The following is a 72,089-nucleotide window of genomic DNA, read 5'->3' as shown; positions in this document are numbered from 1 at the left end:
CACTGTTGGTCACTGAGACAGAGGCCACGGCACAGCCCTGTTGAGGTGCCTGTCCCTGCCATGCCACTTGGATGTGACTCCGGTAGTCCTGCCTGACTAGACTCCAGCAGAATGAGGCAATTTTTTTTGCAGTCCCTAGTGGTTAATCCAGTATTGGAGCTAAGAAATCAGCACCAAAAGGCACAGTTCACGTGGGAGATACTTGGATCCTTACAAGATCCTTGGATCATTGCAAAGACCTGCACAGACTACCCCCAGAATCCCAAATTTGGTCTGATTCTTTCAATGAAATGGATTGATTACCTTCTGCTCATCTGTCAGCATCGTGTTCAGCATTAAGTCTTGCCCAGCTTGGAGCACCTACTCTTCTTTGCTCCCTGTAATGTGAATATTAGTATTGGTTAATGCTCATAAACTTCCTACTGAGTTCATTAATGAAGTGTGGTATGTTGTTTCCTTCACTTCTTTCAAGTTCTCTGAGAACAAGGTGGGAAATGCCCACTGCCATATAACCAACAAGAGCTGCAGAGTATCTCTCCTATGATGAGATCTGATATTTAAACCTGATGTTTGCTGCTGAAATGGTGTCTGTGAACAAGCAGGATTCCAGTGCATTTCTATTATTCACAGCTTGGGAAGTGTTGCAAGACCATTTTGTGCAAATTTCTTCTTGTTACCAGAGTTATTTTTTTCCATTTTAGCATACCCCTGGGTTAGAGGGAAAGATCATAAATATTTTTGAGGGGGTTAATAGCGTTATTACAAACTSTGTAATATTCTAACAGCTGCTTGTAAAGTTCCTGTTTATTTATGAGTGAATTGTATCAAGTCTGTGTAATTTTTAATGYTTAATATTAAAACATCTTGAGAGGATTTTAAATATTTTTTCCTCTATTGCTTTTTTATGATGAGTCAGAAAATAGTTTTGATGCCCCTTCTGCCTCTGATTTTCTTGAACCCCAGCTGTTGTCCTGCATCTGGAACAGATGCACACGATACCTCCTGAGGTCTCACTGGCAGCACGAGGGGAAAATAGCCCACAGCAAAATTCCATGGTAGTCACACTGTGCTCCATGTGTAAAGCTGATGGATCAAAGGTATAAACTAGGAGTATGTGGGGTTTTCTTCCAGTTCCTGCAGGGGGGGTAAGACTTGCCTTAACTAGGTCTACCYTCTAGGAATGCAAAGTCAGTGTGGAAGAACACTAGGTCTTCTGATTTAGACTGTTTCTATCAGCCTTATAATAAAAGGATCACAAAATTATTGTGCAAAATGTTGCTAGAGGAATGATCAGCAGGCCAGCATCGAAGGGATGTATTTGTAGTCATGTCCCAGAAGGTCAAGTGTGACCATGTTCAGGTGCTCAGGTGGAGCAACAGAGCGGGCAGATTGTTTGTGCTCTGACCTGAGGAGTGGGGGCAGTTTGTTTTCTCTCCTCCTGTCCATTTTTCTCTTCATTCAGCCAAGCAGCCTGACCACCCTGTGCTGCAGCATTTCAGTGTTATTTTGCATCAGATGCACACCACCCAAAGCAAGGGCTTTTCTAGTGAACAAGCTACATCTTCTTATTGTGACTGTCCCAATCTCTTTCTAAGTGTTCTAATTCCAGTAAATGGCTGCCATTTCCTTATGGCTCAATTCATGCCATGGTTAAACACTACACAAAAAGAGGAAGGGCCCACTTGCTTGTGCAGCCTTTGGTTTGGGCCTAATACTGGCTTGTATGGGGTTGGTCTTTATCCACAAGGTAAAGAAACACCAAGGCAAGGGCTGACTGAAAGCTGTTGAGATGAGCTGAGCCCTCTGAATGTTTAAGAAAATGTGTATCAAAATCCAGAATACCCTATTACAGTGCTATTTGTGATTTTGCTTTTCACACTTTGTGTTGCAGCAGCAGAGGGAATCTGCTCAAGGCTGTTGTTTCCTGGTGAATGTTGTGCCGTAATGGTATCCTGGGCAGCACTACTGGGAAGGAGCAAATGAGCTCAGCTGGGGCCACCAGCTTTGAGGGGCTCGGGGCCCCACAGCGAAGCCTGGATCRGCTCAAAACACCTATCAAGGACACACCTGAAGAGAGAGAGGTCTAAGAAGTGATGGCACATGAGGTAGGTGACTGCAACTTCGGGTTGTTTTGTGCTACATAACAGCTCATTTGGGACTTCAGCATGGAAGCAAATGTGTGTCAGCTGCACAGATGATGGATGGAGTGAGTATTCTCACAAGATACTTGAGAAAAACACAGAGATAAGATCAGCCACGGGGAAAGTAGATTAGAGATTGGATAAAAGTGAAAAAGAARCAAAAGAAGGGAGTTATTCCTCCTTTTTTAGAATCAGAATTATTTGGGTKGAAAAAGTTCTTTAAGATCATCAGCTCCAGCCTTTAACCCACCACTAAACCATGTCCCTAAGCCTCACATCTACATTGTTCTTAAATCCCTCCAGGCACGGCACCTCCACCACTTCTCTGGGCAGCCTATTTCTATGCTTGGTAATCCTTTCAGTTAAGAGATTTTTCCTAATATCCAATCTAAACCTCCCTTGGTTTAGAGGCTGTTTCCTCTTGTTCTATTGCTTGTTACTTGGGAGAAGAGGCTGAATCCCACCTGGCTACAGCTTTCTTTCAGGTAGTGCAGAGCAATGAGGCCCCCTTGAGCCTTCCTTTTTCCAAGGCCAAGCACACCCATTTCCCTCAGCTGCTCCTATAAGGACCTATTTTCTAGACCCTTCAGCATCTTCATTGCCTATTTCTGGACATGTTCCAGCACCTATTTGTCTTTCTCATGGTGAGGGGCCCAAGGCTGAACACAGAATTTTGAGATGTGGCCCCTCTAGTGCCAAGTAGAGGGAGACAATCACTGCCCTGATCCTACTGGGCACAGTTTTTGGGACTAAAACAACTACTCAGTGTAAGCACTGAATCAGAAACATTTTCTTCTTGTTTGTGTGAAGGAGTCTAGAACATTTTTTAAGGCAAGAACTGCTCCTAGAACGTGAGTTTCTTCCTGGGTTGGAAAAAGGAAGCATATTCAGCAAGAAGGGGGTTAAAAAGTAGCAGGAGGGACTTTATCCTTCTCCTACTCATCCTTTACCTTTTCCTGGGAACTCAATTTCCTGATTAAAGGATATGTTATGTAAACCATGCAAATTGGTTTTGTTTTTAAATATCATTACTTCACTTCAAATGCAAACACATGTGTTGCCCTGGGCTCTTTCTGGGCTTCTCTGTGAGTGTGTGTGCTTAAGGCATGTGTTGCTGCTGCCTTGCCCCACAGCTCCACAGGGCTGGCATTGCAGGAACAGCCATGGAGCAACAGGGCAGAACAGCCACAGGCCGAGGGAGCACTGGGTGCCTGGGGCTGAAGCCCTGGTGGAACAGGAGCTGGCAATTTTCTTATGGGACAGAGACCAAACGGTGTGTCTGACCATTTTTGTAATGGCTTGGTAAGATGGCAGCAGGAGCRGAGATTGTAGCCAGTACCTCTGGACAAGAGAATGGTACGTCTTTGTTTTGGTTCTTATATCTTCCTCCTATTAACCAGAGTCCTGCTGAATACCGATTCCGGGATGCAGACAGACTGCTGGAACGAGGTGTGCCTGCACACAGGCAGCAGAAAGGGAATGCTTCGGCACTCCAGGGAGCCTGAGCGTATCTCATCTGCACACTGGGTGAGTGAATGGCCACCAGGTCAGCCTGTGGTGACATTTTGATGTAATTACATCTCATATACRGGAAGGGGTATCATTGCATTTTTCAGTTTTGCTTTTTCCAACAGTTTTAGATATCTCATGTGGGGGAAGCAGAATCTTTCAAAGAATACATTCTATATTTGGTAGTGAGTGATTTGAGGCATGAATGTGTCTGAAGGAGAAAGKCTTTTCAAGCAGCATGCAGCTGGCTCAAAGGTTCCTCCACAAATTCTGCTGGGGTCTGYCTCTGAGTCGTGCTGCCCTCTCACCAGCCTGAGCCTTGAGGAATCAATTTGGGAACCGCTTGAGACTCAGCACGATATTCTTCAATGGTCTCTTTCTACTCTGAAAGAAAAATGCAGGGAAATGTCAGAGAGAATTAACAACTTAGATGGGAGGGTGGCAAAGGCTTGAAAACCTTACAGAGATGATTGAGAGATGAGCACTGTCCCACAAGGAGACAGCTACTAATACTTCACAGGTGGTAGGCTCAGAAAAATTAGTTTTGTAGTTTTATAAATACAGCATAACCTTAAARAAGAGGTGAAAAACCAGATCTAACTTGCCTTCAGCGAGTATCTTGGCAGTAGAACTAATTCACAAAATGCTGGGAACAACCTCCGTTAACATCCAGGCTGAAAATGTCAAGTTGGCTCTAATGCCATGGGGCTGTAAAGAGACTCTTCTTACACACAAGCATGGGCAAAATGGTCCAAAGCAGAGAGCACGGGCCAGGCAGCAGCAGTATCTGTGGGGGCTTTGCAGGATTTCTGACTCAGGCTTTGAGGCACCCAAGAGGATACTGAGATGCTGCTGCATTCAGAACCTCACTCACCATTAATGCCTTGAGTTGTTCTCCTGCATAGCTACAGATGCTTGGTACAGGCAGAACCTGAGCTGGTTGTGCTTGCGAGTTGTGTCTGCAGCTGCTTCCAGGAATGCTAACTAATGCTGTGTGGCAGCACTCTGCAAATTGTGAAGGTATGCAGAAAATTTACAARAGGAAGTGTCTTGGGTTGATGTTGTGCCAATCCTGTATTCCTGTATTCCATCAACTTGTATGCCTAAAAGGTGCTTGTGCCTTTAAATCTGACCCRGAAGAAGGGGCAGGGGCAGTGCGGGCAGTTTAAAAGCCGGGGCTGCTGTGCAGCTTTGCTTTGGGAGCTCAGCATCAGTGCTGCTGCAGGAGTCCTTGCTCACTGCGTGCAGGGCAGTTACATTGTTGCCGTTTAGCTAACTTGGGTTTGTTAGCTTGAGCAAACAGTTTTCYGACGACTGYCACCCTCTCTGCGGCTGCTGTCATTTTTCTTCTGGAGCAATTCGGCGGCCGGTAGGGACAAGCGGCACTGCTCCATCTCGTCCCGGACTCCGGAAGAAGCCAAGCCAGTGACAGAAAGCACACCAAGTCCTCTGTTTCATCCACACTGGAGAGAGGACTGCCATCAGGTTTTTCCACTGTTGTCCAAGCGCCATGTGGACTTTTTATTCTTTYGTTTCTTTTTCCCAGGCACAGGAGCCGCACCATCTTCTCCGCACTATGTGGCYGAGCGGCTSTGGGGGGAGGGGGCAGTGGGGCGTTCCTGGACTTTTAAATATCTAACAGWTACTTTTTATCTGTGTCCTGTGGGCACTGTGTTTTGCTAACAAACTACTTTTTTTCTCTTCACTTTTGCACAAACATCTATTTCATATTGATRGGAAAAAATTACCTGAAAAAATTATCTGAATTTTTCACTTCMGAGGAAACATTTACTCTGTAACAATTTYTTTTTCTCTGAAAACTTTGTCTCAAACCAAGACAGGAAGGAAAAATATTTTCCAAAGAACAGAATGGAGCAGTAGTCAAGCAATTAGATTCTTAGTCAAAAGAGAGGACAAGGATCCATTCTTCTTTGAGATAGAAAGATGGTGAAATGGAGGATGGACTGGAATTTAAAAAAACGGGAATTTATTTCTAGGTTCTGCCATGAGACTTCATGTGTAATCTCTGGGAAGGCTCWTGATGTACTTGCACATCTCACTCATGTCTGTGGAATGGGGATAATCTCTTCCATGATCAAAAAAGATGTTTTGAGGAGAACATCCTCAATGGTTTGAGTCCTCAAGCAGGGAGGTGGAGCAGTATCAGAGGGAGTTCTCTGATTTCCTTCTATTATGGGCACCACTGAGTTAGATAAGAAACAAGCCAGGATTTCAAACAGTTTTGGAGTCAAACAGTGTTGGTATCCAACAAAGAGCAAATGTTTTTTATTGGGAGATAAGGATATTTTGCTTCTCACAGTATAAACACAAAAATATTTGCCTTTGTAGATTAGCAGCAATGAAAATACTTTGCATAGTCAGTAGTGGGGAGTTCTCAGACTTGGTTAATGCATCCTAGATAGTCTGGTATGGGCTGGAATGGGGAGTTGAAACAAAGATATTGGGCAAGGTGAAGCTTTTTTACTTAGGATACAGCCAGTTCTGTTCTCTGTGAAGTCTCTGCTTATAAACCCCCATACTGATGGCCACAAAGCAAATGTTGACAAATGGCAGACAAACCAATGAGGAAATGGGAGAAAAGACCATCAGCTCACTGTTGTGTTGGTTGCCACTCRTTTTTGATGAGAGTGGCTGCCTCTCTGCCCCATGGGAAACCCTTAACGTACTTCAATTCCTATTGATTTCTATTTGACAAAAGTGGTTTTTAACTCACAGTTTACAAAAGCTAAAATTTGGGGTCCTTTATTCTGACTTTGACCAATAAGTTTCTTCTCCCCATGGGAAGCCTGGGGGAAGACTGTACAAAGTTTCACAGATAATTTATAGATCCCTAAAATTGTTGTGRCTTTTTGGTTTTGTTTTGTTTTTCCCTGTGGCCTTTAGAAACCTGCTTCCCAGCCTGCCTCCTCCATTGCCTGAAAATCACGGGAATAAGGAAATGTTTGCTGACTTCCTAATGTGAATTACAACAAAACTGTGAGGATCTGGGTCCCAGAATCTCAGAAGTCAAGTGTGTTTAGAGTTTCTGCTGAGTTCTACTGCTCTGGGGCCTTGACTTTTTAGGGTACAGTAAGTAAGAAAAAAGCAGCTTTCTTCCTCTGGACTAGAAATTACTTACAGATTTAATTGACTCATTTTATTATAGATGTTTGTGTTGAATTGTCTTACTACAGAAATTGTATAATTCATCCAGGAAATAAAATGACTCCAATGACTAACCTGAGTGTCACATAAAAAAATCAGTGAGTACTGCCAACTATCTAAGGTTTTATAATATTGTTCCCCTAACCTGTTAAAATTTGAGTCAACTTGTTAAATATCTACTTATTTAACAAACATGCTCATTTAACTTCCTCCCTATATCTTTAAGTAATGAATGACAAAGCACAAAAAAGATGGCTACTCACCTAGTTTACTTTAGATTACGAAAAACAGAGACTGGCCGGTATAATGTACTAAATAGAATGAGTATTTATATTCCCACAAAGTTGCAAAATGTAGTTAGTTTAGATGACTGTAATAGTTTAGAAAAGTTAGAGTTTAGAAGCCTAGGAGATTCTTATTGCTTTGCTAGGTCATCATTATTCTCTTAGTAACAAAAGATAAAAAGAAAAAAATTAATTAAAAACATCTCAGGATGAGATCACAAACATGTAGCAGCAAGATTAATAATTTTACACACATTCCTTTGTCACCCTGTGACAAGAATGGGCCCCTCTGTTTTTCTGGAGTGAAACTTTTTGGGAAGAAGAGGGGAATAGTAGCATTTGGATCGCTCCTTCATGTGGGATATGAAAGACAGTGAATCAGAGCACTGCCAGATATGGCCACAGGCCATAGGTGGGTGCAGGCAGCCTGGGTGCATTGATTGCTTCAGCACCTACAAACAAGATTGCTGAGCTTGAGAGACAAGTTTCCTTGTCACACAGTATGAAGAATAAAAAATTCCTGGATTGTATTTTTAGAGACATAAGCATGCTTAGCAAGGCAGGGTCTGAGGCACACAGTGCAGAAGAGAGGGATAGATGAAAGCTGAGTTAACTGTGACTAGAACATTAAGTCAGGCAGTCATCCAAAGGACATTGTGAATGTTGGAGTGCCAGAGTTTGTCCCTGGATGTGTTACTGACAGGTAACTAACACACAACCCTGGGGTGAGTAAACAAACCCTGTCAAATACTCCCAGGCTATGAAGAGGGAGAGATGGGACTGAGGCAAGCACTGTAGTAAGTGGTTTCTTGAAGATTGTGCTCATTGATACATGGTGCAGCACTRGGCCAGGATCTCTCTCCCTTTCAGTTTCCCTTTAGCATCCAGAGAGATGCCAAAGAGGTGTGACATTGGCAGGAGTGTGTCTGGCAGACCAGCAGAGCCAGGGGCCCTGCATTACACAGGCAAGAGTGACCAGTGCCAAGAACCCCAACTTAACTTCTTTCTTTAGCTGTATCTTCTACATGGACACCACACCTGCATTACTGAAAAACCAGAACATTCAGAGGCCCAAGATGCATGTCTCTCACCAAATTTTTAAGAATGGTTAGACCCATAGACATTAGAGATGTAACAGATCAGAAAGTGGGATGAAAGGCTTTCAAACAGAACTGCTTCCTGCTATCTTAAGACCAAACTCCAGGCTGCCAGGGCATGAGGTTTATCCCCGGTCTGCAGTGAACCAGAACCTGAAGAATGCTGTTTTCTCTTTGTCTAGCGTTTTGCAAATGCAGATTCTTCTGAGGATATCCCATGGGGTCTTTAAGAATAAAATCTGGTCCTTCCTTTCMTCTTGGGCTTCAGCTCATCAGGTTTAAGAAATCTGCATTAAAAAAAATCTTTTTTCCCCCAAAGTCAAAGGGCAAAAATGGAGTATATCGTCATCAAAACTGGATAGTGATGGATTAGAAATGCAACACAGACCAGCAGTCCTGTGAGTTGCGGATCTGGTGGGTTTTGGTTTGAGCAAATCTTCTTTGGATTSTTCTAGGTCTACATAGCTGGAAGCTTTGACTGCAGCTTTTCCTGTGGGTGGGTATTCACCTTTCATCTTCCCAGCTTTCTTGGTGTTTAATAAAAGGTTTAACTCAAACTTCAGTGGGTCTCCTTTCACTTAGCAGCTTGTTTTTATGAAATGTATAGGAATGTAGCATTTTCAGCYTTTTGTTGATGTCAGATGTGGTTAAACTTGGCTACTGTTTGTTCTTGTTCCTTCTCTCTTGCACAACATGCAAGTATATACAAGCACGTATGCATGCRCGCACGCGCGCACATACGGAGATTTATTACGCATATGAAGAGATAATGATCTCAACCCCCCTTTTAATTTCTGTAGGAATCCAGGCTAGGAAAAAAAGTATTGCAATGCTATTTCTTTGGGAGAGGAAAAGGAACTAATTTTTTTTTTTTTTTTTATGCAGCAGACACAATATGCCATTACCACTTTGCTTAAACATGTGCTGCTGAAAATCTGGCAYTACTATTAAAAAGTAAAAGATACAGTGAGCTCTGTGTCCTGGAACTGCACAGCCGTGCTTGTGCACAGCATGCACACTTCGCCTCCAGTGCCAGAGTAGTCCTGCTGAGACTGGAGAAATGTGCAGGGAAAGGAGGCTTGCCGCGATATCCCGTCTCCATTATGTCTTTTGGAGCTCTGCCACAGAAAAGAAGGAATTTTATCCTTCATTTGTAAGTAATTAAGATGATAGTGGAGTTTGAATTTTCCAACTTTGTGAAAACAAATTAATAGCAATGATCCACTTCAATAACTCAGATATTAACTGACACGAGAGAAACAATACATTAAAAAATAATTAACTTTTGTTAATTAATTTTTAGGAATAGGAAGGACACCTGCAGCAAGTGCAGATGTTTGCAAATGTTATTAAACTGGGAAGGTTGTGCAGTAATTTGGAAATCCAAAGAGGTCAAAAGGACCTGGAATGATCTGCAGCATGGCTGGAAAAGTAGTGTAAAGTATGTGATTGCTAGTGAGCTGCAATAAAGGTGATGAAGTTGTGCATTTTTTYAAGATGTTTATGGAAGCTAGAGGTTAATTAGCAGTTAAAAAGCATCCACTGGTGTTTTATGTCAGCACCATCAGTGTGTTAATTATTGTCATTTTCAACCTCAAATGTGCTTCATTCAAACTTAAGCTGAAACAGATTGATGATTCTTTTACTGAGGCATTTCTTAGATAAATTTTAATTAGTTACTTTCCCCCCTCCCCCCAAACAGTTTTCTTCTATGACCAGAATAGGAATTTCATCTCTCACTCGGCTTTCTCTTCCTTGGTATTTGTGATGCAGTTCGAGTATTACCTGCGATAATGCAGGAAGGTAAGGGGAATGCATCTGTTACCAACATCTTATCCAAATTTTGACTTCTCAGAAATGTTCACACAGAAAAAGGTGAAATGAACCCTACAACTTCCCATCCTCTCTTCCAAAGTTAGTGAGTAGAAAGGTACCAAACCATTTTTGTTCTGTTCCTCTTAATGCCTTTATCTACTTCAATAAAATTATACTACTAGGAAAGACCACAGAAATTTTATATGCATTTCACTGTGAACATGCCAGAGCTCTCTTCAAAAAGTGGGGTTCTTCACAGGGAGAGTGGACCAGGCACCTTGGGGGCATTTACGCCTGCCAGTTGAGATTATATGGGCTGTGTGAGGTCCCCTAGCACCAATTAAAATACCGAGAAACTCTGAGGTCAGGTTATCCTTTGCACCAGACACCTCTCAGGGAAGGTTCTCCTGCCAGACCATCTCCTGTCCAGCCTTCTGTAAGTTKTTACCCACAACTCCTCTTTCAAAGATCCTGTCAGGGATTTTTTTTTTYCCCCTAAGAAACAAAAACCCTCCCTCACCTGAAGATAGGTAAGAATTCAGAACTGTCATACAAGTTTCCGAATGACCTTAAATGGATATTCATTTGATCTCTCCCTGTTCAGACCACACTGTGGCCTTCTGCCTGCTGCAACTGAGACTTGCTAGAGAAAGCGGGGATGTGGTTTGGGTAATAGCCCCAGACTTCCGTCTCCTAGRGGGAGCCATGGAGTCCTGCTTGCTTTTGTTTCAGGAACGGGAATTCAGACTGACATTCATAAAAGGAAGTTACTTTATCCTTCCAGAAGTATTCCCTTTCAAAATTTGTAACTCCTGCTATTATGTTTTCAATTATTTTTAGCAAACATATGTGCATGTACATAATTTGCCAGTCTCTTTCATACACAAGAATTTTTTTACATTCAGGTGACTTAATCTATGTATCCATTTATTTATGTCYATTGAATTTTGTGATGGGTTATGGAGGAAGATCCTCAGATGCTTTGTGACTGAYTCTCGCAAGTCATGGTTATGTTGCCTCTTCCTCTGAACAATTTTTTAACCTTACCTAAATGATTTACAATTTTTTTCCCCAATTATTTCTATAATTTGATTTTATCTGTTRTGATGACCTTGAAGGGCAGGAATTAAGCATAAGCAAACAGGATAATGATGGGACCCAAAGGCAGTAACTTTTTGGAAGTTTGAAAAATAATACATGTAATCCTCATTTAAGAGGTGAAATGAAWGAAGTGTCTACAATGATTAACCTGCTAAATGGCAAGTTTTCAGCTCCATACTGATCTTTTTCCTGCTGCCTCTTCCCAAATGGAATGGAGATTAGATGACTATGTTTAATCTTTGTAATAAAGAAACATTGTAATGAAATAAATTCTTACCTTAGAGGGACTATGCTGCCAGTTGCRTAAAAACCACAGCCATTTTACAAGGCAGGTTTAACTAAGAAACTCTTTATTTATTTCTTTACACAATAAAACCAGGATAATCAAATTAAAGGAGAAAAAAGCCTTGTGCAAATACACTGAACTTTTCTCCCTACTGTAGTGACACAGTCTAACAAAAGGAAGAAAAAMCAGCAGAAATAATTTTCCCTAATATTATTAAGAACAGAACCTTAATAATAGACATCACTGGAGAATTTGACAATTTGCATAATATACAAAAATGTATCACCTGGGGAGAGTTACAGCTGCARCAAACAAGAATTTCTGGCTATAAAGGAACAGGACTTATTTTGTCCCAGTTGCTCAAAAAAAAATCATAAATACAATGACWAGGCTGAAAAAAATGTTCCAGAGGTCTGTCCTCATATACTGGTGCATGAAGAGCTTCGACAGATTTTCTGTTGGCCCCATTCCTTGAAGATCAGTCATCTGTGTTGGTGAAGAGTCATAGCCTTTAGATCTGTGCACACACTGGGTTGTTAGGCTACTTATTCACAGGTTCTTCCCCAACTGGTGTTAGGTAATGTGTTTCAGACCTCCAGCGAAGTGCACCAAGAGCCTGGAGCTGGCACATTCCTGCTGTGGCTGCTGTGCTGCCCATTCATTTGCTAGGCCAGACTTTATCCCATCAATAGCTTCTACTGGATGCAAGCAGACCAGTGGAATCCAACATCTCCTCAGCTAACAGCATTTTACACAAAACATAGCCAAAAGCAAGTTCTTGTGCTGTCCAGCAAGYTTGACACCACAAATTAATCCACTTTCAGCTGCTGAGTCTTTCCTCTCCTCGTCTACTTCCACCCATGGAGTTGCCCACGTGTCTAGTTTGACTCAATTTAGCTTGCAATATATGGAGCAACATTTTTGCAGGATTAATTTTCTTATGGCAATGTCCATGGGCTATCAGGTTGGCCCAGCTTCTGCGCAGACCACAACTACAGCTAAAGCCCGCTCCCCCCATTGCAAAATTTGTGTTTTTGYAGCGTTCATATCAGAACAGGGAGGTGCCTTCTAGAGAATGATGACACAATGCCAGCCAACACTTTGACCACTGATCTTATAGCAGGCAAAGGCTCATTTCTCATTTGATGAACTCAAGTCACACAACTGTCTCCAACTACTATGTGCTGACTCATGAAACCTCACAGGTCAACTTCCTGTCAGTGCTRCCCATGGCCCTATGTAAGCATGACCCAATATTCTTATAAAAATGGACCCATATGGGGCACAGAAATTAAGACTGCCATATCTAGGACTGGTAGCTTGTTGTCAAACAGTCTTGTTTGAGTCTGCTAAGATTTAAATTGCAAAGGAAGGCTGAAATTCAAAATCAAGTTGAATTCTATGAAGTTTAAGAGGTCTGATTCAAAACCTTGTAATTATCTTGGGTTTTGCAGTACCATGTAAATGTTTAGCTCTTAGAAAACATATTACCTTCCAGATTCTACCAAAATTTTAAAGATTACTAAAATAGAAGAAGGCAGCTCAAATTCAGATACTTCTGAATGGTTAGGTTTTCTGGTGTCCTAGTTACTTTCTGAGGTATGAGATTTACAGATATTCCTGCCTGTTGTCCCACCACTTTTAAGGYAGATTGTTGAATGGAATCCCTGCTGATTCTTCAATGGCATTTTAAACCCAGCCTTTCAAACTGAAGTGACCAGAGCCTGAGTTTTCCTGTTGTGGATTGTGTCACAGCAGAAAGCATACCTGTCTGTCTTGTCCAGTCACATTCTAGGCTTCAGCGTGGCAAAACCACCACTCTACAGAGGAATGGAGTACCACAGCTGTGAAAACTGAACTGGACCACATACCAACAACCTCTCAATATACTGCTTTACATAAATGCAGGGTTACCAATAGAAGGGACCACTAAAGACAAAAACAACATGTCATAGCTCAGAAGCTGCAAAGGACTAGAGAGACAGAAAAGCTATTTCCAAGTATTGCAGACACTGTGCTGGACAGAAGTTGTGTTAAACAATGCACTTCCTTCTGAATTAATACTGAATAGATATGCACAGAGACTGAGCTCCCAGGCTTAAACCAACGAGTTAAGAGTGGATAAATACAGCATTGGGCTAACAACTGAAATACAGGGTAGGTATTCAGTTTTAGCGTCCTTTCCAAGTTGCATCTTGTTTCATCTGTCAAAACCTTCTCTCAGGTTTCACTGGAAGCTGGCAGACATTGTTTCTTCTCCCATATTATACCAATACTTACCCCAAAGGCTGCATCTCAGTTCTGAAACTACTGCATTTGGGTATCTGRTAGAGATATTATTATTATTTATAGACCAGTATTACTTTTTCTGTATCTACACAGCTCAAATTACAACACACTGGTCTCAGCAAATTGATGAATTCATCCCAGGACCTGAAGTTAGCAGGAGGCAAGGGCCTAAAGAGGCAAGGCTCTTTAATAATAAACTGGTCATGGTTAGTTTATTGAGATCACATACAGATACAATTCATCTGGTGGGTAATCTCAGCAAAGAGAAAACAAGAGCTCCTCTAATTGGGCATGGGGCTCAGTTCTTTGTGGGGATACGGTCACAGTGCTAACTCTGTAGGAAGACCGATGCCTATAGGATCTTAGGTGTCCAGTTCCCATACAGTATCTCTCTCATATATCCCCGATTTTTCTAATGAGTGTCTTGATGCAAGTATATCAATAAGCAAAAAAACCTACAAATAATGTATTTTCTCATTTTATTTTAAAATTTCTTCTCATGTGTTCTTAATCTCCACTGGGAAGTTRTAAATAGACACATGTGATTTCTTTTACCAACCAGTTTCTATTAAACAATTCTGAATGACTCTCTTCACACCTCTTTTTTCATAATAGCATATCTTTTCTTGCAACTGTCCTGTAATTTATCTTTTTTAATTGTCTACTTTTAAGATCCTGGATTAGTTCTTTTTAATCTGAATTTAATAATACCATAACTGTGTCCCCTATAATTTTAGATACTTGACTAGAAAAAAAATGGTCCTCTGCTAGTGTTAAGCCTAATTACATTTGAATTTTATTGCACTGAAAAACTCTGATATATAAAMTCAATCCCATTACTTATATTTCAAATCTTTCTGTCTTAACTGCAATCAGATCCATGTAGGTAAACTACTCTGTTGACAACATCCCACTTAAGTCAGACAGCTCTCAACATGCACCCAGATGCAGAAGGAAGTACAATGTTCATATTTAGATTAAGTCCTAGAMAACATGATTTTCCTAAAGCAAAATGCCATTAACAGTATCTGGCAATATGCTGCTACACAGCAAGGGCCAGTTTTTAATATCATCTTCCCCCTTCATGGTATATGAACAAGAATTACTTCTTTTACACATCAGTCTTTGAATGATTTTTTGGTTACTGAAAGTCTAAGGTAATCAGTAACAGGTCTGGCTCCAGGATGATAGAGTCTCATACATTTCACTAGCAACTTCCAATATTGTCAAACAAACTACAAGTTCTATACTAGCTGTAGAAGACTTTTTTTWAGATACGAATCAGGTAATCTTGCATTTTCATTTTTTTCCTAAAATATCCTTATGTATGTATACCTGATGTATTTTTAAACGTGTATATTAGCTTTCACTGGCTAAAAATTATTCCTGACACTGCTTAAAAAACCCTGACTTCTGTTCCTAGTTACAACTTTTGCTTTAATTAAAATAACATTTAACAAACAGAAGTATTTGGCTGGGTTTTTTCTAGCTATCTTGGAAAAAATATATTGTGACAAAAAGCCTTAGGATTAATTTACAAATTACTATTAAGTCATCTGAAGGTACTCCCAACACACCCCCAAAAATAAATTGGTTAGAATTAAGATTGAACATCACACAGCAAGAACAATCTACCACAACAATGAAATACTGCAATCTTCCTCCCTCATAACTTCCTGATATTAAATGTACGTTTTCTCAGTGCGTTTTTTCCTGTTCTGTAATAGTTTCTAAGTTAAGCCTGGGCAGTTACTGCAAGGTCACAGTGCTGGGACTGATTAAAAAACACTTTTTATTCTCTGCTCTGAGTGGCTATTGAAAATCCTGACCATACTTCTGGGGTTTCTTAGTTACTAACTTTGCCATGCACTATCTCAGTAGCCTGACCAAATATTCAGCCCAACTATGGACACGAGACTATGCTCACTCTATCTCCTAGTTAATCCTCAGTGCTAATTACATTAGAGATTGTAACAGGAAAGTAGGTTTAAGTTTTTTCAGTCTCATTCGGACTCCTTGGAAAAMCCCATTAAGGGTAACTAAGAAAAATTCATTCTTTAGGAGAATTTGCAAGCTAAGRGTCAAAATTAGTGCCTGAACCTATGCATTGCCCTATGACGTTGCACATACATTCAGATATGATGGGAAGGCCAAGCCCAAATTGCTCCCTTTTACTGAAACCTTTTACAAGCTACACGTGTAACAGAGGAATAGGCCCCACTAATAATCATTCCTGTACCATCATATACTTATGTAACGTTTTAAACATATTTCCTGCCTTAGTTTAACAATCCGAGAGCTCCCAGTTTCCTTTGTGTTGCATAACACGAAAGACAGACCAGCAAACTGACGCTGAGGGGAATCTTATTAATTCTCCTTAACATGACCAAAATAAAGCCTGCTGGCACAAATGCTCGATCTGTGCCAAGGCTCGGCGGCCCAGCTTAGGGCCGGTACTCCCACTGGGAAGACGTGTCGCGTTAAAATCTAATTCGCAGCCCTATCCTGGACGGATTTTGTTCTGCATTTRAGACAACGAAGGTTTTAGGTTTCCCGGCCCGTGTCAGGCAGGTGCGAGCTCGCCACAGCGCTTATGCAACGGCRGCACGGCGGGCTGGCCCCGCTGAGGCGGGCGCTGCTCCGGGACCGCGGCCGGCGCTGACCCGGGCGCCCCGTCCGGCMGGGGGGCGGCGAGCAGCGGGCTCCGGGTACGGCCCGCCCGGGCGAACCGGCTCCCCAGGGGACGGCGCGCCGACATCTTAGTGCCGGCGGGACAAAGCGCGGCGGCGCTGTCTGCCGGCCGGGCGCTGCTCAACGCTGCCCCGGAGCCGCGGCTGCCGCCAGCCCTGAGTGACAGCCCCGGCGGGGAGACTTCGAAAGATCGCAGCCCGGGCCCGGCGCCCCCCGGGCACAAGCGCGGCGGGCGAAGGGGGGGCGGGGGGGGGGCATAGCGCCACCGCCGCGCAGCTGTGCCTGTGCGCTGACCCCTGCGGACAGACGGGCCCCGCGGTGCCACGGGAGCGCGGCGGCATGGGCCGCCTCCCGGGCCGGTGAGTCCCGGGCTGCCGCGGGCGCCCGGCGGATCCCGCTCATTGTTCCCCGCACCAACCCTGGCAAACAGGAAGCCGCCCCGGCATGGGGCGCCCCCCCCGCCCCCGGCGGGTGACTGGCAGCCCGGGCGGCCCGTGCGAGCGGCGGCGGCGGCGCGGCGCAGCCAATGAGAGAGCGCGCGCGCGGGCGTAGGCGGGAGTTCCGGGCTGGCAGGCGGGCGGGCGGGCGGCGGTGTCGGCCGGGCCCCCTCTCCCGCGGCAAGCCCCACCTTTCGGCTTTCCCGCACCGTCAATCAAAATAGGAAAAAAAACCCGGAGTAGGCTCGGGCCGCCGCCGCCGCTTCAGCCCGTCGTGAGCACAATAAGCATGTCCCCGGCGGCAGCCGCCTAGCCCCAGCCAGCAGGGCCTGTGTGCGAGCTAGCCAGCCAGCCTGCCTGCCTCCCGCCCAGCCAGCCAGCCAGCCGGCCGCTCGCACTCACACCATGACCGGTACGTACGCACCGACCGAGCCGCCCCGGGGGCTCCCCGCTCCTGCTCCGGCCCTGCGCGTCCCCGCTCCGGCCCCGGAGCGTCCGTGTGCGAGCGAGGCGAGAGCGGCACTGAGAGCAGCAGCAGGAGGAGCAGGGGGAGGAGGGAGAAGAGGGGCAGGGGCAGCAGCACGGGGAGGAGGAGGAGGAGGAGGAGGGCTCCGTGCGGGAGGGCGGGGGGAGCGCTGGGGTTAGGGGGGGGGAGAGGGAGGGAGGAAGGGAGGGAGGGAGAGGGAGGGAGGGGGGTGATCGCTCCCGTCAGTGACTCTCCCCTCCCCCTCCCCGCTGTGCCCGCAGCTCCCGAGAAGCCCGTGAAACAAGAGGAAATGGCTGCCTTAGAGGTGGACAGCAGCAGCCACAGCGAATATCTCCAGCACGGCAACGGCGCCGCCTCGGCCTCCGCCGGGGCGGCCGCCCCCCAGGTGAGCGCAGGCCCGGCCGGGCCCCTTCCCCCCCTCCCCCGAGTGACACGTTGTGAGCGGGTGCGGAGCCGGTGCCGCCGCCGCCGCTTCCTGTGTGCGCGTCTGCGAGGAGCCCGGTCGCTGTCCCGCACTAACCGCCACCCCCCTTCTCTCCCTGAACCCGCCCATTGTGGGTAGGACGCGCAGCCGTCACCGCTCGCTCTGCTGGCGGCCACCTGCAGCAAGATCGGCCCGCCGTCGCCGGAGGAGGATGAGGCCGCCGCCGCCGCCGCTGCCTCTCACTCTGCCGGAGCGGTGAGTGCCCGCCCCGCCGCTCTCGCACGGCCTGCCGGGGGGAGAGACAGCACAGCCAGCCCGCCCGCCCGGGGGGAGGGACGGGACACACGGCACTGCCCGCCCGGGGGGAGGGACGATAGCAGGGCCGACCTGCCAGGAGAGGGGTCCCCGGGCTCCCCTGCCTCTCCAGGAGGAGCCGGGCTCCCGGGAGGAGGAGGGAGCCAAGCTCCCCCCTCCCCCGCCATTGGGAGCGGCGCCTTCATTTACTTTCAAAAACGGGGGGAGGCGGGAAGCCTCCCTCCCCCGACCCTGGCACCGGAACGGCTCGCTCGGCACCCGGCGAGGCTGGGAGGCATCTCACCTCCACCTGAGCGCGCTCCGGTATCCTCGCCAGGCTGTCAGCCTGGAACCGCGCAGCCAGGCAGGAACACAAAATGAAGGCTGGCTGTAGGGAAGGATGTAGTGAAGTAAAATGGCTGTTTAGAAGCGAACGCGGTAGTGGAGAGCTGCTTCCTGTATCGACGCTGTTTTTCTAGGGAGAGWTATCATGCGGTTCTTTGTAGCGCAAACTGAATTTCTGTCCTTATCTCTCATGCGCCGTCGCTTCTGAAAGGAGCCTTGATGACCTTGGGACCTTGTGTGATGAGATGGATCTTGCAAACTAGAAATGTATTCTTGCGGAAGCTAGAATCCCCATAACAAAAGCCCAATGAAAACTCACATGTTCCTTAATTGCTCTAGCAAAATCTCGTGTTGGCATATGCTCATAAAATTCTAAGAGATGATGCGTTTCTAAATAAGTGATACCTAAAAATAAAAATACATTAAAAGAGAGTTCCAAAATACTTGTAAAATGACATGATGTAATTTTTTAGCCTTAGTCTTTGGAAAATTGCACATATTACCTCTAATTACTTTTTTTTTTTTTTTTTTACAAAAACATCTTTTAAATTAGCAAAAAAAAAGGCCTTTTTCTTCTTTTAAAGCAAGTCTTGTTTTTTAAACTTGCTGTACAACAGCCTTGTATGGTTTTAGGATTCTGCAAATAGGAAGAAAATCTGCAAAGCATTGTAATGGTGGATGAAGTGGCTTTGGCAAGCTTTTAACAAATGTCAAAGTGTTAGTGATAGAAGTTTYTAAATAGTTGCTAAACTTTAAATTGCTTTTCCTCTGTACATTACAGCTTACTTTACATGAAGTGAAGCTGAAGCAAAATAGTCTGAGGTCATACAGCAGGTTGTAGACTAATGACAGAGCTCAAAAATAYATTAAGATTCCAACCCCTTTCAAGTGTCCTTTCTGCCAAAAAGAAAGAAATAAATACCTATTTATTTGCTCAAGCAGTATGTTTTTTAAAATCTATCTAGGTGTTGTAAAGTGCCTGATACTTCTAAGATTTGTTTCATAATAGTGGTTGCATACATTGCTGAAAAGCATAAACATGCATACTGAAAAATAAATATTTAAATGATTGCTTGTTTTCCTATATCCTCCTGTAAGGCTCTTCTCATTGTACAGCTGCAATTGTGCATCTTGGGGATGGATTGATGGATTAGGATGAGTCGTGCTAGGTCTGACAGGATACTAGAATGCTGGTGCAGGACAAATGGTTCCTGGTAGTTCAAAATGGGCAAAGTAGTTTTCATGTGGTACTTCTTTATTTCTGTYAAATTAATCTGTTGGTATGTTTATATATAAGAGGCTTTTCAGGGGAAAGCAARTGCAATTCAAGAGAAACCAAAATCTTAGTTAAAACTAAATTAATATAAGCTCACTCACTACTTTCCATACATACAGATAGGCCCTTCCTACATATCTTCTGTGAGTTAGGTTATAGCATACTGGTAATTTTTACACTCCTACAACATAACTCTTGAATGATTCAGAATATTTTGGGTGGAAACTAAATATAAATTGAAGGAGGTGCCTAAGAGTAGCTGAACCAGACACTGGAGTTAATTAAAATGACCTTAATAAARGGAGGGGAGAGACTAAGGGCCCTGAAATACATTCCTTGTGAAAAACAGAAGAAYGGAAGAGATTTAGTGTAATAAAGATTCTTTTTTTTTTTTTTCTGGGGGCCTATGTTTATCTTATTGGAGGGTGGAAGAAGGCAGAAGAAGCTAAAAAGCCTTAAATTGCAGGTACCTCATAAGTCTTATGGAAAATAAGTCTATATGCATAGACAGACATAATTGTCTTCCTGGAGTTTGTGATTCGCATCTCTTTTCCTGGAGTATAGATCAATCAGTTTGATATCTGTGTATGGGTGATGGTGTCTAATGTAGCAATGGGAAGGCAGCTTTTTCCTGCTGTATTCTATACCTGTACTGCAGTTCTGACTGCTGAACTTATGGTAGAACTTCAATCTGTATAAATAGGTAGTAGAAGTCAAACTAGGTATTTCCTCTTAGAAGTGCTTGAAGAGCCTGCATGTAAAGGGATARCAGCGTTGTTGTTTTGAGGTTGTTTTGTTACTGTTTTAGTGACATTTGCTCAGTAGAAACTGGCAGGGCTGGAGCCAGCATGCTGGGCTAGCATACTGCTTTCCTGGCTGAAATAGCATGCTGCAGCTGCTCCCCAAGAGACCAGCAGTATGATTTAAAAGCAACAGCAAAACTCTCAGAGGAGCACAGGGAATATTGTGTGTCTGAGATTTGGGGAAGAGCTGGAGCAAATGTGATTGTGTTTGTAGTGATCTAGTTGGCTCTGTTTTGAGCCCAGGGAYTGGACCAGGTGACCTTCAGAGGTCTTTTCCAGCTGAAATTATCCTATGATTCAGTATTGGTATCTGAGACAAGGCCTACTGCTCGAATAGACATTGCTGTTACGCCACTGAAAAGATTAGTGAAAAACTAAAAAGACTAATGAAAAYGGCAGCTGCTTTTAATAAAAATCAAATGAAGGAGACAGCTGATAGAACTAAACCCTCTTCTTCCCATYCTGTCAATGACCTGGCAGGCTGTCTCTAGACCACAAGGTTTTCAGCTGGGCCCAGGATTCTGGTTAGAGCTGTATTTACTTTTGAATGAGAGGCATTAGCAGGCATTACTGTTGGTCTTGTCTTTGAGCATTGGTGAAGATAGCAGTTCCTTCAGCTTTGTGGTGATTTACTCTGCCTAATGATCAASCAAAACCAGTGCTTTGTGTTTTGCATGATGGTGTTTGATATAAATGTAGATTGCCTTGGGTTCCTGGCTTGCTTACCTGAGAATCTTTTCCTTGGTTGCCATACTGCTATGTCCATGGTTGGTTCAAACAGTGGCAGTGGGAACTTTTCCTTGAATATTGCTGCCTGCTGGTGTGTGTGAGAACTTTGCTGGAATGGTATGAGCTACTGCCTGACGTAGAATGACAGCTCATGTTTTGGCCTCTCAGGATGTCTTCCTCTCTCTTGGGAGTTTAAAATCGGAAAAGTTTTAGTTTGGGTCTTCCCTTTTCACTATTTATTTTTGACTAATAATTCTACTTCAAACTTTCATATTTAGGATTCTTTTTCATTTAGTTATAAACACCTAGTTTCATTCCAGTTTAAACGTCCACAAGGATTTTAGCATTGGGTGAAAATGAGAAGCAAAGYAGAAGGTGGCAAAGCTGTGCATAAGCAAGGAAACAAAAGAGCAAACAGATTTAGGTGGAACAGAGCCTTGATGGTCAGCTGTATGGATGTAGCATGATCAGATGATTGTTTAAGAAGCTACGAAGCTGAGATGATAACCAGTTGTTTATGTTCTCTTACTTCATTGTAATATGAAGCTAATGGCTGTCTTGGAACTCTCATGCTCCCAGGGGCCGTTCTTATGGTTGTGCTGGTGGGACTGGAATAGGTGAGGATACAGTGCAAGACTAATGGCAAGGCTGTGTGGGAGCTCTGGAAGGCCAGTGAAGTGGCAGGCTGGCTGAGAAAACTATTGGCTCTGACAGCTGCCAAAGAATGGGAGCTGTCAGGGACGACTGCCCTGTTGAGGTGTGTAGTTGCATCTAGTGTGATACAGGCTGCCCTGATTTGCTAGTCTTAAAAAAGAAAAAAAAAAAAAGGTTGGGAGGAATGATTTCTGTGATTTATTTGTGTTCTTGCTTACCAACAAGATGTGGAAGACACTTGGACAGGTTAATAATTAGCAATGTGGGGAAGATGAGTATCATGTCTCTGCTGTAGGCAAAGCATTTCTTTGTGTCTTTCACGAATAAAGGCTGGAGTGTTTTAAGACTGCTTTGGCATATCTTTAACTTTAGAATTGAGTATCAGTGCTTCACAGAACATAATGAAAGTCTGGAATTTCAGTTGGTTTATGCCTCAGAAGATTACTTTAACYGAGATGCACCTAGTTTAAACACAGTTTAGGGCGAAATGGGAATAGTGCTGACAGGATGGAGAAAGAGGAAGGCATTTTAAATTTCATRTTTTCCACTAGGCAAAAATATGCATGAATGCCATCTGTCAGTTAGCCATATTACTACTTGGTTTTCTGGCCTATGTGATCATTTTGAGGAAGTTCAAAATTATTCTGACATCCATTTTTGCTTTTGTGGGTGATAAGATAGCTTCCTGATGAAATGTTTCTGGATGTGAACAGATGCACCAGAACGTGTTCAGCCACTATAGAAAAGTCTGCCTGGAATTGTCTTGCTTCTCTCTGTTCTATACTTTTGCAAGACAAAGACATTTTAGTAGAATGTGATGGCTAATGGTATATTTACCCTGCTGCTGTCCAGAGGCTTGCCTTTCAAAATGTTCTTTAGTTTTTGTATTCCAATTATGTCTTTCTAGTGCTGGATCAGAACCAAGTGTAGAARTTCTTTTAGAAGAAGGTGCTTTAGGGATGTTCTTAAAAAAAATTGGTTTATTTCTCTTTATAATAGTTTTAGAGAAAGTGAGAAAATGYATGGTTTAAAACATTTCCATATTTTAAAACAGCATAGACAAAAAAGTTCTTTAATATTAAACATTAGTAACAAGTCCAAGATTTCATAKAAAGTTGATGCTGGTAAGGATGTCTGCAGAATGTTTGGACTAACCCTCCTTGCTCAAAGTAGAGTCAGAGAGCAAGTTGTTCAGGGCTGTGTTCAGTGGGTTTTGAATACCTCCAGAGTCAGAGACTCCACTATTTCTCTGGGCAGCATGTTCCACTGTTTGATAATCCTTATGGTGTGAAAAAAGAAGGCTTTTTCTTRCATTATGGGGAACAGTCAAAAGCCTGATTMAAATAATGATGAATAATATACCTTGCCTAACCCCATCTACCAAGCTAGTCTTCTCATCATARAGCATTGTAAGGTTAGTTATTTCAGCATTATTTCCCCTTCCTAATTCTAGGCTGACTACTTCTGAACACTAACTCTTTTTCCCCCTGAAGGTTACTTGAAGGTTAATTTTTTCAAGGTTATTTTCAAGGTTATTTGCTCCACTGTCTTCCCAAAGATCAAGTTGAGTCTGATTCCAGGTCCTCTTTCTTGTTCTTTTGATGATTTGATGGAGCTTTCAGCACTGGAGTTGAAAGGAGGAGGAAAATAAACCATGTTACATGATGCTAAATTCTAGTTTGGCATGTAGTTATATTGAGATTTATATACATATATAACTATAATAATTAATAAACAAAATAAATTACCTACTATCCAGTTAAAAATACCTCCTTGTTGCCATGTCTCATTCCTCAGTACTGCAGCTTCCTTGTTTCTGCTAAGGTCAATGATATTGTATTGTCTTAATTCAGAGAGGTTTTGAACTTCTGCTGATTGCTAACAAGTTGTTAAATTTTGGTTCCAGTTGTCCGTGTCAAGCAAAAAGATATAGATATTCTTTAATTGAGACACAGATATATTTCACCAGATTGGAGTTTCTTTTAAAATACCATCTAGGTAGCTCCAGATAATACTTTYTTCTTCTGAAACACTCTTTGTATCCAAACATTTGATTTGGGCAGAAATATTTCTCTGAATTGACTGGCTTCATTGGCAGAAGGCTCAAACATGCAACAGAATTTGCCTTAACAAACAGCTTTCTGTCAGCTGAACCACAGTGACTGATGCTGAACATGTTTTTAACCTATGGCAAATACAAGATAGAATGTATTAGCTCATACTTTAATGAAAGAGTTGAAGCAATTGCATTTTATCTTGTATTTGTAATGTCCTAAGAATGCACAGACAGTTTACTGTAGCTTGGTAAACAYGTTAAACCCATACATTAGAACCCTAACTCTTTCATAAAACAACAATTTGGATGAGGCAGTGTCCAATCTTCTTCATTAGGTGTGTGATTTTTAAATGTTTAGGAGCTCGTGACTCAGTATCTGTCCACCTCTGCTTGTTTTGCTGATGCTTTTGCTGCAGGACTAAATGGGACAAAAGTGACTTCTGAAAAGTGCAGTAAATGCAGTCCACCAGCAAGATAAATGTTTGGTAGACTTTAGTAATAAAATACTCTTGGCTATTGACATGTACCCATTTGACATGTTGAGATGSAGGTGTCTACAACAGATACTAGTTCTTACAGGGGCATTTCTCCTCTTTTCTGTTTTATTTTGGTGAAGAATATTTTATTTTTTATAACCCAAGTCCTATCATTCAGTATGGTTTAGATCACTTCTAAAAGGTATTTTATCTTCTTTCTCTTATCTCCTTCCACATTTGACTAAGTGTTGCTTTAATTTTCTCTAAACATACTGAACAAGAAAATCACTAGATTTTTATTTATCATGGTTCATGATTCTTCAGGGATGAGACTTTTGTCTCAGTGATATCTCTTTATTTTACCCACTGGAAATTATACAAGGCCTGTTAAAGTATCAAAAGACAGGCTGAACAGTGGTTGTTGCTTCCACTCTTTGTTGGTACTTGACCTTTCTTCAGGTGGACATATCATTTGATTTTAATTCATCCTATGCCTTGTGTCAGCTACTCTCTTTGCTCTGTTCCTGTCTCTTTTTCTTGTTTCCTGATGCTGCTTCCAGTGAATTCCCCGTTGCTTCCTGTTCTCTCCTCTTTGGCTGAGTGGTGCTGAACTTTCCTCAGATCTTTGTCCCTTCCTCTTGAAACAGAGCCTTTGGATTGAAACTGTCCAGCCTTCTCTTAAAGGAACAGCTTCCAAATAACTGCTGCCTGAATATCAGTTGATAAGGAAAAGAACTGTTGCTTTATCTTTACCCTCTAATTTTCACGGATGGCTGAGGCAGCAAATAAACTGGTGTATTTTGAATGTAAAGCTCAGTAAGCGAGTGGGCTGCAGATGTTGCTGCTCATATATCAGTGGCAGAACTTTCAAGTTATTACAAAAATGCTTAATTGCCTGAGGACGTAGGAAAGGGTTATTATTCTTTGTTTAATAGGAAAAGAAGTCCAAGAAACATCTTGTCTGAACAGACTGAGAAAAAGCATAACAGTCATTCTTGTTATGGCAGGCTGATGACCATTTGAGGTTAGAGATTATACTCAAATGCTCTCTACCATATGAGTTTTTTTCATTGTTTAATGCTAGTAATTTTGTAGCTGCCAGATAGCTTCTTGAAAGCCTTGCCCTCTTTTTGCCCCTCCCTCCACATGATTCATCTGGTGGTGTCTGATAGAGCCAGCTGTAAGAGCAATATGAATAACAGGCATTTTATGTTGTATGTGTAGCATAGCTTCCTATCCTCATGCATGGCTGCCCTGAACTTCTCCATGGACTGACAAGTGCATCTACTAAAAGAGTGCCTGTGTTCTGYTAAAATCATTACAGAGCAGGATTTGAGGGAAGATTTCACTAGATCATGAAAATGTGAGATGTGTGCCTAACATGAAAAATGCCAATATGGAAATCAACATATGTTTTAGGAGAAGAATAAAGTAGGTCATTTCCATATCATGAAGGAGACTGGTTTCCTTTGAAGTATTTCTGTGGAAGATATTCATGTGTATTACATATGAGTAGACATAGTCATGTTACTGGGTCAGTGCAGTTTTAGCCTAAGCTTTTAACATTTGCTTATACATAGTTTTCTATCAGTGAGAAATTATATCAGATTTCTAATGRTTTCTATATTTTTCCTTTCTCTTTTGTTCTAACAACTACTRTCAGCACATTATATTAYACATTCATTTTATAATGACACACWTTAAACATATAACAAWAATTTTTTTGATTTTGGTWTTTTCTGRCTGATACTGACCTACAACTTMTGTGGATCTTTYGATATTTTATGAAACYTTCAGTTAATAGGTATTTATATGCYTGTGAATTGAGTAGCTACGAACTTTCTTAGCAGCGCTTCAGCAATTGGTGTCTACATGTAAATATTGAACAGAAGTGTATAAATTATAGCTAATGTGATAGAAAAGGAAAATGGATTTTTTTGTCTACTTCTAGGTAAGATATGTGATATGGAGTATTACGTGTTTTTTCTTCTAGCATCATAAGTTACATTCTTGAAAGACTAAAGATTTTAAATATGTTTTTTAAATGAAAGATTCATCAGTATAAGAGGAAAAGAAAATAATAAAAGGGAATTCTTATTCTCCTATTTCTTTTCCTTGAAGCAYTAAGGCCATAAAATTAGTTTTGTTCTGGTGATGCTGAATCTATTTACTAATATACTACCTGACAAATTACGAATGACACTTATGAACCACAGAATATCTTGAGCTGKAAGGGATCCCCAAGGATCACTGAGTCCAACCCTTAGTAAGAGTCAATGGTCTGTATCTTTGCAGGCTGAGGAAGGCTAGTATTCCTTTGGATTTTGCACAATAATTWTTTTTACAGTTCTTGAGAAGAATTTAGAACCATGATGTGTGTTTCCTTATTGAAAATGAAGCTTGGTAAGCACAGTAAACCTTTTTTTTAATAGGTACTCAGATTTAAATGAAGTATTTTTTCTTGTACATGTAAACATTGTATTGTTAAGGGCTGAAATAGGATGAGAATGTGAAACTAGCAAAGTCCCATCTAATGCTGTGGACTAAATTCTCTCGCATGCTGTGGTATTCTTTCAGACTGACTAAGTCTCAGTGCTATGTTAGGAAAGAATTAGATATGTGCTGTATTTTACATGTCCTGGTTTTGTTCTAAAGGAAGTCAGAATGCAGCATCAGAAAGAAGTAGTGATATGTTCTGCTAACTTCCCTACCAGCAGTGATCACAGGATCAGTGCAGAAGGACAAACCARAGCTTTTCTTTCTATGTCCTCTGTTCTCTGCCAGAGAGACTAAATTTGTTTCACAGAGCTGAATTGGTTGTAAGACAAGYTAGTTACGTGTTGCTAATATTAAGTTATTACATTGGTTTACTGTAGTATGGTAAAACAGATAAGGAAAAACTTAATATATTTTAGATTCATGGTTATTTACAATACCAGATTGGTTGGCTGTGCAAATCTGTGCTGAGCATTGCAGGATGTTAAATCTAATTCTTAATACTCTATTCTGAAAAAACTTGCTTTGGTAAAGAAAGTGCAATTTACCTTTACTGAATAAAAAACAGCTTTAAGCATGTGGGGGTCTGCTCTGAAATATTGGCCTTTTCCATTGGTCCAATGTAATATGATAGATTTTTGTTTTCCTCCTAACTGATGCGTGTGACTCAAACATGATTTCAGTGTAAAAGTTCTTAGTCTTAGTCTATAAGTCTTCTTTCCTGGTGAAACACTAGCTCCTACAAGCTTATAAGCTTGTGTTATGTGTAACAAACTGAGGCTGTTCAGTAATTCTGTGTGTCTGCATCACCTCTTAGTGTTCTCTGTGCTGCTGAGAGTCACAGCATGCACACCTGTATCAGATATAACAGAGTCAAAAGGCAGTGGAGCTCCAGGAGATAGAAGCAGCCCTGGCTTCATGGCGATTCTTCCATTTCTGTGCAATAGGCACCAGGCCGGGTAAAGAGTGTTTGTGAGTGCCGGGGTAAGTTGGTGATGAGAGCTCCAGCAGCCCCTGCCAGCTCCCTCCTTCCCACAGCCAGGGGTTTGGATTACCCAGCAGCCCTGCCACCAGAATAACCCTGCTGCTGGTCACCTGACATAACCATGACATAGGATCTGCAGTTGACATGTTAGTGAGCAATGTGCAGCTCACGACACACAGGCTGGCTACCCTGACTTAGGCATTAGATCACTTWTAAAATCTGTATTTCATAGTTTTAATCCAATTGCTGATGGTCATTTGAGCTGCATTGCATGTTTTCCAGTAATGTATCAATATCTAGTGTTGAATTGCGTGATTGGTCTAACACATAGTGAGTACAACTTGTTTTAATTTTGTGTTTTCTTTTTTCTTTTTATTCAGACAGGGGATTTGGCTTCTGTGCAATTAGCTGGAACTCCAAGCAGATGGGAGGTCTTGTCTGCGGCTCCTACCACTATAAAGGATGAAGCTGGTAATATAGTACAGATTCCAGGTGCTGCCACAGTAACTTCAAGTGGGCAGTATGTCCTTCCTATTCAGAGTTTGCAAAATCAACAAATCTTTTCTGTTGCACCAGGATCAGATTCGTCGAATGGTACGGTGTCTAACGTACAATACCAAGTAATACCCCAGATCCAGACAGCGGATGGTCAACAGGTTCAACTTGGCTTTGCAGCCTCTTCTGACAATAGCAGTATAAATCAAGAAACCAGTCAAATTCAGATCATTCCTGGCTCTAATCAAACCATCATTGCCTCTGGAACATCTTCAGCTAATATTCAGAATATCTTATCTGGTCAGTCTGGTCAAGTCCAGGTTCAGGGAGTTGCCATTGGTGGTTCGTCTTACCCTGGCCAAGCACAAGTAGTTGCTAATGTCCCTCTGGGACTGCCRGGAAATATTACTTTTGTACCCATCAATAGTGTTGATCTAGATTCTCTGGGACTTGGCAGTGGTTCTCAAACCATGACAGCAGGCATTAATGCAGATGGGCACTTGATAAATACCGGACAGGCCATGGATAGTTCAGATACTTCTGAAAGGACTGGTGAGCAAGTTTCTCCTGAAATTACAGAAACTGCTACTGATAATGATTTGTTTGTGCCAACGTCATCTTCATCGCAATTGCCCGTTACCATAGACAGTTCAAGTATATTGGAACAAAATGCAAATGACTTGACCACAACTAGTGGTCAAGTTCATAGTTCTGATCTTCAGGGAAATTACATTCAGACATCAGTCTCTGATGATACGCAGGCTCAGAATATTCAGGTCTCCACAGCACAGCCAATTGTACAACACATACAGCTACAAGAGTCGCAGCAGCCAACCAGTCAAGCCCAGATTGTACAAGGTATTGCGCAACAGACAATCCACGGTGTTCAAGCAAGTCAAAGTATATCTCAACAGGCTCTTCAAAATCTTCAACTGCAGCTGAATCCTGGAACTTTCTTAATTCAGGCACAAACGGTGACCCCTTCTGGGCAGATAACCTGGCAGACATTTCAAGTGCAAGGAGTTCAGAACTTGCAGAACTTGCAAATTCAGAATGCTCCTGGTCAACAAATAACTCTGACCCCTGTCCAGACTCTCACTCTTGGTCAAGTTGCCGCAGGTGGTGCGTTGACATCAACTCCAGTTAGTCTAAGCACTGCTCAATTGCCAAATCTACAGACAGTTACAGTAAACTCCATAGATTCTGCTGGCATTCAGCTGCATCAAGGAGAAAATGCTGGCAGTCCTGCAGGTATTTATGTTGTTCTTTTTGCAGAAAATCGTTTTTTATCACTGCATGTAGTTGGTTTAAGTGTTGAAAATCAGAACATCATTGTCTTGCTACTGAAGTCTAAAAAATAGAGTGGGTTTAACTTGGTGATAGAATATATTTGAAACTGCTGTTCCATTAGAAACTGTAATGTTGGAACATAGTCCTACGTCACTCCTTTTAGTGTGAATTCATGTAAGTCCCAAGTGGTCGTATTAGTTAACAGCACTTCAATGTTTGTGCTTTTAAGTCTTTAATCTGTATASTAAATTGAAAAGAGAGAAATCTGGCTGTCAGCCGCCACTGTTCCAAGGCATCAGTATCATTAACATACCCATTCTTCCTAGYCCTGAGTAGATGAAGTTTCTATGGAAAATCCAAATATTTCTGTTTATCTAACTTCTTTCCCCCTGGAAAATTTTCAGAGCCCCTGAGGTGCTRTTATTCATCTGCTCTTTTGTTAATTTCCTACTAATTTACTGTCCGTGTTACTATGATGTTGAAAACCCCTGTAAGCAGCAGTGAAACAAGCATGCAAATATGAAAATGGAAGMTGTGCTTAATAGTATGTGTGAATTTTCAGTACTGCTTATTTGCGTTATGTTTCAAAGTACAATCATTAATGGTAAGTATCACAGTGTTTTATCTTGGTGGAGAAGAAAAACTGTTTTCTTAAAATAGGTGTTTCTTAATGCCAGAAARAATAAACGTGCCTGTTTATTTTTCGTGAATTTGATACAGTGCATTCCAAGTTTGAGGGCATAACTTCCTAAACAAAAAGAATAAGTGATGATTGTGGTTCAGGAGATTTTGCTATACCAGAAGCCGTTTTGGTATTTGCATTTTTGGAATCRCATCATTTCAGGGTTGTGTCCAGGCTGGTTATGAGGTGTAGAGGGAGCAGTAGAGGTAATTTGGAAGGGAACTGTTGCACAAAGTAGCTTGGGAATYACTCTTTTACTATAATCATGTGATCCATGCCTCTGTTTCATCAAGATACTGAAACATAAATATATAAGTTAAATATGTATGATTTGTATTRTATGTCTGTTTAATGTTGTGAGAAGAATGCAATGTTAAGTGAAACATGCCTAGAAGACCTGCTGAGTTTTGTCTGAAAAGGCTACTGATTGTAATATCTATATAGTTACTGATAGTGCCATATTCTATGTCAAGAAGCTTGCTTTACTATTTGTAATCTAAAATTTGAATTGAAAATAATACGCTGGGGTGATTTTTAGTTTTTTTTGTTTTGGAATTGACTTCTGTATTATGAACTTACCATCAAGGTAAAGTTATTCAGATGTAGATAAGCCTGCTCTTCRTTGGCTTGTAGGCAAAAGCACCAAACAGATGTATGCTGCTCACAGCATTTGCTGTGCTGGGTGATCTTGATTCTTAAATTTTCTGTTTACAGTGACCACAGAAAGTCTTGGTTTGTCTCCATCACACATTGCTTTCTGCACGTTAACACAGCTAAACTCAGAATCTAAGTCTTGGTAAATGGACCCCTTGCTAATTATTATTAGCCCTTTGGTTAATACAAGGATGATTATTTTTGAGATATATATATGCTGTAGGATAGGTAGGTAATGTTACTGCTTGTGGAGCAATGTAGGAGAAACTTGAGAAGGAAGATAAAGAAGGAGAAAGGAAGCAAACCCCCACAAAGGCACATGAGAAAGAAGTGGAGTCTGATCGGTGCTATATGTATCAGTTTTCTATTGATGGTTCTCAAGAGCATTTCAGTGGTAGTTTATAATAAAATACAAGGGAGTTCCATCAAACATTCTTTAACTGTATTCTCCTGTGAGGAATTTCACATGGGAAGGCAAGAGRCTAAATGGGATATATGAAATGTGATTAAATAAGCAGAAGTACTAGATGAATWGCAGAAACTATTGCCTGAAGTGCATAGCTATAAACACCTGGTTATATTAAAGATAAGAGAGAGATTTACAATGACATTTTTCCTACTTGTCTAGGAATAATAAATGAATTGGAACATATTAGAACTGTCATTCCCTAAATTTGAGGAGAATGTACTTGGTCCTTATGTTGGAAAAAACTTACTTTTCCAGAGTAATGGTCWGTGTGACACTGCTTCTAACAGAATCAGAATTATCTTGATTGACTGTCGTTGGCTTTTCCATATGTATCTGGTATTTTGTCTATATCAAAGTTATCTGAGAGAATCTTTCACTGGTGTTCCTCCCCTTATTTGTAACCTCTCACAATATGGTATGGCACCCTTTCTTCAATCTTTCTTCAGACTGGAGAATAAATATAGAAGCAGATAATGTAATAATTTTTTTTCAGTCAAAAGTTATTGTTCTTTTGCAAATAAGGAAAAACAGTTTAATTTTAAACCGAAAGAGGAAGMTATGTGGAAGAGACAGCAGAATGAGAGAAGTTAAGGGGTGTGGAGCTACTTGATTCCTTTTTTCAGTGAACTACCAAGCTTTGGGCCAAGATAAGAATTTCCCTGTATTTTCTCCCCAAGCCACATAATTCACTTCCTTTCATACCAAGTAGAGTCAGGCTGTATTTTCTGTTTTCATTTAATTTCTGTTTTCATTTAATTCTGTTTTCATTTTCAAAGAAAATTTGTCTACCTGAGGGAAAGATAAAAAGAACATATTCCTAGTCTTGGGTCAGAGATCATTGGTAGTCATCTGAAGTTCAAATAAGGTACTTTGTTCTGTTAGCAGAGTAGCTGCAAAAACAGGTTTTAGATTTTTGTTGTTACAGTCCATTGTGTGAGTGGTGTTCTTCCGAGGCTCACTTCCTTGGTAGGCAGCAGAGGACATCACATCTTTACTGTGCTTATGTGAGTRAATGTGTGAGAGGAAAAAAGTGTCTTTACCTAGGTTCTACATTTTGTTTACATAATGGAAAAGCCATTGAAARTCCAGTAAATGTACACTTTGAAAAATGTCCAGTAAGTATTCTTCTACCAAAACGTCTGTTTTTAGGCGTACACATGCATAGACCTACATTGCCGTGAATTTGTTCTGAAAAGTCTTGGCCAAGCTTGTTTTGTTTTAGAATGTTTATTAGAGCTCGTGTTCCTCCTTGTGCTTAGTGTTGTCTTGTGATGGCTAAGGGGAGGGTATAGGTTAGTGACAGCTGAAACTCTTGGTTTTCAAGCAAAAAGCTATAACAAATAGGTATCTCTCTGCCAGCGCATAAATACTTTCTCACTTGTGTTTTGGCTTCAGTCATGTAGTCTTGAGAGGAAATTGAACCTGAGAAAACTCTCTAGTAGTGTACTCCTTTTGTTGGCAGCTTGTAATAAAATACTGTGTTGTGTGTAGCAAAAAGAGMCATTACATGCACAGTTCACATTACTCTTTAATGGCTTGCTGGGTAAAGAAAGGTGGAATTTTTTATTAGCATGTTTATGTAGATTTCTTCTTCAAACATTTAATATAAAGTAGGTTTTCTTTTGGAAAAAAACATMAGGAACTGAATTGTACTAACTTGGCTTTCATGTGTCGACCATGTAAGTTTTGTCAGCTTGGAAGATTTTTGAAGTTATGGATTTTCCCCCTGCCCACAAGCTATTGTCCAGCTGGAAGAAACTTAATGCTGTTAATCAAAATGTAATTGTAATTRTCTCTCAGCTAATTTATTTATGTACTGAATCAGTTTGGGATTGATTGTTTCCTGGGAAAAAAGGCAATTTTACCAGGTCTTATAGGATGCTAGATAGTGGTCAGGTTTTTTTTTTTCCACACTTCTTTCAACCATTAACATCTGAAGACACTAGCAAATGACCTGAAAGAAAGTAGYATTGGCTCAAGAATGGACTTTGCTGCTTATCAACCCAGACACACTGAGCTGGAAGGTTCATTTATTTAAATAGAAAAAATCCTACAGTTTACTGGTTGATCTTCAGCTGGAATGAAGTCAAAGGGATTCCTTTCAAGAGTTGACTGAAGTGTCACTCAAGACTGAGGTCTTCATTKCCACATCTTTCTTCCCAGCTGCTCTTCTGCAGGAGTGTACACAGCTACTTAAAGACTCRTCTGCCTGCTGCCATTGACCTTACAGTCAGGCCTGATGATAGCTTACACCAGCTCATAGTGGGTGGGAGTGGTTGGCTATTTGTGGTGGCAACTTCATTCCATTCCTGCCAGAATCTGACATCTTTGTCATGCTGGAGTAATTTAGTTACTCTAAATTTGGCCAAAAAATTGGCTGACAATTTTCAAGTTAAATAGTTGCCCAAGTGACAATTTATCTTTCATCTGCTGATAACTTGGGAGGCTTTGGTCTACTGTCTGTTTCTTAAGTGTAAATGCTGAAACAAACAAAATTGAAAATGAAGTATTCATGGTTTTACTTATAGGAATGGGTGTTTCAAAGTTTCAGTGCTTCTGATGAAGTAGTGCAGAATGCTGCTTAAAGCCTTTTTCTGGCATCTAGAACTTTTAAAGAAGTTTTGGCTGGTTTTCAGTGTTGCACAATTTAGTTTTTTCTCTTTAAGTTTCAGTTTTTAACCTTATCAATTTTAATTTCAGCTATGCAGTTTTTACTTCTACAGCATTCTTTATACCAAGACTTTGGAACAAGGCCATGGTATCCTCATAAAATAGATTTAAAAAATAAAACAGTCTTATCAAATGCATGAAGTAAACTGAAGCAATGATGTTAAGTAAATATTTTCATCTGACAACATCTTCTATGGCTATCCAATTTTCATTTGAAGCATTTAGTTAGCATCTTATAAAATCAAAACAGTTAAAAGCAATTCTCCCCACTGTTTTTTTAACATGAAAATTAAATTGGAAACTGATGAATTTAAGTTAGTGCARGAATCAGAGCTATTTATGTACCAATCTTGTGTAAATAGTTTGCTGTCAGCATGCTTAAATTGCATTCCTTATTTTAGCRTAATTCTAAAAGGAAATTAATAAATTGTGGAAAAATTAGATGATCATGCTTGTATGTGTTTCACAGTCATGCTTATAACAGCACATAGTAAATTATCTCATTTCAGTGTAAGAAAGTTTGCAGAACTTCAATTACTTTGATTAATTTTTTTAGTGCAATATTTGTTATTGTGGAATAGAATTACATTTTTTTTTCAAATTCCTGGAAGTACTGAATTGTCGCATCTTTCGTCTGTGTCAMTACTTGTGCTTGTTTGCTCTTTGTTCCAAAACAGCTCATGAATGATTTTTCTTACAGCTGGTGGTGGTGAGGTGAAAATTTGTTGCATAYGTGTTACTCCTAAGTAAATATATGTTGTGTGTGCTGAATGTCTGRAGATGCAGTTTAGATTCTCAGAATTAAGGAGGTTAGCCTGAGGTGCCTTAGTGTCAGATATCCTCAGGATGTTCACAAAAGAATGTATTACCCAGTTTCAGGTACGCATTTCTTTTTCATTTTTCAAATACCCTTTTTACAAGATACTCCTGACATAAAGTGAAAACTCTCCTACACCTGTGGGGAGGTATAGCAAGTATCCATGGAGTGAAAGAGGCAAAGGATTTTGYTTCCAGTACTGGTACAACTTAAAAAGAAGGAATACTCACCAGGACCCTAGTTGTGATTGCCCTCTTGAAGATCAGGCTGGGTTGTAGGTGGGTTGTCTTTTACTGCTTGTGGAAGACACTTTTTTTTTTCAAAAAGTAGTAATTTTCAAGAGCAAAAGGAGATAAAAATACACATTGTCAATGACATCMTCATAATTTATCATAGAGGAATGATAGTTCTCAGTCTGCATCTAAAATTCATGCCAGTCTGTAATTCATGTATTCCAAGTATGTTTTRTACTTCATTTAATCAAAGTGTTTTCCATATCCTAGTAAGACACTTGCTGTGCAGAACTCTCAAGTATATTATATCAACAACTGTGTTATCATTGATTTAAATTAAAAAAATAATTTTTAGTCTAATTGTTCACATAATCACATTTTAAGTGCACTAATTCTGTCTGTAGTTCTTTGAGTTTTTGTTTACTCTTTTCAGTATTATCATACTACTAATTTTTTTCTAACCCACTGGAGCATTCACAYGGTCAAAGGCTTGCAGCATTAAAACTGCAGAGACCTCTTCAGCCTTCTCTTGAAAGTGTCAARTGAAAATTATCCTAATCTGTTGATTTATTGTTTACTTCAGTAGGTGTTTTTACATCTTCCTGACTTACTRTCAGTGGGGAGCTTTTCATTGTTATCTAGTAGTAGGGCCATTTTTTGGCTTTTACCTCAATACAGGGCAGAAACACTTACTGAGCAGTTCTGTCTTCCTGAATTACCGCTGGCAATTCTGTTGTTTGACCCTAAYAGCAGTCCGATAGGCTATGTAGAAATACTTATCCCTGCTGGTCAGAGAATTCTCTTGCTTTCCTTACATATTTCTGGAGTTTCTGGCTTCTGTGTTAAGTGTGATCGACTCTTCTTCCCCTTATTTAGTTAAACCCTCTTAGATTTTCARCTGTGAGAAGAACAGAAAAAGTGAGTGCATGCTTCATTTTATACTTYCTACAAGAATCCAAAATCTTGAGAATGTGTAGACATTTCAAGGGAGTGCAGTTACTGTAGGACAAGTAATTGTTTCTTGGTGCATAATGTGTTCCTTGTGGTAGCACTGGCTAAAGTACCGTCATGGTTAAAGTACTTAAGTATTTGCTTTAGAATAATGTATAGGAGCACTTGGAGATACAGAATTGGCATTTCTTGTGAGGAAAAAAAAAACTGTTGCTGTGTTTTTATCATTTTGCTGGTACTGCTTGAGTACTGTGAGGTCCTGCTCTTAGACTTGTACACAACAGTTGTTTTCCTCAGAAAYTTAAAATCTGATTTGGAGCTACTGAATCTAGATGATAGTCTTTCTTCTGAGTTGAGGTTCACCAGTATTTCAAGATGACATTCTGCAGTCTGCCTTATGTTGCCTTGTAATTTATTGTGTAATAAAAATGCCAAAATTCACATTTAAGTTTTGGGGGCAAGTCAGAATAAAAATTATTAACTCTGTTGAGTTTCCTGTCTGAAAGACTTGCACAGTTGGTCAACTAGTAGAGAGAGTTTAATTTAGATAGTTTTGTTTGAATGGGAAAGAAAAAGACCAGTGTCTTCAGAAATTTAAATATTGTTACTAGAGCTTTCTCTCATCTAAAGATTAAGRCAAGATGAGTCAAGATACCAAGGTAATGTGGGTTGCACTCTAGAGAAAACAGAAAATTAACTGGAGAAGATGGAAAAGAAATGGCAATTAACATCTGTTTTCTTGAGAAAGGTMGGAAGGGAAGCACCTATTTGGAAATATAAATTATTAGAAAGAGTTGAAATGGCAGACAGTCAAATTGTGATGCTGTGAGGAAACAGGTGTGAAAGTGGAGCTGCTGCAAATCTCTTTTCAGTTCAAAGACCATGCTTCTGCTTCTCAGATTAGGAATTTAAGCTTAGCTGGGTAAAAAGGTAGGGTGGCTTTCAGCATCTGGGAAAAGCAGCTAAACTAGAAGCTCACAGTTTGCAGGCTGCTATAACGTAATACTGAGTGTGCCTTTGTTGCATTCTGCAAAGGCTGATATGTTAAAAAAAAAGTTCATCCTCTTCCCTTCTCAATTATCCCTGTTTATGTGGCTCTTGGGCAATCTAATAACTTTTTTTGTAATGAAGAAAATAATGTGTCCTTAAGTCCTGGTTGAAACAGGCTGAGACATAATGTGAAGCTTAATTGATGCATTCATCTGATACCTGGTGAGGTAGGTAAATGACCTGGGTATATCAGCAGGCAGCAATATTTCTCTCCACACTGGATTATAGTTCACATGTACTCAAGAATAGTTTAAACTGCATTTATGTCTGCATCGTTTCATCCTGTCAATTTAGTTGCTCTTCTCTGAAGCACTTTAAACAAATGTCTTAGTTATTGGTTTTATTTGCCAAATACAGTTAATCTTRTTCCATATTGCAGCCAGCTCTGGGCTTTCCATGACTATGAAATACTACCTTTGGAACAAAATTGTATACCAAGATCCCAATTTCCATCTTGGAAAAGCCAAACCTAAACCAAATGTAGCACACCAGACAGGAAGCAGAACTTGAACACAATATATAGTTTTTATAATTGTGTTGTCAGTTTCCAACAATATCTTTGTCTAAATTTTGTCTAGAAGTATCTTCATACTTACCTAGAATTTAGTAGTGAACTTTAAATGTAAGGACATGTAGAAACCTGAAAGCACAGAAATAAAATAGTGAAGAAAATATAACCTTCATTTAATCTATGTTTAATTGGTAGAAGACAAAAGTTGCCTCAGATTTGCTAGTGTTTGCATCAATTTGCCATGGCTTTAGGGATTATACAGACTCTTTTAGGCCCCTTTTAATGCAGAAAATGGGTAAAATCTCTCATCTSAGGCTGAATTAGAAKGGAGCACATTTAGAAGAACACCAGGGGAGAAACTCAGTCTCTGGTATCTATGTGAATTTGCATAATCTCAAATTCCATTGCATTGGAGAAAACTTAATCCGTAGCTCTTCTCCATGGTTTGCTCTTTCAACATCTTCATGAGTGGCACCCCTCTTCCTGCCAAAAAATACTGGTGGGAATTTTAACCTTATCTCCTGCAGTAATGTAAAACCTACTTGAAGGGCAACAGAGTCATTGGTTCTAAGGACCTCATTTAAGGCAATCACRTTCACTGTGGGTTTTGATGCAATCCATTCTCTGCAGAATCCATACTGGATTCTGGAGAGGCTAGATAAACACTTTATTGGTATTTCTAGTTGTGCTTTGTTTAAAGTATTGTCTACRTAGATAAGTATTAAGAAGTCCTGTCTGTAAATTGCCAGTTTATGTTGTACTTTTCTGTGTGCCTASAGTAAAAGTCCTTCTGAGGAATAACTAAAGCATTAGCTACACTTCCTGCCATACTGAGATAATCAGGAAACACAGCACAAATTAAAAAACRTGGTACTACTTTGTCTTTATTTCAGTTTTGCATTTTTTAAATTAATGCTATGAACTATTGTATATCTGTGTAAATTGTTGTCTTCTCCAGTATTCTCAACTGTTAGGAGTGTTTTTTTTCCAAGTAAGTTTCTCAATAATGYCTCTGTCATTATAAAACTGTTACAAACCTTTGTGCTGCTGCAATAATGGTGGTGATTGGGAGAAACAGGGAATATAGAGATGCTAATGAAAGAGTGGAATGAACTCATGACGAAAGTTTGTAAAGTGGAAYAAACATTCCATAGAAGGTAGAAAGTCATGGATACTGTCCTGTACTAATAGACTTTCTGGACATGCTTCTGTTCTTAGTTGTGTCTCTGTTATTAGTGTGACTTTAGGAGGTCAGTATAATAGGGCAAATCATATGGAATGATTTACTTCAGTAGGGCATTTGGGTCTTGGGAGCACAGATCCACACTCTAATTTGTTCCATTCATCTTTGCTAGGACATATCACTTTTGAAGTATATGTGTGGAGTTTTAACAGGATTCAGCTACTGACTTACAGGCACACTGTATGCCAATGTCTAATGTTAGTGAGATCATACTGAAATGATCTTCTTAATACAGTGTGTTGTTGTATTAATAGTAYTTTAATTCTTATTTTAAAGAAAACCAGAATTTGTACAGTGTACGTGTCATGCTACATTTGATTGTTAAAAGTATTTGGAGTATATTGTGTAACATATCTGGGCCTAAAGAACTACTTGGAGACTTGCATTGGCCTGTGCTGGCAGTCTTGCTGCCTTGCTGTATTTAAATGCCTATTATATGCCCTTTTGTGCAAGAGTGARTCAGGCTTTTGCTTTTTTCTAATGTTGCTCTAAGTAAATGTATTAGCATACTTAATAGTTATTTGAAAGATAATTCTATAAACTTTTATGTTTTATAGTGGTTTAATGTTTGCTTATATAAAATTATTTTTATATATAACATATAGATAATAACATTATTTTGTAGCTGAGTCTCAGAAAATTGTAGTTAGGTAGTTTGGTGGGTCATGAAGAAGACCAGAAGTTGCGCAGGTTTTCTAGGTTTTCACATGAAAGATGTTCCTTGTGGTGCTGTCTAAAATTGTGAGCTTGTTATGGTGACAGTGAATTTCAGCATGCAGGTGACTTTGGGGCAAGCTTACCACAGCAGTACCACGTGTGTAAAGAACCAGCAGAAGTGAGTGTGCTTGCTCCTGGATTCTCACAGCTCAGAGCCTGTCATTGTCATGCACAAACTTAGTTTCTAGCACTGACTTTTGTAGCCAAACCAGATAAATATTCTAGACTTCCCTGGTTTTGACTTGGAATTCTTTTCCCAATGCAGTGGTTTCCTAGAGAATTTCTTTAACTATTGATTATATCAGTGATATAGGGTACAGGACAGTCCAGCATGTGGTTATATGTGTGCAGAAGAAAGGCAGACTGTGGTATTGGGAATGACTGGGCTGCGATGTTATTAGCCTCAAGCAAATTTTTGTGTAGCTATATCCTTTGTCTCTAAACAGATGAATGCTGGAGGTGATTTCGAAGGTAGACCAGGTAATTATTACTCTTTACATATTTTGTCATTSCTTTCTTTCCTGATCTCTACTGGGACAGGATGCTCTTTGTCATATGACCCAGCACAGTCTTTCTTGAGTTTTATCAGGCAGTCTGTGCAGCTTTGTCTTCATTRTAAAGATGATAGCTGATGCACTGACTCCTAGAAAAAACTTAGAGTGGCCACAATGCTTAGTTAAGGTTTCAGTGTTTAAGGTTAAAAGTCTACATGATAATTGAGTTTGTTTTGCTGAAAAAGAAGTCTCTTGAATATGTCCAGAAAGATACACAGATGTTATTTTGAAGCTTCAGCAAAATAAAWAATAATAAATTTTTTAAGCCCCRACTAAATTATGGTTGTTTGCTTATTAGTTTGTGCTAGTGGCTAATCACGTTCACAGAAAAAATACAAATAAATTACTCTACTGAGCAAAAGAAGGGGATGGGGTTTAGTTTTCTAATCTGGTATATACAAACTGTCTGTTTTTGAAATACAGACTTTAGGCCCATTGRGAATACCAAATAGTATTTGAGGGGAAAAATGTTCCTATTAAAATGTAAATTTGTTAAAACAGTTGTTACGATGCTGTAATTAATTCTTGGATTAGATTGAATGAATGCTGTGTAGGGAGAGGGTACTCATACTTGCAAATGTCTGTCCTATAAGGAATAATTAGGAGGTCTTTTTGCATCCAGSAAACTGCTAAGACCTATTTTGACTACTGGTATATCAAAACGTTGAGGTGATTCATGCGTTGCTTATTTCTGTAGAGTGCTGAATAACACTCTTAAATGTTTTCCTTTCTATGTATTGTGCAAAAGACATAAATTTCAAGTGGAAAGGGAAAAATGGAACAAAAACATTAATTTAGTTGTTTTCCTTAAGTATCTTTGTCTTTGTCAGATGAAAACCTTTTATTAGATCGATTTGTCACATACTTTGTATATCTCTGTGCATACTGAAAGCTTCTKAAGACCATCGAAGAAGGCTGTTTCTACTGCATGTAACACTAATTGGGAAATGCTGTGGAAAAAGGAATAGCTACTCAGGATCATTTGTTTATGTTTTCTTCAACCCCTGTCCAACCTCTTGTTCCTCAGTTTTTCCCARGTTTAAAGCAAGCAATATTCCCCTGGTGACAGCATCCCTCACCAAGAGCAGTTCAAACTTAAACGATAATACTTCATTATAGCTTATCTTCAACTTTGAAATGTATAGTATGATAAACTTMTAAAATACATTACAGGTTACAAGGGCACAGAAACAATGGCAGTATGCATGTAAGCGCATTGACTTTTGACTGACATAGTGTTCTCAAGGGTAAAAAGATTTGATCATTATGGTTTCCTTTTGTCTATTTAATGGGCTACTTATGGATCTGTGTTTTTTCTTTTTCTCAGATATTAGGATTAAAGAAGAGGATCCTGACCCAGAAGAGTGGCAGCTCAGTGGTGATTCTACACTGAATACTAATGATCTAACACATTTGAGAGTACAGGTTGTAGATGAGGAAGGGGACCAACCACATCAGGAGGGAAAAAGACTGCGACGAGTAGCGTGTACATGTCCCAACTGTAAAGAAGGTGGTGGAAGGTATGTAAAGTTTAATGTCATATAATGTATATAATGATAAAAAACAAATAATGAACGAGAAAAAGAGGAGTTTTTATTWACAGCAGTTGTCTGCAATGAGAGGAAACTAGAGGCTTATGCAAAACAGTTTATGCAATAAAGGACCACCACTTTCATTTTTGGGTTTGCAAATGAAAAAGCATATTATTCCATTTTTTCTGACTTATGCTGTTGAGATCGGTTGAAAAAATCTGGAGTTAGGTGTCACCTCGTATAAGTGAGAGGGATAAAACATTGCTCTAAAAATACAAAAATGAAGTATTTTGGAATTTACGCATCTGTGATTGGTTTCCTATCTTATATCAMGAACTTGATTAAATCCTGTGTTTCTGCATTTCCTCAGTGATTGAGCGTTTTTTTTCCACAGTTTAATTGCTTTGTAGTGTTACAAAAATACAGTTTTTCTATTTTTTTTATTCACTGGTTTCCTAGGTAAAACAAGGTTTGTATAATAACTCTAAATAACAAATTGTGAATTGTCTGTTTTCAAAGTTAGTGAGATTTGGCTAAGAGGGACTAACTTCCAGTTCATTAAATTTCAGTGTTGTATTGGAATCTATGCTTTATTATTGTGCATCTCATTTAAGTGATAATATCTCTGCATRTTATAGAACATCTTTATCTGTTGGCTTCCTCTTATTAAATTTCARTGTGTAGTTCACTGCAACATGGCACAGACATTTCCAAGTTCTTGGTGAACTCTGCCTCTGCCATGAAAATCTGCCCAAAGAACACCTTGGGCTGAGATTTGTTTCATTTCAGGAGAAAACTCTGATTTGCTCTGCCTGTACTCTTAGGAAACAGAGATTCCACGTGTTTGATCTCCCTCAGACTCTGTTCCAAGTTACAGTGGCTTTAATTTAGAAATCTCTGCTGTACAATCCTCTTCCTTCTGAGTGGAGTTGCTGTAAAATGAAATTTTAAAGTTTCAACCCAAGAGAGAATGTTTTTGAGAGATTGTTAGGAAGTCTGGAAAAGGGTGTAGTCTGACTGAAAACTCAGATATGCGATTTTGGGAAAGAGTTAAGAGCTAGGACAGAGATTTCAGATAGATGAGATCTGAAATTATTGTAGAGGAAAGCCTGGACACGTTAAACATACAAAGTAACTAGGAAAAGTAGGACAAGAAGTCGGGATGTGAGAAGAATTAGAACTGGAAGAGAAACAGGATAATGAAGGAGACAATGGTGTGGAAACAGAAAAAGCGTGAAAGTGCTTACAGTTGCTAGAGCAACTTTCCCACCAGAATGTAGAATTCCTTTAGAGTTTAGGATAAAGGAATAAGCCCAGTTGGAGGAATGTTTGAGTGTTGATCATGTTCCATAGCTGGTAGAGTTACCTGTTTATCCCTAGTGCTGGAATTCTGAATTTTGATTTGTCTTTCAACTCTGCCGATGCAGTTTCAGAAACTGAGACGTTTGCTTTTGTAAATGCTTTCAGATAGCATTCATAATTCTTAAAGTGGTGTTAAAGTTAAAAAAATTATAAATTGATCAAGTGCTTAACTTAAGATATCCTGGGCTACTTTAATCCCTTGTGCATATACRTTATCACTTGGTTTCTAATTACTTCACTGCATACTACTTTTTTCATATGATCTCAGTGCCGTTCAGTGGATGGGATGGCTTGATACAAACAGAGTGAATCAGGGCTGTGTAATGATTGTCACCTGCTTCACTTATTGCAGAAATTGGGAAATATTTAGGAAATAAGATACAGAACTGAAGCAATAGGGTTCTGAAGTTTTGGAGTCTGTATACCTCACCTGTTCTACTGCAGAATTGCCATGTTCATTGCTGTAAAGGAGTTGATTGAGAAACTGTAAACATCTACAGTACCCTTAAGAAAATATTCTTCTGCTATATTGARCTTGACATCTCAAGCTGGTGGGTGTTTGACAGTTTTGGTCTTGATCTCTTTCTACCTCATAGTTGGATGTACAAAGTGATTGGCTAGCTCAGGCCCACCATACCTAAATGTTAAGATGATAAAGTCATTAATGTTTCTGAATTRCTTAGATACTACAAGTATTGTCAGTACCCATGATGAGGAAAAAAACCTTGAAGAAATGAATAATTCTGTATTTAACATAGTACATAAATAATACGTAACTAGTAAAACAAGAAAAACACTTTAAATCAATGTAAAAAAACTGAATCATGTTTCACTCAATTAATACTAATGTTCTTATGCTCTGAATGGAGTAGGAAAAGGTAGTAACATGGCTTCACATATGCAGACTTGACCATAATTTCATCTGTTGTATAACCTTGGTTTTGGTATTTCTTGCATTTTCTTTTGTTTTCTGTTCAGAGTGGAGTTGAGAAGTTATTTCTGGTTTTTGTTGTTGGCTTTTTGGGTTTTGTTTTGACTCTCAGTACAGGAATTGAACTACATTGCAGTCCTCAGATTTGTAAGAGTTCTCAGAAGTGGAACGCCACTGTTACTTTTGCCTTACGTGGTGRGAGGGAAAGGGAAGGAAGATGATAATGTATTGGATTGGTAAATTAACACCTTTTAGCCCCAAGCTTATATAGTAAATGGGGAATAAGCAAGTGGGGAGAGAGACATGCCTCAAAGGATGACCCTGATTCCAAACAGAATGTATTAGGCTTCTAGTTAGGATGTCTGAAGTAGAAAGTATAACCTCCTCTCAGTTAGATCTAGAGATTTCACCCTTCTAACAATTGTATCTGGAGTTACATTGAGATATAACTACTCCTGTCTGCTCTATAGTGGAACTGGTTATAGTGGTTCTGAGTAACACTCCAGGTATGTAGCTCTAAAATCAGCATTCTTAAAATAATAAGTGTGTGTTTTACCCTTGAAATACTTCATGTTGTTCCTGGAAGTACTGCTGAATATAAAGTCCWGTTTCTCAGTGGATGTTTCCTGCTGGAACTGTGGCAGTCTGCCTGGTTATTGAGAAACGTCACTTCCAATCTTTGTAAAGTTAAAATGTGCTGTGGAAATACTTTAATATTAATTCTTTTAAAGGCTYCACTCAAGGAGTAGGCTGGAGTCATATTCTTATTCAGTGATGTTGGCTATTGGCCAGTGCAGCAAGAAAGGCCTCTTACCATGATGTGTTAGGGCATAGTGCCAGACTGTCACAGCTGCAAAGTGTTCAGWTAGAGTTTGGCTTTTATCCTGTCAGTTTAGAGCACACGTGAAGWAAACATGCAGATGCCCATATGAAGTTGTGTAGAATAAATACACTTAGTTGCTAATTCACAGTAGTATTGTGGGTTTTGTTCTGTGGATCCCTAATTTTCCCCTCACTTGGAACTTCRGAGTCTGCTAAGGAATTCTGTCACCAGTTAGGTGAGCTGCTTAGAATTAGGTATTTAAACCACATATGCACAGTAATGACCATGAGTTGAACCTTGGCTTCCTTTAGTCTAGACTAAAGGTGTACTGAAGAAATTTCAGGTGATTGATTTAGGCATCTTAAAATTTTCAAAGGGAATTTTGATGTGTTTTCACCCAATTTGTATACTATAGTATGCCAAGTTACGAAATATTTGTGCTGATTACTGTGGGAGGGAAGACACTAGCACATTTGGAGAAAGTGTGAGGATGAATTTACTTGTACAATTMCCCTGCTACAACAGCAGGATCAAAAGCCTTCTGGGCTCTGCTTCTGCTGACATTGAATTTGTTCTGGTATCGAAACTTTGATTCGTCATGACAAATAAATAGGTAAAAGTGACGGTTTTTCTTCTGACACAAAATGACTAATGAAGCATTATGAAGATTGCTCTAYGTTGAGATTTCTTAAAAACATTTTCTAGAACTTMRTGGGATTTTATCTCCTWACTTTTCTGGACTGTCTGTAATGTTTTAGGTACATATGTGATAAGGCTGGAATCCCCTTTAGATACTGTGAGTTTTTAGAGTGAGTTAATTTCTCTTCATGTGTAGAAATGCTTACTGCAATTGCTAGCTCCTTGAAGTGTGTATGCACTTCACTCTGAACCTTCATTAAATGTAAACCAGAAGCTGAGCACCCAGTTTAAAGGAAAAAATTGCCTTGGGAGGCAACTGAAAATTGTATAATAAGTCATGGAGGATGGAGCGTCAAAGACCGTGATTTCAGAATCCACCTAGGGTGTTTTAAGTTAACATTGCTGATGAATAAGGTGGCCCAAAGCTTGGCTGCATTTTCCAATCTCCTCCCTTGTACCAGCATTTACCATTCAAATAGCTGTGTTGTCAGCCAGACCTATTCACTCAAGTGCCCCTTTTAGCAGCAGCAAACACTTAAATTGGCTAAAATCAATTATGATGCCCTGCACTGGCCAGACTGATCTTTTTCTCTGGGTCTTTTATCTCTCCCTTGTGATTTGATTAAAAAAAAAATATTAGGCTGTTGTGTCAGGTGCTTCCCCTGAACCAATCACCTACCATTACAGTGAGACAGCATCTTAAAATAAGCGTCAAGCTCACTAGTCTGGATTATATGATCTATGAATTCTGTGTTCATTGTGATGGATTTTTTTTAAACTAAAAAACCAAGGAATTAATTTAAATGTCAGCAAGATCAGCTTCCACCTCTTTTAGTGAAAGCATTCAGGTTAATATGCTTGTCTTCAAACGCCAAAATAATTCTCAGGTTTCCCCAAGATGCCAGAAGTCCCATCTGTTCTCTACCCAGTTGCCAAATCTCCAGTGTCCGTTTTGACAGTTGCAGTAATTTCTGTTTTTCTTTGCCAAGATTATCTTTGATATGGTAAAAACTGAAACTTGGAGAAATGTAAAATATGGCCACTTCAGCATGAAAGTGRTACAAACTCCTGTAATAACTGTATTTCCAACTTCATATACATGRATGATTCTAAAAAGGATTATGCTTCTATCACATACATTTCACACACAGCTGCATTTATAGTTTGTTGTGGAGTTGGGATGGCATTACATAATTTATTTTCAGCATCCTATGGAGTGTGCTGGAACTCAGTTGCATTTGAAACAAAAATGTGAAGCTGCTCAGGTTGGTTTGCAGTTCCAGTGTGGTACATGTAGCCCCATGTATATGTATGACCAGTATTTAGATGTAATGTATTAGAATGAATAACTTCTCTTTTTAATTTTTTTTTAAACAGAGGCTCCAACTTGGGAAAAAAGAAACAACACATTTGTCACATACCAGGATGTGGCAAAGTGTATGGGAAAACTTCGCATTTGAGAGCTCATCTCCGCTGGCATTCTGGAGAGCGTCCATTTGTTTGTAATTGGATGTTCTGTGGCAAAAGGTTCACTCGCAGCGATGAGCTCCAGCGACACCGAAGAACGCACACAGGTTTCCAGTCTTTGATTCTAGTTTATTTAACCAAAGGAGTGTTGTGGACAGGGCTTGGATAAATAACTTTTTAAGAGGAGAACTGATCTTTGAATTGGATTGATTTTAATGCAGTCTTACGTTTCTAAAATGCTTTAATACTTATCGATATTTATACACTCCGGAATCTTTAGTAGGTCTGAGGAGATAAAACAGCCACCTCTTGATTCAAAACTGACATTTAAAGTAATATTTAATGTGGCTTAATCAGAATACTTTGCTTCAGGCTCAGCAGTGAATTTAATTTGTTTGAACTAGATTATAGTTCTTTTTCTATCTTAAAATGTCAATAATTTTTTCTTAAGAAAAATGAAAAAATGAAAAAGGAAAACAAGAGACCAGGTGGCCTGGAGATAAGATATCATTGCTAAAATCTTGGTGGTTCATTCCAAATCTTTTAGTTTTGTGGTTAGACCACCCACTAGGAACTTCAGGTTCACATTCCCCATTCTGTCTAATACTAAGAAAAGAAACTAATGTAGATATTCCACTTTGGCTAGGAGCAGCTAGTTTAAAATCTATTGTCTGTTTTTCCTGTTTCCCTGCAAACTAAATCCATATTTGCATTCTACCAGATGTTTACCCTTTAAAATCATAGTATTTTAAAAAACTCATAAATAATTAATTTTTGTGCTTATCAGTATTTACATTTCTTAGAAAAATGTCTTTGGATGTCTGTGAAAAATATTCCATATTCTTAATGGTGTGCTTTTGTGTAGACGTTTTGGATGCTTGAAACCAAGCTGGGTTGTTACAGTTTGTCTGTATAGACAGATGGATGGTTTTTTAAAAAGGCGCGTTCGGAGGGTGTAGTTAATGGCTCCTAGTGTAYCTGCCTCCCAGTGAAAAGTAGAGAACTGCAGGGATCTGTCCTTAGACCTCTTTTAAAATCTTTATCACTGACCTGGAAGAGTCAGTGYACTTGATGGCAAGGCTGCTGTTCAGGACTGAGGGTGAAGGAATGGRTTAACAGGAACCTTAGGCAATTCAGCAAGAATAGTCACAAAGTACTGCAGCTGGGATGGAATTAACACTTAGAACAACACAGGCCAGACATGGAGAGATTGGAAACAGCTCTACTGAAARGTACCTGGGAGTCTTGATAGACAAGTGGAACATGATCAAGAGCCAGCAGMAATGATGCCCAGAGCTGCATCAGCAGAAGCAAAGAGCCTGGTCACAAGGAAGTGATTATCTCTTTTCTGGTTAGACCGCATCTAGAATATGGCATCTTGTTTCCAGCACCCAGTCTAAGAAAAACATTGATGACCAGATTAAGTTCACTGATGAGTGACCAAGATGATCAGGAAGCTGGAACATCTCCCCTATGAGGAAGGGCTGTAGCACTAAGAGAACAGTAATGGCAGGGGGGAGCTTAGTAGTAATTTCCTGGTTACCTGCAAAAGCCACCATTAAGAAGACAAAGTTACTTTGCCTGATGGTGCATTGATTGAAGGATGAGAGACAACAGATGTATATTGAAATAAGAAAGGTTCAGAACAGCTATAAATAAAAAACTTTATAATTGTGGGAATAGCCAGGCAGTGGAGGAGCATTCCCATAGAGTTCCTGCAGTCTTCATAMTTAAAGGTTTTCAGAAAAACTACATAAATTCCTCAGCAGCCAGATCTGACCTYACAGGTGACTGCTTAGACAGAGAACAGGATACAGACATTCAGAGGTCTTTTCAAAACTGAATTACCTTATGATCTTGTGTGTCAGTCGCAAGTGTGATTCTACTCTAGGTCATACAGTATTTCCTGTCCATCATTTGGTAGGTTTTGTTCTCCTTCTAGAAGCTATTTATTGATAATTATTGCAGTGAAACTTAGCAGACTGAGGATCTAAGATGGCTRTATTCTCTAGCAGGCCTGAAAGATCTCCCCAAACTTGGTGACAGACARAAAATCAAATCAGTTCTTATATAAAGGATTTGTATGGGTGTCAAAAATTGTAACACAAAAGTTTATCATGTTGGATCGTTTTTTTCCTCAGTATAATTCTTGTTAGAATTCTGACTCTAAAAGTAGTAAGTTTAATTGTCTTGAATGTTTTTTTTTTTCTTCTTTGACAGGTGAGAAGAAATTTGTCTGTCCAGAATGTTCAAAACGCTTTATGAGAAGTGACCATCTTGCCAAACACATTAAAACACATCAGAATAAAAAAGGTATTCACTCTAGCAGTACAGTGCTGGCATCAGTAGAAGCAACATCTGATGATACTTTGATTACTGCAGGAGGAACAACACTTATCCTTGCAAATATTCAACAAGGTTCTGTTTCAGGAATAGGAACTGTTAATACATCTGGCACCAGCAATCAGGATATTCTTACCAACACTGAAATACCTTTACAGCTTGTCACAGTTTCGGGAAACGAGACAATGGAGTAAATATTACACAAGATACCTATTAATTGTGGTTATTTTTATACAGTAGTGAGAAGAATATTGTTCCTAAGTTCTTAGATATCTTTTTATTGATGTGCAAAAATTTTTTGGATTGACAGTAACTTGGTTATACATGACACTGAAATGCCTTACTTTGTATGATATTCCATAGTATATTAAAATGGTAAAATTGCATGGGTTTTGTAGGTACTTTTGGAATCTAGAAGAGATGAAATTTTACCAAGTTATATTAAAAAAAAAAAAAAAAGAATTTAACGATGGAAATGGTAGTCTAACCAAATGCATCAATCCTGTGTGGTTTAGTGTAAAAAAAATGAGAACATGTTGGTATTTATCTATTGTAAGATAAAAGAAGTTGATGGGTGAAAAGAAATCACATTATGATAAAAGAAATTTTGTAATTTTCTTGATGACTGGAATTTTTATTATGCATAACTGACAAATCAAGTTTCCAAGCAAATGTTACATAGTGTAGGCTTTACTTAGCTCATCAACTTGTCATTTTGAAGTTAATTATTTTAATTAGGGTAACTATGTACAATATTTTAAGCATTACTCTTGTAAGATTTTGCAAACTACATTTTAACATGGAACTCTAGGGATAGTCACCTTTTAAATCCTATTGAAAAGCCATGTTTAAGATTTAATTTGCCAAAATGATGTCTTGTTAATATTCTTTCAATAACCAAGGTGGGCAATATAACCAATGTTTAAAAAGCTTAAAATGTTAAGAAAAATAAATATGTATAGGTTGAAGCATTTGGGTGGTAAGGCAAATGTTATAGTGAAGTATATCCCTTCTTTTGAACATTGGAGGACCAAAAATAAGGTGTATTGCGTCTCAGCAGTGATTTTTATCAAATCGTTTTCCAAAAAATCATCTGTCTGCCAGGGCCTTAAAAGCCATCATGTAAATTACCAGTAAAATATAACATATGCAAATACAAAAGAAAAATCACTTCCATATTGACAGTACTCCCAAACATATGGATATAGTCATAGTGAACTAGGGGGTTTATGAGGTTTTTATTTGTTTGTTGTTTAGTTTTTGGTTAGTCAATCTGCATTTAAATATCAGCCATCTTTCCTTTTTTGCTTCTTCCCTTAAAAATTGTATGTATCCAGTACATTTAACTGATAAACATATATGTTTTTTATTATGCTGAATTTTCTTTTTATTTTTTAATTACTGTTTATATTTTCAATTATAGAAAATGTACAAAATGAAGYTATATAGCCAGTCTGTAAGTGCTATACCATTTTCAAAAAATGTACAACAATAATTACTGCAGTTCACCTATTTACAAACATTTGGAAATCTGTTCATTTGTTATTCTTAAAACCACCTCAAATTTAAAGGCTACCTTATTGTACGTTTAAAGTGTATTATAACAGTGTGGTAGTTAATAAAACACTATTTTTTTTTCTTTTGACTCGAGTTTACTGTGCTTCTTGTTAACTAACAGGGTGTARTTTTGTAGTATGTCTTGATAGCCTGAGATGTTTTATTATTTTGCACTAGACATTGTGAAGCAGAAACATGTTTCTCTATGGGCATGAAGGTAGTAATTTTCCACGTCTTTGCTCAGAACCCCCCATCTGTGTCTGCATGGACATGAATGTGCTGTGTTGATGTAGTGGGGACATTTTGATCTTACGCTGAACAGGGCATGAAGAATATGTAKGTTCAAGCCTAAAGGTTGCATTTAAGTCCTCTGACACATGCACAATACATAGAGTATTAATAAGGAGCTAGGATGAAGTGAGGACTATGAGATTAAAGAGAGTGGTGGTTGTATATGATGCTCTAATGAAAGCAAAAAGCTTTTTTTTTTGTGGTGTCTAAAGTCTTGGAGTATCAAATGACTGAAGGGAGACCAGGATAATTTAGGATAAACCCGGCAGAGTTCAGCCTAGAAAAATGGGAACAGAAAGTCATGTAGAAAAGATTTTCTGAACTTGCAGTTTAGTGGGAAAAATATTAATGCAAATCTTTCGAGATTCAGAGCAAGAGGAATTGACAGATACAAAAAGAAGGAGTTAATTCATCATCAGGTTAATCTTTCTTTTAATAAAATGAAAAGATGAAACTGGTTGGGGTGAGAGTAGCAGCTTGAGGGAAGACAGTTSTGCTTAGACTTGCAGTGTTCCTTGGCTGTTGTCAATATATTAACATATTCTGAATCCGCTGCCTTTGGGCAGGTAATGGGCTTGGCTTTCAAAATAGTTATAGTTCTGTTATAGCTCTGTTATAGTTCACAGAGCATGTTGGTGTATTTCTCATACTGAGGTTCTGTTTTTCATCTCTTAGCCATCAATAGCTGTATTAGTGCATCATTTTTTCAAGTGGAGGGGAGAGGGCTACTTTGTTACTCAAACTGCTTTTCACAAGTTTTACGGAATGACACTTTCACTGATACTCATCTATGGGTAAAGGTGTTTGGATGTCAAGGGTTTTGACGCCTCATGGCTGAAGATGAGATTGCTTTATTTCTCAGARCTTTTATGCTCACTACATCAAGTGGTTACTTTAATTAGTGTTTAGGTGGCACATTTTTTAAAAATATGTTGTTGGTTGTTAAACTCCAGTAGGTAGATGTTTTGGGAGAAACTAATTGGAGGTCTCATGGAAAGCCTGCAGTCTAAGGGCTGTCTGTGTAATGGGTCACTGCCATACTGTTTGTGTTGTGGGGTAGTAATTTTTGAAAGCTCCCTGCCTGAAGATTCGCAAGTGCAAGATCTTTGGTATGTCTAGGATTGTTGCTGCCTCATGACCTGCTTTCCTGGTTCTCTAGTCACTCCTGTGATACTAAGACACAAGTGTGCATTTTGTAGAATGCTTTCCAGTTCTTCATGCGTTCTTGACAATGGTTGCTTGGTGTGCTTCTTACTGGTACAGTCTRTATCATTTTACATATTTATTTTCATGTCACACTTTTTGCTTGTATGGTTTCTTGGTATAATAGCCTTTAGATCCTTGGTTAGTGTGTATTTCTTGCAGTCTTGTGTAATCACTAATWAAGAAGACCTTAAAACTGCAAGAGAGTGTGAGCTTGAGAGCATCCTGTGTTACCAATTTCAGCAGTTCAACTTTCAGTAAGTACAAGGCCTGGACATAGACTTGCTATAATCTAAGTATTCTTGAGTTCATTCCTGAATGACCTAATGGTTTGATCCTTACAAGTTACAAACAGTGATTCTTGCAGAGAACAAGAGCTTTCAGTCATTGTTAGTTACCAGATCAAGGAGCAGTGTAACTAAGGGCAGTATCATCATCCCAGAAAGACTTGTGAGGAGCAGGACTTCTGGTTTAATGATGCAAATTGTCCTCTGGCAAGGGATTCTACAGAGYACTGTTTTTGGCTTGTCTGAACAAGAAATATCAGCCCTTAGTTTTAGGCATTTTGAGCACTTGGAATCAGTAAGATAAACCTTCTCAATGGCTTCAGGAAAGCTCTGATATGTTATCTCACAAGTTGTTCTGGGTGTTGGGGAATGAAGGAATGGAGCTCATAGTCAGCTGTAAAGACTGGTTCTTGGCTTCTTTCAGTAAAGAACTAATGAACTGCTGTCTTTTCTCCAGGTTTTACCACTACCATTAGCACAGAGTGTGTGGACCATGTGCTRCAGAAAAGGGCACATAATGACTTGGCTGACAACTAGACACGAATAGTGACCCTTTTCCACAACAGTGGGATAGTAGTGGTTGGTATAGGGTTGTTCTGTGTTCTGGTTTCTAAAAGACTGTATCAAAAAGATGCATTTTTACAAGCCTTYTTTACAAATGTAAAAGTTGTTTACATACAACTCCTTCTTTCATCTTGGAACTAAGAAAAAAAAGTCATTTCTGACTCAAAATTAATGTAATTCCAGAGCTCACTTTGGCATCTTGACAGTGACCAAGCCTCTGGACAAGTTGGTACCCTTCTCAAGCTATCTTATTGCTGATTGGCAAAAGGATGCTGTGAGAATTACCTGCAAGGAAATAACCTTCCTTCCCCAGCTATGCATTCTCTTTAGTCAGAAGACTCAGTTACACAGATTTTGAGCTCAACATGAGATGGACATGACTAGGAAGAGGTTCCAAAAAAAGATTTGGAACTATTTGCTGCTTGAGCACAGCTTTTCTTACTGCCACCAAAAGTTCAAATTTTGACCATACTCCATTTTGACCATCTGTATGCTTACAGATACACCAAGATTTACTTCTCTCTATATTTTACGTTATAGCTGCATTTTTCACAAAAGTTGAACAACAACCTTTGTAAGGATTATRGGCTGACAGATCTCCATAGCAAATAATTTTCAAACAGCAAAAATTAGTTGATAAGWGGTATCACATAATCCAACACACCTTTCTCTAGAAAGGTCTTTCAGGTAAGACTCGTGTGGCCCCTGACAAGAAAAGAACCATCAGAGAGATGTTTGAGCTGGGTTCCAGGCATGGACAAAATAACACCAAAATCTTAGATTATCTAAAGAAGTCCCTGACTTAAGTTCTCCCTTCTGTTTCTATGGAACTTACTCCTCTATGTAAGGTATTCACAGAATTTTGTTTATGCTCAATAAATGGCTACTTCATCACAGGTGCTTCCTAACTGGATGTTTTGATTTGACAGGCAGACACAGGAGAACAGTTTACTACGTCATCTTGCTATCTGAAGAAATGACATAAGGTTTGCAGGGAAAATCAGCAGGATTCTGTGCATGTGATTACTGTGTGGGGGAGACATGATGATGTTTGATGGGACTGTTCTCCATTTACTAGTTAAATTGGTTCCTGATTTCTGTCCTCTGTCTAGGCYACTGCATGAATCATTATCAGTACAGCAGGAAAGTTGTCCTGAATATAAAGTCCTGTTGCTCCTGCCACCTCCATGGTTTTGGAGACTTTTGTTCTGTCAGCCATTCTTCCTAGGAGAGAGTACTAGACTCTGATTCTAGTACCACTACAAATGGTACTGCTGGAAGGTTTAGTGGTGAAAATKATGGCTCCTGAAAGGGAAGTAGCCATGTCTTGTATTGTTGGCTACAACCTGCGCTGGGACCTTCTGCTTCTCTAAGTTCCTGCTATTTTTGGTCATACTCTTTGCCTTTTTCAGAGGTGTTGAGTAAAAGCTAATCTGGCACAACTGTATCCCTTACTATGTAAATAACCGGATCCCTGTTGTTACCTCAGCCTTGCATAAAGAAACATGTAATGTTCAAATGTGGTCAGAACAGACGGACCCAGGGCTGTATGGCAGCTCTTTGCCATACTTACCAAGGGCAGCATGGGCCAGTGGGTAAAAAGACGGAGGTATGTGACCTGGCAAAAAGCAGTTTGTTAGTACCAGACACTGAACAAGCAGGTAAAGAAGAGTGCTCTTGTGGGCTGGTAGGAAGACTTGAGAACGTGAGGACAAAGTGAGGGTGGTTGGAAGGGGGTAGGAACAGATGGTTGGATAAGTGACTTGGAGTAGGGTTGCAGAAGGCTGTACAGACACACAATAGTGAGAGTTAATATCATTTATGGATCCTGATCTCTGGTGCTCTACTGAAACCTTGGGTCTGGGTTCCAGACAAGTGTGACTGCAGCCGTTTGGGGGGATTGTTAATGAGGCAGGCAAGACATGATAAAGCAAGGAAACTGGGCCCAAAAAAGTAAATGGAGAGCATAAAGCTTTCTGACATTCATGATGCTTGTTCTTTCCTGGCCTGTGCACCTCTATCTTCTTGTAATTCTCCTGCTATGTCACAAATAGCCATAATCCCAGGGGCAGCCTGTGTGCTAGACTGAGATTCACCATAGTGTGCACTATTGCTTGAGGACTAATGAAACTAGTATCTGGAAATATGGACTACCATAGGCAATTCATGATGGAGAAAAAACTACGCATTAAACCTTGAGGTGTTCTGCTGTAGCCATATTTTTGCTGAATCCTTTCATTTCAAGTAGAAGGATATTGTGTCTAGGTTAGGAATTAAGTACAGGAGATGGGGTTGATCCTGTGGCAGCATCAGGCTTGTTTATGTCTTCACTTGTGTGGCTCTTTTGCGTGTTGGTTTTGTTTACTGTGAGGAAAAGGTGATTTCTCTGTTGCCCAGGCCCCTGGCAGTGTTTCCCTGCAGTGAGGGCTGTCCCCCCTCAGGGCTCTCACCGCCATCCCCTCAGGGCTGCGGCTGCGCAGAGCCCGGGGCTGCTCCCCCCACAGCCCCACAGGCCTGGCTGCACTGACACACGCATGGAGCACGCTTTGAGTAAATGATTCCTTTTGGGGCCCATCCCAAGGGCTGCCAGGTCCTGCTGAGAAGGGAAAGGACAAGCAGGTGCTGGTGGTGGTGAGGTCGGCCATGGGTGCAGCCGTGTGGCGTTGGCGGCCTTCACTTTTMAGTGATATTTGGCCAGTGTGCTGCCATGGCAGTGAGAGGTGAGGTGGTGTAGGTGCCATAACCTTGTGTTCTTGACTTAAATTCAGAGTTCTGTCTGGGGCTATTTGTACCAAAATCCTGTTATTSTTGTCTGATATAACAGGATTTAATAATTTTACCTTGTACATTTGTAGCTGTTTTTCTACGTGTAACATGTCCTAAATACATAATTATTTAACAGCTTGAAATGMTTCCAAAGGAGCTATTCAAGTCTTTTCTGTAAATAACACACCTTTTAAAACTATACTAATTCTTAATGTCATTTTGGGACTTTTCTTACATTTCCTTAAAATAAAATTACCTCCCCAGTCAGTGCTTACTGAAGAATTTAAATAGTGTTTTTTTCAGTTGTGCTGATTAGTTTTTTATGTGACCAATTACGTATTTGCTCTTCTGAGGTTTGGAGTGAGAGGGGTGTTTTCTAGCTTCCCTGGAAATCTTAACAGTCCTAAGCAGATGAAGAGCTATAAAAAAATATTTCAAATGCGGGAGGATTGAAGGATGTGGAAAATTTTACAATTTCCCAGCTCACTATATGTACRGTACTGAACACTACTGAGTGGGAGAAATCATGGACGAGCTCCAACTTCAGGAGCAGAGTAACGGAGTTGAACTGTCACTTCCGAGTGTTAATCCTCTCACTGCTTTCGTTTTCAGCCTCACTTAATACTCTCTGCAGCTCTCCAAATTTCTTTGAAGCCTCTTTGCTCCTCCTACCTCTTCAAGCAAGAGCAACAGGTGTTTCCTGTCTGTTTGTTTGTGGTAGGCAAAGAGCTTTGGGGTAGAAATGGTCAAAACTTTGTTCTGTCCTGTTTCTGAGTAAGACAGTGTGTGAAAAGGGGGCTGAGTTAACCGGCCTGATGTTACTTCAAGGGATCTTTACATCTGGAAATGTTAAGGTGAAAAAAGCTGTTTGTGAGTCTCTATTGYCTGGTCCATGGCATAGGTTTCAAAATTTGTTCAAAAATGCATTATCCCATCTATATAATTTCATGCAATATAGCCTATACAATTAGAAAAAAAATCTACCTTCTATAAAAATATATCATTAAGTTTACAAATTAATAAATAATTTATTGCTTACACACAAGTTATATTCTTTTGTTTTGGTAAGTTTTATAACAAAAGTCATAAAGGGAATGCCCCATTAAAGCTCAGTTCAGCGTTAGGCCACAAAAAAATAAGTGGAGTGAAACACTTTTACTATTTTGAGTAAAGGCTACAAATTTTCTCCCAGTGTTCATGATGTTTCTCATACTTTAGAAACAATCTAGTTTTGAAATTCAGCACCAAATCTGTAAGAAGATTGTAGATTTCAGCACCAGAACATGTAAACAGCTGTAAAGGATTGCAGCACATTTCTTAAAAAAACTAATAGTTATCTAAGTTATTAAAAAATTAACAGCAACCCTCCCCCCCAAACTTGGCATGTCAAACATAAACAGTTTGCCACCTGAATGTTTAAAGACTGGTATGTGCATGCAAAATGTGATTTGTTTTTCAAGTGCACTGTTCAGTGCATATTAGYGATCCCTGCAATTTAAACTGACATTTCTCTTTGAGTATATTTTTTACCTGTGTTTAATCTAAGGAACACTTGAAGTAGCATAACTGGAAAATGCCACAGAGTCCAAATTTTTTTCCACTCTCTTCTTGTTAATTTCTGTGTTTGAAAGCAYACTTTCTGATATGTCCATTTAGTGTGTGAAGGCAGACTAACTGACAGACTAACAGACAACTAGTCTGTTGTGCATAACAGACTAATGCAATATGAATTTACAATCCCAAGACTTCAAAAACAGGCTGAGAAACAGGTACTGTATTTGAGCATTGTCAGGTAATACGGGGCTTTGTTGTTTATAAAAGAGATCTTCTACCTGTTGATTTATATCCTTTGTATCTGTAAATTTTTAAAAGCAAATGTATTATTTGCTTGTTAACTTAGATTCCTATTGCTTGAAGCATGAAAATTTTGTACGTGTTAAGGAAGAAAACTAGCTACAAACTAGGAAGACTAGCTACAAACAAGCTCCTGAGCTAGGAGTACATACTTTCCTGATTCTCTTCAGCCAGTTAAGCATAAATATTTGCATGAARCTGTAAAACTATTTATTTCTATGCTCCTCTCTCTTTCTTTTCATTTCTAGAAGGACTAGAGAAAGCATGCTCGTGGCAGTCTTAAACATCTATACAATTACTGCGTTTGATCTCAAGGATTGTGGTGGAATCCTGTCACCCCTGATGTTTAGTAGATGCAGAATTTCATTCAAGGTGTTCATCAATTTGAGACTTTAATGAGCTGCTTTAATGGAAGCATCCATGACATTTGGATCAGAAGCACACTGCTTCTGTCATCTCTCTATATTAATGTTTTATTTCTCTATCTCCTCCCCTAACTTTTGTCTCTCTGGACTCTTTTGTCTTTCCTTATAGAAAGTAGAAAGAATATATTTTGTTAGCCTTTCTGTGCAATTTTTAGTTCTTACACATAAAAAATTCTGTACAGTGCATTATTGACTTTAGCTTGACTCCTTTTGATAAAATTTCTGCTATTACTATCCAGAGCTTCACCAAATTCTGGAGCATTTGCCTCTACCATTTTGAAAGACTTTTGAACAGCAGAATATTACATGAACATGTGATCATGTTTGAGGATGCCAGTGTTCAAAATTTATAGTTTGCACTACTGAAAAACCAGGTACCATCTGTGAAAAATCAGAATCTATCTCAGGTTAATCTTGGCTCTCTTGAGTATTCAGCCTTATCAAATGGCCATTAATTTGAAAGTTGTGCCCATCTATGAAAAGARAGATAGCTTTGACTGTTACAAATGTTATGGTTGGAAATCTGTTAAATAAATAAAGCTGCATAGAGGAACACAGGAGTGCTGGCTATAAAAGCAATCCAAAAACTGTGAGGTACCAGCTTAGAAATCTGCTAATTGTTCTTGCTGAATGGGACTATTTCTGAAACTATAAAAGCACAATTAGAGGTATGGCTGGGAAATAATAGATTCAATACTCTTTATGGAAATAGAATATTGCTCGACATCCACACGGAAGAGAAGGAAAAATCAGGAAAATACAGAAGGAAAATGCTTAATTCAGTTTGAAGGAAATCATATAAGAATCCTGGTGTTCCCTGATAGAAAGATGGAAAAAAAATTCAAGAATRTCATGTGGTTATTAAGAAAGAGAAAAGAAGTACCTTTCTGTATAATTTTGAATTTCTTATATAATAGGGTTTTTAAAATTTTCTATTTTTTTTCATCCTATCTCTGTCTTAGATTCAATTATGTTCCAACTTCCTTATATTCAGTTTGGCTTTGCTGGAAAGAAGTTAAATGGCATGATCACCCCACACATCTGTTACAGAAATTCACTTAGACTGGAGTAGAAGCAAATAGGAAGAAAATCTTCTGACTAAAGCCTTTTTTAAGACRTACCAGAATGGACTTTGAAATAAAAGGTGGAGTTACCTGAAAAAGGGTGTTTTTTCCAAGGACTGTTGGAGTGGAATGCTTATAAATAAGAGAAAAAAATGTAGCAGCTTTGGCAGCAAAAACGGAGAAAAGAGGATGATAGAAACAAATTGCTAGATGAAATAAAAAAAATATTTGGCAAAGAAGCAGAGAAACACAGATTCTGAAAGAACCCTCAAGCAGCTTACTATCCTTAGAGGCCAATTAAACCTGAATCAGCTAGGAAAGACAGAAAGAGCCCTCCACAGCCTYAATGAAAATTTATATCAGGCAAAATAAAGCCCTGAGATCATTGGCATATAAGGTGTAGAATACTAAGAGAAACAAGCTAGCTTGGCTATTAATGATACCAGGGTGGYATTTCCATTTAAAACAAAATATATTTGTAAGGTCTTTGAAGGTTTTCTGTGTCCATCTGTATGTTAACAAAAAATCAGCTCCAGCTGACAAAATAATGTATGTAATGAAGCAAATATGCCCCCAGGTTCCAGCTGCCCAAATCACTAKTTGAAGCTATCTGAGTGAGAAAAAAATTAGAAAATATCTTCAAAAAATGTCAGCTAGTGTAGAGATTGTGTCTTTTACATATTTCTAAACACCTTACTTAGCAASTTGTAAAAGAGTGGTCAGCTTTTGGTAGCTGATACATTGCTTAGCAAGAGCTGGCTAAAACATCTCTGTTAAATGTCACCCTTGTGCAGTATATTAGAAGGATATAATCATCAACATAGACTCAGGTTAGAGCAAGGTCACCAGTTACTCAAAAAATAGACAAAGTTTTTTCTCTTGCCCTGTGTCCCCATATCGTGGACCTCCCACAGCTATTTTAAAGTGTGGCAATTGAAGGCTGCTTTACTGGCATACCACTTTACATAAAAAGAAGTTTAAGTTGGAAATTCATGTTTTCATTTTCCCTATAAGTCTCCCTAAGAGTCAAATACAAAAATAAATTGGAGAGATTTGTGACTCAGTTAAAATCAATAGTTCTCAAATTTCCACTCTTCACACATAAAATTTTAGAATCTTCAAATGAAGCATATGCCAAACACCTTATGACTGCCATTTTAGCTGTCTTGAAAGTCAATTGTAACCTAGGTTGGTAGGCACTGCTGGCTCTCTTCTTTCACWGGGTGCTCATATCATAGTGAAAAGTTTCAGATGGACTCTGCATTTAGAAATCTTAAGTGCAGGATCTAACCCCTCCAAATTACAAAAGGCAAAAGGAGCCAAGAAGTAATTTATATTTGATCTATAAAAATTATATTCCATATATCTTTGTTTAGCTTTCTAAAGGGTGGGGGAAAACCTCCGGATATAGGCTCATTAGARAAGATTAGTCCTCATCCACAGGATTTTGTTGTTGTTTGAGCAGGATTTCTCATATTTGCCTTCAGAATTCAAYTGCAAAATTTTGAAATATTTCTGAACCAATTTGTGCATGCTTAAGGGTAATCCATTTTATCCCTCTTTCTCTATATCTATCTGTTGAAGTGTTTCCTATTGATATACAGTGCTCTAATTGCTTTTCATGCTGACAGTTTCTTACACCCTTAGAAACAATATATAATTTAAAAACTATTTTTAAAGATTGACAATGTTGATATCTATCATTAATAGAATACTTACTACAAGTAAAAAAAAATTAAAATTTGAATGAATTTGCTATTTCTCTGTAGTAAAAACTATTATTCAAATCCTTTTTACGTTGTTGATTGGTAAGAGCTCTCAACAACATGAAAGTTTAGATGTAGGCTCAGGTGCACTTCAACCTCCTGTTAGGATGTTTGACGATCAGCAAAACCTTGCTGTTCCTAATAAYTGAGGCTGTTTCTCAAAATGTCTTAAGTCCTTATAGAGAGCACTGAATCAGATTTCYCCTTTTAACAGCTGGCTTGCCTTACATAAATACCTCCAATAAGGTGCAAGTCAGTGCTATACCTCAGGGATATTTTCACTGCAGCCCCAAATGCTTCTTTCCATGTGTACGCATTTGGCAGTCTCTTGATCCTGCAATAAGGTGTATCAGCTAATGACTTTGTAATATATCCTGTCATGAAACAGGCACAACATATAGACCATAAATTCATTCTTCATGTGTGAACAGCTGGAGTGCAAGGTGGGGTTTAAATGCATGCCACCATGTTGTCCTGGTGTCTGTAAAGTCTTTGTAGACCTCTTCCTGCTGAGAGGTCTCTTTCAGATATGTAAGTATTTTCCCCCCATSATCTCCCAGATTCATGTTCTAGAGCCTAAATTATGTCCCTGCATTTAACTTACTGACAGATTCTACTTGAACTGTTACCATTCAAGTTAAAATGGCTGGCCACACACAGTACCTGAGGATGTGAAAATATATTTTGAAAAGTAGCAATATAAAGCAGCCTTCTTGAAGAATTAATGGCAGCAAGAACTTATTTAGCCTTCCCCCAGTATGAGGAAACCACAGATGGAGTTGAAGAACAAGTACTCTTTCTCCATACTGTATCTGGTTATGAGTATAGCGAGAAGACACACATGAAATTCTCATATTACTGTTTTGTTTAGTTTAGTGAAATCAAAATAAGGCTTTCTTTTGTTTTTATAAAGGAGCTGGAGGGTTTTTTAGTTGGCTTTGTTCTCATGATGACCAGTAAAACATGGCAAGAGTACTAAGGCTGTATCTGCTTTTTATACATTCACCAAAGTAGCAATTTTCCTAGAGAACTAGAATAAAGACATTTATATCCATACACATATATATCCATATATGAAAATTATGGCTAGAGTATATATATAAAACTTGGGTGGCAAGGAATAATTTTTTTCCTGAGATATAAATTTGAAAGGGAAATTCTTAAGGCCTGTTTATAATTTATTTTTATGTTCTCATTAGAATTAAAATACCAAGTGATTGCAAAGTATTCACATCCAGAAGAGATCATTATTTTTATCTTATTCACSCCTCCAGAATTCCCATGCTTGAATTCAATGGAAGAAGATTCCAATTTGGGGCTTATTTATTTGTTTATTTTACTCTGCAATCTAAACTGTTCACCTTTCCTCTTAGACCTCACCAGAGAGTTGCAAAAAGACCATGACATGACATTCCTTTGGGAAAATGAAGATGCAGAGGAAGACAATAAGTATTTAATAAGGGGAGGCAAGAGTTAAGGCCTGGGGCAGCAGAACAGCTGGAATATGTTAGTTTTACAGGAWGGCAGCCTGGAGAGGGAGTGTGAACTGCCAGCAGGTGGCTGRGAATGGCTGGATAACTCAGTCGTCGGACTGGAAGAGAGCTCTGCCTCTTGCTGTGATGACTTGGCCAATTTCAGCCTTTTTCTTTGTAAGAGGGGACTTTTGTCAAAGCCCATTCAAGTAAASGTAGCATTTCCTATAGATGTTATAGGTTCTGCATCTAACTCTGCTTGTTTTGACAGTTTTTGTTTGCTCTGTTTCTTAAAGCTCTACCTTATTTTTTTCTGAGATGAGAAAAAAAGAGCTGGTTGATTGCTAAGCAGACGTCAAAGGTGAGACATCCATGTGTCCCTTGGAGAAACTGCCTCCAAGTCCAGCAGACACTGTTTTATTAAGGGAAGCTGCAGCAGACAAGTGTGGGAAGAAAAGTCTGCTGGGGTTTCTCTCCCTTGTGCAGCAAAGAAAGTTATGCTGACAGARACAGCTACTCTTACCACAGTGATGCTTTGCTGTGGTTTGCAGGACTAGTCAATGTCCTCCAGAAATGGGCTTTGCATGGGTGGTACTGTACAAAYGCAAGAAGCTGGCCCTGCTCCAAAGACCTTTCAGTGTAGGTGTAATTAGGAAGCAGAAGACCCAATGGAAGTGCAGGTCTGGGAGCATAGCACTGAGGTTTTCTCAGCATTTAAATGACACAGTGGTAAAAAAAAACAAAGAAAGTTTGAAGGAAGAATTTGAAGATAACGTGATCCTGCACAGTTATTTCTGAAAATCTCCTYCCAAGCACAAAGAGCAGTGTAGCTAAGATATATGTGCTGCTATTTGACCATCCCATAGGATGCCATTTGKCAGGATTTGAAGAAACCGAGATGATAAGGGCTTGGAGAAGACTTTTATGGATGATTGGGACAAACTTTACCTCATGCACTAAGTAGCAAGGCTTTGTAATTATTGTATGTAGCGATTAAGAGAGGATCTGTTGAGAAGTCTAAGTACCTCAGAAGATATCTGAATTATGTGTTTGAAGGATCAACAGGATGGCAGTATTACRATAGGAAACCCTGAGTAAGGTTAACTTGGAGAGAGAGAAGGGTAAAAATAGTAACCGCTCTGTTTCAGCCACCATGATCTTCAGCTAGTGATCCACAGAGAGGCTGTCAGAGAAAGGATGAGAATGTATGTASTGAAAGATGCAGGTGTTAGAGAAGTAAAGTAGCTTGTGTTTGCCTGTGTACACAGGAGGGATTTCTATTTGTAGTCCAAAGAGGTAGTTGGTGGGGGTGGGGGAACACTAAATAAAGACAGATTCCCAGAGAAGTTGCAGTGTATAAGATCAGAGACTTCAGATACAGACAGAGGAGCACAAGGAAACAAAACACCTGACTGAAAGCTGGCAAACTGGAGGGCATAATCACAGGAATTTGTCCACAGAGTCACTGCAAAGGTGTGCAGATATTAGAAATAAAAGAAAATGTTAAATCCCAGTCAAGAAACACCAGTGCATCAAGGGGAGTGTTACTGACTGATGAGGTCAACTCAKTAAGTCAGAGGATGTTGTACCTCAGAAAAAATTCAGACAGAAGAGGTGGAGACAACTTTAGAAAGTACCTACCAACATTATACAAATGTGAACATACTGAGGGTTGGTGGTGGTTAGGAAAATGTTCTACAGAGAATATTAGAAGGCCTTTTACAGACAGAATATCTTAACATTTGAAGGAACAGGTTGCATCCAGAAATCCAATTCYCTCATAAATTAAATACTCATCACTAATGTAGTATTCTATATATCAYTACATGGCTATACCCTTGTTGGTAAATTTTGTTGTGCCTTTGTTACTTTCCCAGAGTAGTATGTAAACTATTCTGATTTTTGTTGAGATTCAGCATTTATTAATCTTGGTATTTTGCTGATAATAAATACTTTTTTTTCCCAGCTTTATATTCTTATAACTGGACAAAAGAGATTATGTCTGAGAATTTACAGAAGTGTATAATAGAAAATACGGTTGAGAATTGATAGTTGTTTTCATTACAACTAGCCAAAATTGCTATTCCAAGATACATTAAATTGAAACAGTAGCATTGTACTCCAATTAGAATTGTATTAATACTTTAAAGGCATTGCCTATCTAATATTTTAAGAAAATATTCAGTACATATTGGTTTCTAAGAGAAAAACCCAGTGACCTATTACAAAATAATTTTGGCAAATACAAAATGATAAACTACTTGGCACTTCTGATCAGGCAAACTACTGTTTTAAAGTCGTGTACGGATAATGAAGTGGCAGTCTGCATAGGAGCTTTCATGACAGTAAGATAATAAATACTGACATGGATAAATTGTCATGAGTKGAACAAAAAAAAACCCTGTCAAATTATCATTTTGATAAGGGTGGTGCACTTGATTATAATGAAAACAAATGTGCTGGTGGCTCCTTGCAGCAGTAATTTTGCTGTCCAAGATGACAGAGTTAGTTCTAAAAAACTTTTAAATTGTTTTATCCACATAATGGCATACTRATCACTTTTATGTCAGTGGGCAAGGAAATAATCTTGACAACAAAAGCTAGATTTCATACCAGAGGTACCACTTTTATATTTAATTCTTTATTTGTGGCAGCACAAATGAAAATAGTGGTATGGMACAATGACTGGCACAGTAGGATCCATATTGTTTGTATGTTTGAGCTGGATAGGAACAGATACACAGAATATGTACAGATACATRACTCGTGTTAAATACGGAAATGTTTATAGGACTCCTGATAGTGTGGCTATTTAAAATATTTTCCTTGAAAYGTTTAGAAGGTCTGAAAATGATAACTGGTTTCACTGTAGTTCACCAGGATTGCCCCCAGTATCTCAGCAGTTGCTTGTTGCATTATTTGCTGCCACCATTATTCTCTGACCATTATGGATGCAGTTGCAGTAGTTAGAGTTTAATTCCCAAATTTATCAACCTTCCAGAGTTATTGAAGCGGGGAGTAAAAGTGGCTGGATGATGGAATCACATCAACGTTTTGTGTGTTGTTTGCAACAGAAGYAGATCTGCTTGAATCTTTGTTTAATAGTTTGATTAGATTTGGTTAAGACTTTAGCGGTTACACTGGGCTAAACTCAGTGCCTTAAACATGAAAGCAGAGGGTGTCTGTCTTGGGTTTTTGTGAGCAGCATGACATCAAATAAAGAACAGTGACTTGAAGTGCATAGCCTATTGATCGTGCATCTGAACGAAATCTGTAATGTTTTTATCCACGTTATAAATTTCAAACTTACACGTGGTCCTAAAGTTCATAAAAATTACAAGAATCAAATTAATCTAGTTTCAAAAACTAATGTTAAAAATTAAGGTAGCCAAGTGGCATGGTTTTRTTATACACTATAGGCTATGTGGAAAACACAGGAATATATTTTGCATTATATACAGAGAGAAAAATGTATCATTTGATACCTTGTTTCAATTAATATTTTGGATCATTTTCCCAAAAMCACAGATGATTATTGTTATTTGTTTATTTATATTTATGTTCTAGTTGTAGTTAYACTTATTAAAACATGTATTGCTGATGCTGTGCTTTTGGATTTAGTAATATCAGAAGATGAAGAGACTGACCAATTTCTTTGTCATTTAGCATGTTACATTGCTACTGAAACTTTTCAACAGTGAACATTTCACTGATTCCCTTTTCTTTGCCATCTGTCTGATCTGGCCCCTTTCCAAAGAATACTGCTTTCTCAGTGGATATGGTTGTCCTGGTACAAGAGTTTTCAGTCAGGGTAAGGAAAATTCACATTATATTCAGTTGCTTCTTTGATAATGCGTATAAATATTGAATAGTCATATGCACTTATAGTTTGTAGATTCTAAGATGCACACTGAAAACACCTGTCACAAACTCTGACTTGTGCTCTGTTTATTGAAAACCTGACACTATCTGTTAAAAATATTTGGTTTTCTGTCATTATGTTCTGTGTAAGTTTGCTTATTTTGACAAYTACTTTATTACAGTACCTGAAGAATGGATGTTTTAAAGTGTGGTTGTCTGGTTAAAAAAATGTAAAGTTCCAGATTATACACTGTATTGTAGAAATGTTAATTCAGCATTTTGGAATAATTATTTTCTCTTAAAAGTTCAACATGAAAAGTCTTACGAAAGATAGTATATTTTAGAAGTTGAGCACTTAGCAATATGCCATCTAATTGACTGTGAAGCTGGGCACAAAATCACAAATCTCTTCTTGACCAATATCCTAAGAAGTCTAGACTTATTTAAATGATATATTGTGGTTATATATTGCTTTAGGTATTACATCATATCCAAGGACATCAACAGAGAAATTATATCTCACAGATCTAAGAAAATGCAATGCATGATTAAAAATACATGTGAGAAAGCTTTATATTTTTGCGTGCACAAGTGCATTAACTGTTRAAAAGGTGGAGAGGTCTCATTTTGCCTTCTTCCTTTATGCTAGAATCACTTTCATGCTAGTAATTAAAGAGTCCGTTTTATAGTGAGCAATTGTAATAAAAARCTATCAGTTGCTGACAACTTCTTTTAGGAGGAACATATTACATTCTATTCTGAACTGTGCAGATCATCTCTGAACAGTGTTGGAATTTCTTGTCAAACAATTAACTCTGAGTATCCCAGAATATATCTCACAAGCTTCACTTTTCCTTTAGGAGAGAGAAATGTCTTAGGTTACCTGTAGTCCTGGTTTCAAKAAGAGATTTTCTTCCATTCAACTGAAAGAGTGAACCTTTGGCTTTCAGGATCTATCGCTGTGTCAGAGTCACTTCCAGACTCTTGACTAGGATCTTGAAACAACCRTCTTCTCAGGCAGTGAGCTCCAGGGTTAGCCCTGAATCCTGTGCGTGCTGGGACAAGACGTTGGGAGTTCAGGCAATGGTTTGAGGATACACATGGAGGGTAACTGAAAGGTCTCACCACTGTTTAAGTCTCCCCTAGGCCATAACTTGAAGACTTGAATTTCATACATACAAAAGCTCTTTTCCAGCAACCTGGCAGTACAAATATTGCATTCCCTTAGCCTGTTCTGAACTGCACTTGTGGGAGTAGTGAATGTAAGCRTGTGTTCATCTTTTGACCTGTGCTGACACACTGAAAGAATGATTGGTAACTGTCAAAAGGATAGTCAGGAGTGGCTGAAATCAAGGCAGCCAAAGGACAGCAATTTCACTCCAAAGGCAGATAAAATTGATAAAACTCGCATGTTAAAAACCTTCCTGCTGAGTRTCTACATTGATAATTTAAAAAGCCTCCCAGGAGAACAAGAAAATATTAATTTTCTGGGTTTCATCTGTCATTTTAGAAAGTGTGTTTCCTACCCCAGTGTAGGTTTCTATAACAAGAAAGCTCTTTCTTATCTTTTGGGGGTAAATGTGTTCAGTACATAAAGCGATTGTTTTTTTAGTTTATTTATAACTTTATAATTTTTTTAATGTTTCTGTGGGGTTTTATTACACTATTAGAAAGATTTAATTTTTTCCTCAGCAGTGATCAGCATTCAGTGTAACCCTCTGGAATTGTATCTGGATTCCATTTTGTGCAATTGTGATAYTGGTTTCCCATATTTTCTTTACCAAGCAGACACTCAGCACCTAACTCATAGTGCAGGGTGTAGCTTTACAGCCAGATGATACTTATTACTCTGGTAGGATACTTGAAAACAAACAAAYAACCCAGACTCTAACTTGCATGAAAATGAACACATTCTCATGTAAATTCCTCAAGAGGAAACAGGCAGAATAACAAATATGAGAACAGGGAGTCTGCTCTCCTCACCTAAGTTTGCCCAAAGTCTGGGAAGAAGCTGAATTACTGGATAATATTAATATCTCATTTTTACTGTGAAACAGATGTATGCCGCCAGATCCTTTTCCCCCAGGGAAAAAAAAGAACACAAAACAACAACAAMTACAATGACCCTCTCCCCACCCCAAACTTAGCATGTTATATATGTTAGATATAAATAGTCTGATTGTTTTCGTACTTCAGCTAGCATCTTTGCCATCAATTCTTGTGAGATGAGAATCAGGCCTTGTATTTAATAAAAGATTCACTGTTATTTAATTACATTAATGTGGTCAGAAAAACAGTCTTTCTGACCAGGGTACGGAAATAGGGTTGTGATATTAAGTATATTGTTTTGTTGCAGGTAGTGTTTTTTGGATTAACACTGTTGACCCTRAGCCCTGTTTTTGTAAACTCAGTTGCTAAAAAGAGGCTTGTGCATGGAATTTATTTTAAAATATTCTGGTCTCTTTTAAGAGATAGGTTTGTTTGGAGAGGGCAAAATCTGAATCATAGTACTTGTAACAAATGAAAAATGTTTATTAATGCTAGTTTCTTTTATAGACTTTTAATTTCCAAATCTAAGCACTGATTACTCTGTAACATTAACTTATTGTTCTGTCATTCCTGGCAGTGTTTAGACCATCATGATTCCAAGTGCCAACTGAAGGAGGACAATTACTGCCAGTGATTGCCATCTTACTGCCTCTGCAAACCTGGGTGAAGTATGCATGTTCCATGAAGAGTCTATATATGAGGATTTACCCTTTGCATTAGACTGTCCTTCCAGTAGAGATGTGCTGCATGGCAGCTCTAATAATAGCCTCAAAACTGTTGTAGGGATGGTCTTGTCTCCCTGTTCTTTTTCTTCCCATGCTAGCATCCCCACGGCTGGAGCTCTCTAGAGTACAGCTGCAGCATGACCCACAGAGTCTCTGCCTCTTGTGTTCTTTGTTGCCCCTCCATGACAGAGCTGTTAATCAGTTTGAGGTGCCTCAGCAAAGCTGGCATAGGTCCTAAAATCTGGCCATGCAACTGATCCCGTGCTAAATAATGCAACTTTCCATATGAATGGCCCCTTCAAAGCCAGTAGAACCAGAGAGGCTAGACCTTGGCATGTGGGTCAGCATTTTAGTATACATCTTCCTCTTTTGGAAATGGCTATGTGGATTTGTATTTTCGAATGCTGTGAAAGGGAAGCCCCTCCCACATCTAGAGCCATCCACAAAAATATTCTGGATAGCGAAGACAGCAGAACATGTCAGTCATGCTATCCTTGCACTACTCAGACATCTGTGAAAATTTCATGCTTCTGTGAGCAGATTCTCCAAAGGGCTGAATTTGGCTGTGTGTGTCTTCGAGCACATACTTCCATTTTCCCTGCTRTGCCTGTCTCTTGTATATTTTTAATTGTCCTTGGTATCTGGGAAAAAAAAAAAGAAAAGCACAAATTAAATAAAATGGATAAATAACAGGAGAAGGCAGACTTAAACTGACAAAACTCAAGAAAATCAGGCTAGCTGTAAACCTGGAAATACTGTTCCCAACTCCTGGTGTGTGCAGGAAATGCAGCACATATGGCACATGGAATCACCTGGAGCTAGGCCTCTCTGTTGCACYTTGGCATAGGAGAGCAGGAACAAAGCAGAGATGCAGATTGTAACTCTTAATGGCCGGTGTCTGTTAAAGATCTGCTTAAGCCCGTTCTTATACTTGGCTTCCAGTTCACAAATATGAGATGTTTAAAGTAGAATCATTATTGAAGCGTCCTTTTTGTCTTAAATGTGGATATCAGTGCATTTTTGTTGATTAGAAATGTTCAATATCATTCTTTCTAATGTGTAGGAAATACATATGAATGTAATTGTACCCTTTCTTATAGAAAACTTGAATTTTACTATAATGACACTTCATTTATGATGCTCCTTGCAAAAGCTGTTTCTGATATTATGCTTTTAAGTGAGCTTCTCAGTGTTCCTTACAATCATTAATGAATCAGCCGTTAGATAAAGACAGTGTAGGTATGGCAGCGTATCATTATACAGAGGAGTAGAGTGAAGCATGAGGATATAAATATTTACCACCTCTTGCACGATGTTGAGGAAAAGATAGCTCTAAGGGTAGGATGGTGTTTTTTACTGTTCGTAGTGTACTCATCATAAAAAGAACCCTTGAAAAATTCAAACCTTTCTTAACTTTTGCTCAACATTGGCAAATAATTTTGTCTGGAAACAATTAAAAAAAATTGAAGGAAAAATGTCAGAACATCTGATGTTGAGTATTTGTTCTGTTTTTTAAAATGGTATTTACTTAAAATGTTTGGGGTTTTGGGATTTTTTGGTTGGTTGGTTTGGGCTTTGCGCTTTTTTAAATTTTTTTGGCATTTTTCATTTATTTGGAAAAATAATAAGGATTAAAATCTTCAGAATGATATGAAATACTTGCAGATTGATGCCAGTCCATGGGATTTTATTCATACAGGAGTTTGTCTTTAAACACCAAAAGCTGCTACTTCTGCCTTCCTTTTTGCTCTAGAAATTTGTTTCCTTCGTTCCTTACTCCACCACAGATCATCTTGATACCACTAAGTATGTGCCCTGTTACACTCATGCACATGCATTTCTCCTCAGTTTGTCTGTCAAAACTTACATGTTTTTCTGTATTTTATRCATTTCCAGAACAAAATGAGTTTTAATTATGCATCAAGCACTGAAAAGCAAAGCAATTTTTTTTTTTTAACAGAGGCATTGTCGTTATCCCAGGCCGATCTTGTACAGTTATGTGATTAACTGGAATCTTATGTTTAGAAATAGAGAAGTGCCAAGATTCCAAACTTGTGAKTATAATTATATGTATTTTTAGAAATTGAAATGAGCTTATACAGAGATTTTCAAAATAGACCTAGAAGAGGGAACAAAAATGTCCAGCAAAGTCTATGCATGCAGAAGTTTTAAGAACTTCTTTTATATATAAAATACAACAATTACTTSGAACCCTAGAAAAGGGGGCAGCTGTTTCCCAGTGGGACTTTTCTTCTGCATTAATATTTTCTGTTTAAAAAATGTTCTGAAATGTTGCTGTGTACTGGGGTTATCACTTTAGTATTTGAGCTGTATATGCAATTAAATAGCATTATATGCCTTACATTTTTTAAAAAGTAGAATTAAGAACAGCGTGTAGCCTATGATGCATTAATTGTCGGAAAAACAATATGCACGTTTGGTTGAGACAAGGAAAGSCAGAATGTTCTGCTGTAATTAACAGTTATTGAGGAGCAGAACTCTGCTTTTGAAAGTGGTTTGTTTGCAGTAGTTGAAATTTGATTAATCAAAACTACCCCATTWTCATATTATGGCTGTTTCAAAAAAGTGGCCTTAGTGCAGTGGAATTRGTTTCAAAGTTGCCTGGAAAGACTGTTTAACTAAAAGCATGTGAATCAAGCTGTCTCTCCCTGTAGACTGATTTTAACAGTCTCAGGTTCTGGGTTCTGAATGGAATGCTTCTGACCAAAAGCTCTACAGCTGTTTTAGTTCTTCTTTTTCCTCAGTTTATATATGCTGTGACAATATAAGGTTTTTGGATCAAAACTGAATTGCATTTTCTCCTGAAGAAGAGAGCAGAACTTGTATCTTGAAATTAAACAGATTTTTCAGTGAGGATGTTTCAGTGAAGACTTAAATTGTTGAGTCTGACTCTAACCACTGTAGTCTCACT

The 72,089-nt window shown here is 39.1% G+C and overlaps 1 protein-coding gene and 1 long non-coding RNA gene across 3 annotated transcripts in view; both read left to right on the top strand.

The window, feature by feature from the left end:
• LOC130572178 (uncharacterized) overlaps positions 1–3,674 on the top strand; it is a 7,883-nt gene extending 4,209 nt beyond the window's left edge. The window contains exons 2-3 of the long non-coding RNA XR_008965189.1: positions 1,892–2,105; positions 3,542–3,674. This is a non-coding gene — a long non-coding RNA (uncharacterized LOC130572178). The remainder of the gene's footprint in view (positions 1–1,891; positions 2,106–3,541) is intronic.
• Positions 3,675–16,978: 13,304 nt separating this feature from the next.
• Positions 16,979–50,918, top strand: SP3 (Sp3 transcription factor). Of its 2 annotated transcripts, XM_057363675.1 has the most exons (8): positions 16,979–17,227; positions 17,563–17,687; positions 17,865–17,981; positions 28,221–28,311; positions 28,417–29,586; positions 41,504–41,696; positions 46,841–47,037; positions 49,151–50,918. In XM_057363675.1, exons 1-8 carry the CDS (start codon positions 17,221–17,223, stop codon positions 49,465–49,467), a joined length of 2,217 nt encoding a protein of 738 aa, XP_057219658.1. In that variant the 5' UTR covers positions 16,979–17,220; the 3' UTR covers positions 49,468–50,918. The 2 variants fall into 2 exon arrangements, with proteins under 2 accessions (XP_057219658.1, XP_057219657.1); XM_057363674.1 differs by having other exon boundaries at positions 28,221–29,586.
• Positions 50,919–72,089: the final 21,171 nt, after the last annotated feature.

The sequence above is a fragment of the Malurus melanocephalus genome, unplaced genomic scaffold (genome assembly GCF_030028575.1).
Source record: "Malurus melanocephalus ecotype Western Australia unplaced genomic scaffold, MMel_1.1 scaffold_30, whole genome shotgun sequence".
NCBI classification, from domain to species: Eukaryota; Metazoa; Chordata; class Aves; order Passeriformes; family Maluridae; genus Malurus; species Malurus melanocephalus.
This window is presented reverse-complemented; position numbering and strand designations above follow the sequence as displayed.